The sequence below is a fragment of the Dasypus novemcinctus genome, chromosome 1, assembly GCF_030445035.2.
Source record: "Dasypus novemcinctus isolate mDasNov1 chromosome 1, mDasNov1.1.hap2, whole genome shotgun sequence".
Lineage (NCBI taxonomy): Eukaryota > Metazoa > Chordata > Mammalia > Cingulata > Dasypodidae > Dasypus > Dasypus novemcinctus.
Window position 1 is genome coordinate 52,668,723 of NC_080673.1, and position 70,700 is coordinate 52,739,422.

A 70,700-nucleotide genomic window follows, 5' to 3' on the forward strand; every position below is an offset into this window, starting at 1 on the left:
TCTTATGTACCCATTCTGCCTGGTATTAGTAACTTCTACCTGCTTTAGCTCAATTTTCTCAGAAGACAGTTTATTAAATAGTGAAATACATGAGAAGCATGAGTGAGTGAAAAGAGAAATTAAGAAGTAAAGTGGGGAGAGAAGAATAAGAAGGTAGGTTCATGAGCTGGCCATAGCTTTGTGACAAGGAGGTTTCTTGGTTTCACAGAACATCTTCAGAGAGAGCATGAAAAGCTATTCTGAAAGGGGAGGTAGAAGGATGAATGTACCCACTAGCTCCTCTCTCCCATTAGACTCATGAGAAGTTTTAATATCCCTGCACTCTGTTTACTCAAAAGTGGACCCAGAGCAAGTCCAGCTACGTCTCATGCCTCAGTACACTGTGGAGCCCGTCTTGTGGGTCCTGGCCCAGTTTCAGCTGACAAAGACCGAATTTGTCAGCTTGAGACAAGGAAAAGAGTATAAGAAAATATAGAGGCAGACCATCTGGGGCAAAAGCTTGCTGGCTTCAAAGATGCAGGAAAAACAGTAAGGACAACAAAACTCCTGAAAATAGAAGGAAAATCCAAACAGCTAATAAGCAAAAGCCCAGGACAAGACACAGGCCCAGGAAACCAGGGAAAACCCTGCATGCTGCATTTGAATTGGACAGACATTCCTGATAGGAGAGGGTTGGTGCTCAAGAAAATCTCTGTCTAATCACCGGCTCCATACAAAATCAAGAAACAGACATTTCATAGAACAAATCCTAAAGTAAAATTTTTAAAATTTAAAATGTACAGTGTACAACAAAAGAGTATAAGACAAAGATACAGGACTTTATGACCCTTCCAAAGGAAGAAGTTAAAAACCCAGAAAACACCAACTAAGACCAGGATGTGGACATATTGAACAAAAGCCTTTTTTAAAAATGACCTTAAAACTGCTCAAGGAGATGAAGGGAAATACAAAGAATTAATAGATATCAGGAAGACAGTGAATGAGCAATAAGAGAATCTTAATAAAGAGGAAAAAATTTTTAAAGAAAACAAACAGAGCTACTGGCTACTGAAGTTGAATTCCACAATAACTGAAATGAAAAATGCCCAGGAGGGTTTCAAGAGCAGACTGGAACTGGCAAAAGAAAGATCAGTGAACTAGAAGACAAGACAATTGAAATGAGGCAGGCTGACTAATACAAAATTTGGTACCAAAGAGTGGGATCATGCTTTTGCAATTACCAAAATGCTGGAATGGTTTTATAAATGGATAAGCAGTATTTTTTGGAGGAATTGTGAGATATTTGATAGAAAAGGCTTCAAGTGCTTTGAAGAGATTTTCTATGATGCCTTAGAAGTAAATGATGAAACTATTATTTGAAACTTAGAGGAAAGCTGACCTGTGCTTTAAAGTTGCAGAGAAACTTAGCAAGATTAACTCCTGATGTTTTATGGAAGACAGAATTTGAAATCAGTGAGCCTGAGCATTTAGCTGAAGAACTTTTCAAAGTAAACTTGGGGAAAGTGGCTTGGCTTCTCCTTGCAGCTTAGAGCAAAATGTTAGAAGATGGAGATAAGCTGAGGTCTGAACTGTTGGGCACAAAGAAACCAGAAACAGATTCCAGAAATTACAAGTCTCTGGAAATCAAGACCCCAGAAAATAATCCAATTTTAAGACTTGTCTTGGAACTTATATATCAAGATTGAAAATGCAGCTACTTAGAAAAGACTTGTGAAAAGTCTTACTACTTGATGACTTGGATCCCTATTTCCTGCATGCTAACCAACAAACTTTTAGAGAGAGCTGTATGAAAAAAAATCGCTGTCAGCCTGGAATGAAAGGAAAATGGAAGGGACAGATTGAAAGGAAAACAGTCTTAAGAGGAAAACTATGGAAGCTGAGATCTGGAATTAAGACATCTCCTCAGGCCAAGAGAGGAACTCCACCCATGTGTACAGAATGGGTGAGTTTGCCCTGCAGTTGAAGAGAATGGATATTCCTGTCCACTGTTCAGGGAGAGTTTTGCTTCTGCAGGGTACAGAGAGGGAGGAGCACATTCCCCAAGGATTAGGAAGCATAAGGTTGCCACCCCATAGGTCTGAGAGGGTTGGACCTGAATGCCAAAGGTTAGGAAGGATATTGTCTTCACTGCACTAGGGGGGTTAAGGTTCTAACTCAAAGTTTGGGTAAAGTGGAGCAATCATCCCAATGCTCTTGGAGGGTGAGGACTGGAGCTTGGTCACCCACCACCCAGATGCTTGATGAGGGTAGAACTAAGAAAATGGCCCTTGGGGAAGCCTGTGAAAGGGTGGGTCCCCCAAGAAGGTCCAGGGAGAAGAAACTATCATCTTAAGAATGACTCTCAGACATTGACATCTAATGAAGTATGCCCATCAGGGTTACAGAACTGTAGAGGACCCATGACTCATCTTTCCCTTCCAATTTCTCCTTATTATAATGCAAACATTTATCCTTTGTCTGTCCATTTGTACATGGGAAGCAAATAAATGGTTTTGTAAGTATCAGAAGTCTACAGCCAGACAGGACTTTGCCCCAAGATAAACTGTATTTCTTTAAACTGATTGTGATACGATTTTGTTCTTAGTATTGTATGGATTTAAAGTTGTTTTGTTTTGCTTTTTATGTCTTCTTGGAATTCAGAGGGTGGAGTATAGCAGTTTAGCATTATTTATGAACTCCAAAAATAGATATTAGATTATGTTTGTAAACTGGTCTGTGCCTCTGAATGTATTAGATTGTTTTGTTTTCAGAGATTTCACTTTTACTTGATTAAAATTTGATTAAGGCTTTGATTGGGCCATGTGTAGTAGAACAACATGGCAGAGAAGTTTTGATGTTGGAGTTTTAATGCTAGAGCTCCAGGAAGTAAATACACAGAGAAGCAGATATGTGAGGAAAGAGAGAAGGCTAATATTGGAAGAAGCTGGGATCATGGAGCCATAAGAGGAAGAGGAAACCTGAACCCTTATAGACATCAGTAGCCATCTTGCTCCAACACGTGGTAACAGACTTGAGTGAGGGAAGTAACTTATGCTTTGTGGCCTGGTAACTGTAAGCATCTACCCCACATGAATACCTTTTATAAATGCCAACAGATTTATGGTACTTTGCATCAGCACCCCCTTTGACTAATACAATTATTTGAGTAATTACAGATTTCAGCATTATTTTAGTGTATTGTTTTGTTATGTAACTCCACTTCTTCCTACAGGTGCTAAAAGAAAATGCATAAAAAGTAACAATAAATCTATGGTTTTGGACATAATAATATATAAAGATATAAGTGGTAACAAGTACAAAAAAGGTGGAAAGATGGAGGGATAAAGAAAAAGTATACATGTATGCTATTGAAGTGAAGTAATTATCAGGCAAAATGTAATTGTTACACATATAGTGTGTTAAAACTTAACCCACAGTAACCCCAAGGAAATAGATGCAAAACATATCCAGATAGAAAAGAGAAGAAACACTATATGGTAAGACACAAAAATTCAAATAAATGTACAAGTAGGCATTAACAGAATAATTGAGACACAAAATATGCATGACACACAAAGGCTAAATAGTAAAATGGCAGAAGATAGCCCTGTATTATTAGTAGTGACTTTAAATGTAAAAGAATAAACTCTACAGTCAGAAGGCAGAAATTAGCAGAATGGATTAAAAAAAGCATGACCCAATTATATGCTGTCTGCAAGAGACTCACCTTAAATTCAAAAACACAAGTAGGTTGAAAGTGAAAGAATGGAAGGAAATATAACATGGAAGGAATAACCAAAAGAGAACAGGGGTGGCTATAATAATATCAGATAAAATAGACTTTAAGTCAAAAACAGTTACAAGGAATAAAGACCATCATTAGATACTAACAAAGGAGGCAATTCAACAAGAGGATGTAACAATTATAAATATGTATGCACCTAAAAGCAAAGCTCCAAAAGATATGAAGAAAATACTGGCATATTTGATGAGACAAATTGACAGTTTTTACAATATTAGTAGGATATTTAATATATCACTTTAAATAATGGATAGAACATCTAGTCAGACAGTCAACAAGGTGATACAAAACTAGAATGATACTCTAAACCAAATAAACCTTACAGACATGTATAGAATTCTAACCCAATAAAACAGAAAACACATTGATATTGAAATTATTCAATGCATATTCTCTGATCACAAAGAATTTAGCTAGAAATCAATAACAGAGGGAAAAATGGAAAACTCACAAATATGTGGAAATTAAACAACATATGTTTAAACAACCAATGGGTTAAAGAGGAAATACAAGTGAGATTAAGAATAGCTTGAGGTGAATGAAAATGAAAATGAAACAATCCAAAACGTATGGGATCCAGCAAAGGAAGTGCTGAAAGGGAAGGAAAACTTACAGCACTAGAGGCTTACATTCACAAAGAAGAAAGACTTCAATCTGAGACCTGCCTCAAAACTGGAAGATCTAGAAAAAGAGGCACAAACTAAACCCCAAGCAAACAGAAGGAAGGAAATAACAAAGACTAGAGTGGAAATAAATGAAATAGAAAACAAAAAACAACAGAGAGTATCAACAAAACCAAAAGTTGATTCTTTGAAAAGATCGATAAAATGGACAAAACCTTTAACTAGCTAGACAAAGAAAAGAAGAGAGAGGATACAAATAATGAAAATCAGAAATGAAAAGGAGAACATTACTACTGACCCTGCTGAAATAAAAAAGGACTAAAAGAAGATACTGTGTGGCAAAAAATTAGATAAACTAGATGAAATAGACAAAGTCTTAGAAACACACAAACTACCTATATTGACTCAAGAAGAAATAGAAGATCTCAACAAACCAATTACTAGTAAAAAGATTGAATCAGTCATCAAAAACCTCCCAAAAAAGAAAAGCCCAGGACCAGATGGCATCACAAGGGAATTCTACCAAACATTGCAAGAAGACTTAACTACAATTCTGCTCAAACTCCGCCAAAAATTTGAAGAGGAGGAAACACACTCTAATTCATTTTATGAAGCCAACATCATTCTCATACCAAAGCCAGATAAAGATACCCCAAGAAAAGAAAATTATAGAACGACATCTTATGAATATAGATACAAAAGTCCTTAACAATATACTAGCAAACAAAATTCAACAGCATATTAAATAATTATACACCATGATAAAGTGTTATTTATCCCTGGTATACAAGGTTGTTTCGATCTAAGAAAATCAATTAATGCCATAAACCACATTAACACAATGAAGGAAAACTGCCACATGATCATATCAATTGATGTGGAATAGGCATCTGACATAATCCAGCAAAAACTCTTAGAACATTAGAAATAGAAGGAAATTTCAACATGATAAAGGGCATTTATGAAAAACCCACTGCTAACATCATGCTCAATGGTGAAGGACTGAAAACTCTCTAAGATCTGGAACAAAAATTCTCACCAAAATACTTATAAATAGAATCCAACAGCATATCAAAAGATTTATACACTAAAATCAAGTGGATTTTATCCCAGGTATGCAAGGTGGTTCACCATGAGAAAACCAGTGAATATAGTATATCACTTTGAAAAAAAAAGGATAACCTAATCAAGGTGCCTTCAAAATACCTGAGGCAAACATTGGAAAAATTAAGTGGAGAAACAGATGCCTTTGCAATTATAGTGGGGGACTTTAATACACCATTATCACCATTAGACAGAGCATCTCAACAGAACACAAACAAAGAAACAGAGACCTTGAAAAATACATTAGAGGATCTGGACCAAATAGATATATATATAACATTACACCCAAATACTGCAGGATATACATTCTTCTCTAGTGAACATGGATTATTCTCCAGGATAGACCACGTGCTAGGCCACAGAACAACTCTCAATAAATTCAGAAGAATTAAAATTATACAAAGTAATTTCTCTGACCACAATGGAATGAAGCTAGAAATCTGTAAGGGCGAGAGAACCAAATTAAGCACAAAGATATGGAGGTTAAACAACGCACTCTTGGATAATCAGTGGGTTAAGGAGGAAATGCAAAAGAAACCAGTAACTAACTTGAAATGAATTAAAATGACAACACAATGCACCAAAACGTATGGAATGCAGCAAAAGCAGTGCTGAGAAGGAAATTCATAGTCATAAATGCCTAGAGTAAAAAAAGAAGAAAGAGCTAAAATCAAAGACCTAACTGTATACCTCAAGGAATTAGAAAAAGAACAATTAACCCCAAAGCAAGTAGAAAGGAGAAAATAACGAAGATTAAAGCAGAGCTATATGAAATCGAAAATAAGAAAACACTAGAAAAAATAAAATCGAAAGCTGGTTCTTTGAGAAGATTAATAAAATTAACAAACCTTTAACTAGAATAACAAAGAAAAAGAGAGAAAAGATGAAAATACCTAAAATAGGAAACAAGGATGGGGATATCACCACTGACGCCATAGAAATAAAGAGTATAATAAGAGGATACTTTGAAAAATTGTATGCCAACAAGATTGATAATTTGGAAGAAATGGACAAATTCCTAGAAACACACAAGCAGCCTACATTGATGAAAGAAGAAATTGATGAACTCATCAAACTAAACACAAGTTACAAGATTGAATTCCCAACTGGGAAGCAGATGTGGCTAAACCACTTGGGCACCCACCTACCAAAAATCCCTGGTTTTGGTCCCAGCGCCTTTTAAAGAAGACAAGCAGATGCTGCCTCCTGCCATAAGAGAGCCTGACACCACCACAACAGAGCTAAATGCTGCCTCCTGCCACAAATGAGCTAAACACCTTCTGCCACTGCAAAAGACCTAAACACCATCACAACAGAGCTAGGCACTGCCACAACAAAACTAGATGCCTCCACAACAGAGCTAGACTCCACCCCCACCACAACAGAGCAAGAGCAGAGCAGAACTAGATTCCACTCCCGCCTCAATAAGCAGAAGTCACAAGCCAGGAGACCCTGCAGCCAAAGGGGAGTGGATGTGGCTCATGTCCATTGGACACTCCCCTTACCTGTGTGAGGCTCCAGGTTCTCTTCCTGGTGCCCCCTGAAGAAGGTGAGCAAACAACAAGCAGGCAGACCAGTGGAACATCTGGAGGAGGGGGGATAAATTTTAAAAAGTAAATTTAAAAAAAACAAAACCTACCAACTAAGAAGAGCCCAGGACCAGACAGTGTCACAGGTGACTTCTACCAAACATTCTGGAAAGAACTAACACCAGTCCTGCTTAAACTCTTCTGAAAAAAAGTGGAGGGAACATTGCCTAACACATTCTATGATGCCAACATCACTCTAATACCAAAGCCAAACAAAGATGCCACAAGAAAGGAAAACTATAGACCAATCTCTCTAATGAACCTAGATGCTAAAATCCTCAACAAAATACTTGCTAATCATATTCAACAACACATCAAATGAATTATACACCATGACCAAGTGGGTTGCATCTCTGGTATGCAAGGATAGTTCAACATAAGAAAATCAATTAATGTAACACACCTCATAAAGAGATCAGAAGAAAAAATCACACAATCATCCCTATAGATGCAGAAAAAGCATTCAACAAAATACAGCACCCTTTCCTGATTAAAAACACTTCAAAAGATAGGCATAGAAGGAAATACCCTCAACATGATGAAGGATATATATGAAAACCCACAATTAACATCATATTCAATGGTGAAATCATAAATGCTTTCCCTTTAAGATCTGGAACAAGCTAAGGATGTCTATTGTCACTGCTCTTATGTAACATTGTGTTAAAAGTACTTGTTCAAAGCATTTAGGCAAGAAAAAGCTATAAAAGGCATCCAAATTGGAAAGAAAGAAGTAAAAATTTCACTATTGCAGGTGACATGATCCTATACATAGAAACCTCTGAGAAATATACAACAAAGCTTCTAGAGCTTATGGCAGGTTATAAGATCAAAAATCAGCAGCATTTCTGTACAACAATAATGAGCAATCTGAGGAGGAAATGAAGAAAAAATTCCATTTGCAATAGCAACTAAAAGAATCAAATACTTAGGAATAAATTTAACTAAAGATGTAAATGACGTGGACACAGAAAACTACATAACACTGATAAGGAAATCAAAGGAGACCTAATTAATGGAAGAATATTCCTGTTCATGGACAGGAAGGCTAAACACCATTAAGATGTCTATCCTACCCAAACTGATTTACAGATTTAACTCAATCCCAATAAAAATTAACACAGCATTTTTTTTACTGAATTGGAAAAGCTAACTATGAAATCTAATTGGAAGGGCAAGGGGTCCCAAATAGCCAAAGATATATTGAAAATGATAAATGAAATTGGAGGAATCATTCTACCTACTTTAAAACATACTACAAAGCTACAGAGATTGAACCTGCATGGTATTGGCACAAGGATAAACACACTGGCCAACTGAATCAAATTGAGAGTTCTGATATAGATCTTTGCATATACAGCCAACTGATACATGACAAGGCCAATAAGCCCACTCAACTTTGAGAGAATGGCCTCTTCAACAAATGGTGCTTGGTGAACTGGATCCATATTCAAAAGAATGAGAAAGGAACAACATCTCACACCTTATACAAAAATTAACCCAAGATGAAGCAAAGATCTGACTATAAGAGCTAAGTCCATAAAGATCTTGGAAGACAATATAAGGACACATCTACAGGATCTTGTATTAGGAAATGGTTTCATGACTTTACACCCAAAGCACAAGCAATGAAAGAAAAAAATGGATAAATGGGACCTCCTCAAATGTAAAAAAACTTTTGTATCTCAAAGGAGTTCATCAAGAAAGTGAAAAGACAGCCTAATCAATTGGAGAAAATATTTGGTAACCATCCAGCTGATAGGGACCCACTATCTAGCATATATAAAGAAATCCCATACCTCAAAAATAAAAAGACAAACAACCCATTTAAAAAAGGGGGAAGTCATTTGAATAGATACTTCTCCAAAGAAGAAATACAAATGGCTAAAAAGCATATAAAAAGATGCTCTTGCTCTAGGGAAATGCAAATCAAAACTACAATGAGATATCATCTTACACCCAATAGACTGGTGGTTATTTAAAAAAACAGAGGACTACAAGTTTTGGAAAGGATGTGGAGGAATGGGAACACTTATCCACTGATGATGGGAATGTAAAATAGTGCAGCCATTGTGAAGGATACTTTGGCAGTTCCTCAGGAAGCTAATTATAGAAATACCATATTCTCCAGCAATCCCACTGCTGAGTATATACCCAGGAGAATTGAAAGAAGGAATGCGAACAGATATATGTACACCAATGTTCATACAGCATTATTCACTATTGCCAAAAATTGGAAACAACGCAAATGTCCATCAACAGATTAATGAATAAACAAATTATGGCATATACATACAATGGGATATTACTGGTCTGTCCTCTGAAGTCCTGCTATGTGCTCAAATAGAGGGGTGGGAGTCTCTCAAAAGCACAGGCAGTGCCTAATAGGGGAGGACAGGCCAGTATGTCAATCCCTCACTGTTGTTGCAAGTAACTATGAACCTTGTTCTTCAAGGAGTGAAGCTTGGTTGTTGCCACGGGTCCTGAGGGTAGGCAGAAGGAAGAATATGGGGCATTTTGGGGTAATGGAATTGTTCTCCATGATCTTCCAGTGATGGATACAGGCCATGTTAAATTTCATCAAAATTTATAGAAGAGTATGGTCCAAAATGTAAACCATAATGTAAATCATTGACCATGGTTAGTAGCAATATGTCAATGTTTGCACATCAATTGTAACAAATGTACCATCCACCTGTAAATGTTATTAATAGGGGAAAAGGGAAAGGGGGAATGATGTTGTGTATATGGGAATTCCCTATAGTCTTGTATGTGACTTTCTGTAAACTAAAATTTCTTTGAAGACAAAATGAAAAGAATAAGACACTAGGGGTATTAACAGAAGAAAATATCACTGTATATACAAGACAACAGATCTAACAGTGATGGAAGACAATGTCAAAATTTTTTATTTAATTTTTTATTACTTTTTATAATTTCAAAATATTTTTAAAATTTTCTGTATTTTATTTGTTATTTTTAAAACTATAATTATTATTTCATTTTCTTATTAATTGTATTTGTTATTTTGTTGGCTTCATTTCTGAAGAAGTTTGGATCACAGAAAGGTTACAACTGTAGCAGGGGAGGATCATTCGTGTGGGGTGTCAGTGATGGGGGATGCATGGGAGGAGGTTCATCCAGGGGTACCTATAAGGCATATGAATGTGTTCAAGTGTTCATGGGGCATTGTCATGGTAGGTGGAGATTCACGCAATAACTTCCCTCCTGGGAAATTCTACCACATTCTCTAATGGAACAGCAAGAATTCCCCGAGAATAGGGTAGCGCCTAGTGAGGGGCGGACCGTTGATGGGCTCTTGATATTGATGACTGTATTTATGAACCTTTACTTTTGAAATTGAAACTTAGCCTAGTATTATATAGGGTGTCTAAGGATTACCGCCTGAAAACCTTCTTGTTGTTCAAATGTGGCCTCTCTCTAAGCCAAACTCAGCACATAAATGCATTACCTTCTCCCCAATGTGGAACATGACTCACAAGGATGAACCTCCCTGGCACCAAGGGATTATTACTAAGCTCCAACTAACAATTCAACTGGAAAATACCTTGACCAAAAGGGGGAAAGGGTAAAGACAAATGAGCTTATATGGCTAAGAGACTTCAAAGTCAGTCGGGAGGTCATTTCAGAGGTTACACTTAAGCATGTCTGAACAGGATCTCATTGATGGTTGACATTCAGACATTACAGGCAGGGCAGATTTCTCTGGAGTTTGGTGTCCTTCCAGTGGGCCCTACTTTGGAATTTATGCTCCCCAGTGTGACAGAGTTGGATTCAGTTGTGGTTTCCCTACACATTGCTCTTCTGCACCTTCTATTTGAACCTATAGTTAGTAATACACATGATAGATTTATGTTCACTCGACTTAAATCTTTGGTCCATCCATATACTACTTGGGCCCTGAATCTCAACAAAGTTAAAACACCTACTCTCCAGTTCATTGTACTCACCCAGAGCAACTAACAAGGAGATAATGATGGAAAATGACCCTCCTAAGGAACAGGAAGAGTCTGCAACTACAAGCAAGATAGTCCCACCCATGTGATCCATGGGATCTAAGCACCCTCTTGGTTAGAGGTGGAGTGGGCATCACCATCCAAGAATCCTCAGGATTGGGGAATGAACAATGGACTAGAGTAGACTTACTGGTATTCTACTATAGACTTATTGTGATTCTAGCAATGGAATAACTTTTATCATTGATGTGGAGATAGTGGCTATTGGAGGTTCTGAAGAGAGAGATGGAAAAATAGGTGTAATATGGGGGCATTTTCAGGACTTGGGAATTGTCCTGAATGACATTGCAATGACAGATACAGGCCATTATATGTCTTGTCATAACTTACAAAATTGTGTGGGAGTATAAACTACAATGTAAACTATAATCCATGCTTAGTGGCAATGCTCCAAAATTGTTTTTCAATTATAACAAATGTACCACACTAATGAAGGATGTTGTTAATGTGGGAAAATGTGAGAGTGGTAGGGAGGGGGCATATGGGAATCACCTATATTTTTTATGTCACATTTATGTAAACTAAGTATCTTTTTAAAGAAAATTTTAAATATACAAAAAAAATCATGAAAATTTTAAAATGTATTTGTATAAGCAAAGGGATTATATATAAATAAAATCTTATTGAAATACAAATTTTAAAAGAAGAAATATACAAGAGACTGAAAGCTTTCCCTTTAAGATCTGAAACAAGACAAGGATCACCATTGTCACCACTGTTATTCAATATTGTACTGGAAGCTCTTGCCAGAACAATTAGGCAAGAAAAAGAAATAAAAGGCACACAAATTGGATAGGTAGGACTAAAACTTTCCTTATTTGCAGATGACATAATCTGACATACAGAAAATCCTGAAAAATCCACAACAAAGCTCCCTGAGCTAATAAATGAATTCTGCAAAGTGGCAGGGTAGAAAACCAATACCCAGAAATCAGTAGTGTTTATATATTTCTTTATATTAATATAAGTAGTATATAAAGTAGTATATAAGTTGGAGGACACACATTTCCAATCTTAAAACTTATTACAAAGCCACAGTAATCAAAACAGCATGGGATTGGCACGGGACAGACATACAGACAAATGTAATCAAATTTAGAGCTCAATAATCAACCTTCACATTTATAGTCAACCAATTTATTACAAGGGGGCAAAGAGCACTCAACTGAGTAAGAATGGTCTCTTTAAAATATCATGCTGGGAAAACTGGATCTCCAATTGAAAAACATAATAAAAAGAGGACACCTACATTACACCTTATATAGAAATCAGCTCAAAATCTCAAAATGGATTAGAGACCTAAATAGGAGAGCCAGAACTATCAAACTCCTGGAAGAAAACATAGGGAAGCATCCTCAGGACCTGTGTTAGGCAATGGTTTCTTAGACTTCACATCCAAAGCACAAGAACCAAAAGAAAACATAGATAAATGGGATCTCATCAAAATTTAAAAATTTGTGCCACAAAAGAGTTTATCATGAAAGTAAAATGACAACTTACACAATGGGAGAAAATATTTGGAAACCACATATCTAATTCAAAGGTTTACTATTCAGACCATACAAAGAAATTCTTCAACTTGACAACAAAAAATCAACCCAATTTAAAAATGGGTAAAAGAGTTGGATAGGTATCTCTCCAAAAATATACAAATGTCCAGAAAGCACATGAAAAGATCAACATTATTAGCTATCACAGAAATGCAAGTCAAAATCATAGTCAGATACCATTTCACACTCATTAGAATTGCAGCTAATAAAAAATGGAAAACAAAAAACAAGTGTTAGAGAGGATATGTAGAAATAGTCATTCTTTGCTGATGGCAATGAAAATAAAGCAACCACTGTGGATGACAGTTTGACAATTCCACAGAAAGCTAAGTGTAGAGCTACCATAGACCCCAGGAGTCCCACTACTAGGTATATCCCCAAAAGAATTGAAAGCAAGGAACTCAAACAGATGTACACCAATGTTCATAGTAGCAGTATTTACAATTGCCAAAAGATGGAAGCATCCCAAGTGTCCATCAGCAGATGAATGGGTAAATACGATGTATATATATACAATGGAATATTATTCATCCACTAAAAGGAAGAAGTCCTGATTCATATGACAACATGAGTGAACACTGAGAACATCATGCTGAGTGAAATAAGCCAGAAACAATTGGAAAAATATTGTATGATCTCCCTGATTTGAAATAATTAGAATAAGCAAACTCAGATAATCAGAATTTGGAATAAAGGTTACCAGGGTTGTAGACAGCCAATGGGAAGTTGGGGCTTAAAATGTAAAGTGTCCCTATTCAGGATAATGGAAATGTTTTCGCAATGGATGGTGGTGATGATAGTCCAACACTGTGAATGTAATTAACAGCACTGAAATATATATCTGAATATGATTAAAAAGGGAAATGTTAGAATGTAAATATGGTAACAGAATAAATTTTTTTAAATTCATGGAAGTACACTACACAAGCTGTGACCCTAAGTTTTAATTCACAGACTATAGTTAATAGTACAACTAAAAAATATGGCATAATCAATTTGAACAAATGTTCCACATCAATGCAAAGTGTTAATAATTAGGGTGGCATATGGGAATCCTGTATATTACGCATGATTTTTTTTGTAAACCCACAACTTCTCTGATTAAAAAAATAGAAAAATAAAGAAAAAAGAAAACACCCTGGTTTCTATATACATGGTGTTTTAGTTCTGATTCCTGATTTAGAGTGTCAAAAATTCTATTTATGATTTAATATATTGTTTCATCCTTTGAATTATTCCCATTTGGCAAATAAGTAACCAGGGTCAAATATAAAGCACAGGTGTGCCTGCTATATGAGCTATTTACTTTCTGAAATGGACAAATACATTCTGCATGAGCAGAAGCTTTTAGGTCACTTATAGAGGTCACCCTCACACAGATCATTACAATAATCCAGCAATGAGTTTACCAAACCATGACTGAAAATGCAGAGGAGGAAAGTACATTTGCCCCATATTATTAAGTGCCAGCTATTAGATCTTGTATAGGGAGATCAAATTAATAGCTCTATTTCATACTTGCACCATGTTGAGTCAACATAGCCAAACCAGTTCTTCAGGCACCAGATTAGGTTCTGCCCAGGAAGGGTTTGATTTCAACCAAGGCATCTCTCTGAAGCTGAGGCAGACCCTGAAGTTCCCTGATTCCTCCCACTTTTGGTGGTCTCTGTGGCTTATGTGGTGTCATGACCCAGACCCTCATCCTCCAGGAATCTGGTCACTGTGACCTTCATGGCTGGAACTGATGACCCTGTCCATTTATTGCCACAAGTGGGCAAAGGAGTACCAAGAAAACATAACTGGATCACCTGAATTCCACTCTTATTCCTCCCTGTCCCCATCATACAAACATAGCCCTACTTCCTCTTGATGAAAAGAGTCAATTATTTCTTTTACAACAGTGGTATCTCTTCTTGCTTGCTTGTACCAGGACATAAAAGAACAAAAAATGCTAAGGTTGCAGACATATCTTATAATTCAGTGGCATGGATATTGGGGCCCCTGAAGAAAGCGTGGTTCCCTTTGAGAATGTAAAATTCTAATCATGCAGAGCACAGAGTTGCAGAGAAAGAAGCAAAATGCACCCCCCGCCCATTAATCATTGGGAGTGATGGCAACTCCTGCTACCACCACTAGTTCCCAAGGATTTTCCCTATAGAGAACATGATTAAATAGAAATATCTTCGATTCTGTGCATATCAGTGACTTGAAGGATTGTATCAAACCCTTTAAGAATTGTCTCTGAGTGGTGTCATGCGTTTAGCACACCAGTGCAACAATTCATCAGACTTGAAGTTTCCAGGTGGTGTAGTACATAATAGAACCAGTGAATCCTATGGTCACAGGCCTCTCCTTGCACCTCCCTTGATTGACAGAAGATCCCCCAGCCTGACAAGACGTTACATGGAATCCCATGCCAGTGAATCTGACCTTCCGTAAGCCCTCAGACACCAATGCTGGATGGATGAGGCCCAGCAAGAAGGAAAGAAAGGCAAGGCCACACCGAACGCCCTGAGGAAGTAGGGGCTCCCCAAACCAAAAAAGGTGCAAAAAGAAATTACAAAATGATCCAATAGTTCATAACTCCCAAGCAGTCTTATTAAAGATAAGCCTGATTTGCGGTGCCCCCTCAGGCAGGGGCTCGGCCAGGATCTCTGCAGTTTCCACCTGGCTCCGGCTCCCACTCTCTCCCGCAGCCGGCGAGCTCCGTGGTACCCAGCGCAGTGCCGGAGCGTTGGGAGCCCAGCCGGGAATTATTTGGCTCACGTGGGTTTTCTGGCCATTTTGTGAGGTGCAGTATTTATCCTTGTATTCTGGGGAAGAATTCTGAAGACAAAATCTTGCAAGGCACTTAGACTCGTTATGGTGCTGGATTCCAGAGTTTCACATCTTTGAAGAAACAAGCTTACTGGGAAGAGTTCTTCCTGAAGGATCTGTGTTTGTTGTTCAAAATACAGTCAACAAGCTCCTCGATCCAAAAGGGCCCGTCTTTGTGTATGGGACTCTTAAGAGGGAACAGCCCAACCACAAGGTCGTGCTGGTCGGTACCCTCGGCTGCGCGGCATTCCAAGGCCAGGGCCGCCCGGAGGAATCGGCATCCTGTGGTGATTGCTGGTGAGCCTAACTTCCCGCGTCTGCGGAACATGCCAGGAAAGCAGCACCGCGTGGCTGGAAAAATCAATGCCTTTGCTGACCAGATGCTGCGATTCCTTGATGCATTTGAAGGCCCTGACATGAGTCAGTGCACTGCGATGAGGACTGGAGTCCTGAGTGGGAAGGGAAATGCAGCACCCCTGAGGTGACGGCAGCTGCTAACAGGATCGTGCAGTGCTTCGTGTACTGCCAGGCCACCTACTCGCCAGAGTGGGTCCACCTCCCATACCATGACAATTACGATTCCCAGGGAAGCACGGGATTCGTTATAATCCACGGCAAAACAGATGGAAAATGGAAAGAAATACTCATCAGTCAGATGACAAATACAGCCCTGATGGTTATCAGATTACCTCATCTTAACCTGTACTCAATGAATGTGAAATCATCCTAATGCCCTTTTAAACAAATGTTTGTAAAACTCAGTACTGTGGGGAAGAGGGGGAACCAATCTTTCAGTGGAGGCTAATTTTACAATTAATTTTGACATACAATAACAAAATTGTACCCTTTATCAGACACTGCTTTATTTTATTATTAGCTGTTTAAAAAGCATTGTGGCCTTAAATGTGTGTGGTAAGAGGGTTTTAATTCCCCTAAATGGCATTTACATGGAACTCGTGTTTTCGTGTTTTTCTTTTTCTTTGCCTTACTTTAATCTGAAGGTAACGTTAAAATGAATGTGAAGGCTCCATTTCACTTATACTTTTGCAGTCCTACTATATTGATTTTAGCCTGCAGCTCCTAGAAAAAAAATTTTTTTTAATAAAAACTGATTTTAGATTGTTCAAAGTAGTTATAAAAGCTCCTCAAGAAAAATATGCTGTGTTTTGGAGTATGTATGGAGGATCATTCTTCATAATTTTTTTTAAATTTTTTTATTTTTTATTGACTTTTTAATAATATTACATTAAAAATATATATGTGAGGTCCCATTCAACCCCACCCCCCCACCCCCCCTCTCCCCCCCCCCCAACAACACTCGTTCCCATCATCATGACACATCCATTGGATTTGGTAAGTACATCTTTGGGCACCTCTGCACCTCATATACATTGGTTCACATCATGGCCCATACTCTCCTCTATTCCATCATGTAGGCCCTGTGAGGATTTACAATGTCCGGTGATTACCTCTGAAGCACCATCCAGGGCAGCTCCATGTCCCGAAGACGCCTCCACCTCTCATCTCTTCCTGCCTTTCCCCATACCCTTTGTCCATTATGTCCACTTTTCCCAATCCAATGCCACCTCTTCTATGTGGACACTGGATTGGTTGTGTCCATTGCACCTTTATGTCAAGAGGAGGCTCAGATTCCACCTGGATGCTGGATGCAATCCTCCCATTTTCAGTTGTAATCACTCTAGGCTCCATGGTGTGGTGGTTGTCCTTCTTCACCTCCATCTTAGCTGAGTGTGGTAAGTCCAATAAATCAGATTGTAGGTGCTGGAGTCTGTTGAGGCTCAGGATCTGGCTATCACATTGTCAGTCCAGAGATTCAAATCCCCTAAATATATCTTAAACCCCAACATTAACTGCACCTCCAGCACATTAGCATGAAAGTCTTCATTCTTCATAATTTTTATATCAAGCTTAGACTATTAAAATGATCATTTAAAATTAAACTAGAAATGTTTTGGGAAATAAAATACATGTGCTTTTTAAAAAGTAAGCCTTCTTGCTATAATGCTTAATTTTTTAAAAGGTCCTTTGAAATAATTACAAAGAGTGTTTGCTTTCATGTGCCATGGGTTGCACTTTTATGCGCATGACTAGGACCATTTTATAATGAGTAAGAGTTGTGTAAAATAAGAAATACAATGCTCAGCTTCCTTTCATAACTAGCATCAGCCCTTTAACCTGACCTTTTTACTCCCTCTAATGCAGTTCTGAGGGAGACAGTTTTTAAACAGGTAATGTTTTGTGATTTTGTTTATGAAAGTCATTGCATCTTTGTTTTTTCATATTTTTTTCTCTCATAAAAAGTTTATTTGGTACTGTGATATGTTCAAGAAAAATATTTTTATGGTTTTTATAGTAGAAATTTGTATAGTAGAAAAAGTGGAATCTAAATTAATTGTGGCAAACAAATAGACACTTAGTTTACTCTTAACTGACTTACCTCTATTCTTTTGGACCAAACAACAAGAGAGCAAGAATTTTCACACCGGTCGGGATGCAGTTATAACTGTCAAACACTGGTAATGTTATGGTCCCAAGCTATCTTCATACAATTTGAATTATATCATATGTTAGGTTTTTCAATCAAATTTGGTCAGTTTTTACATTTAAAAAAATTATTTCTTTGATCTTTTGATGCTATATTTAGGATTATATAAAACTGATTTTATTTTTTTAGGTTATATGTGACCAAAGTTCATTTTCTCCATTAGACCTAAGTAAAGAGAAAGCTGTTACCAATTAAAAAAAAAGAATGTAAGAAAATAATAGAATGTGTATCTCTTCCAGAGAATGCATCACTAAATTTTCTGGGGTGGTGGCTTCATCTGTCTCCTAACAGAATAATGCCATACCAAGAGCTCAACATTCATCTCTAATGCTGACATCTGGCAGTGGTGGCAACTAGATCAGCCTTTATAAGTTGGAGACCATGTCGTTGGGCCCAGGAATACCCTCAATTTCTGCTCCATGGCCACTTCATACATGTACCTGTTGTGTCAGCAATGGTGTGCCAATGACAGAAGCCATCTGACCTTAACTGGCTGAGTCTACTTGGATGTTTGGTACTTCTGTGATGAAGATGCTCTCTGGTAGATGTTAACCTGTGATACAAAAATCTTCACACTCTATGCCCCCTCCCACACCTAACCACATGCCTCTATACCAAATATTCTTGTGTTTCCAATTTTCCAATTATATTCCAGGTTCTCGGCCAGCCAACCAGGTTAGATATATTCTAACCCCAGGCCACTCCTTTTCTACACAAAGTTGGTGACCAAGTGAACCCTTTGAAGCTCAGCCGAGTGGAGGATTCTCCCCCCACCACTGTCTTTCAAGGACACCCAAGTGAGGTTGTATTGTAGCTGCCATGTACTTTTTGACTCATACCTATTCATAAATCAGGCTGCCCCTTCTGTTTGATTCTACCACTCAGTCATAGATGTGAGCGGAGAAGCACCAGTGCAACAGAAGTGAATGTCATAGGGATCTAGACTACCTGCTTCCGCAGTTTGCTTATGTTCTTTGGTCCTACTCACATTTCATCCCTGATGTACCTACCACTTTATCAGGTGATCTGGTGGGTTAACAGAACCCAACTCAGAATGGGCAGTACAAGCCACTGGGTTGCTTAGTGTTCACGGTCCAGTAGCATTACAGGAATTGATTTTCAAGAAGTGTATCAGTTCCTAAGGCAGACTGTATGCCCTTCCTCTAGAACCCAAGGCCTGCTTTATACCACAGCTTGACTTTTATAGTTTCAGGGTCTTATTATTCCCATTGCCATCAGCGAGCTAAGATCTGTAATAGCTTTTTCCTACCACTAGAACTGGCCTTCAGAGAGCTACCTCTAAACTTTTTAGCGATGCTCGTGCTTCTGTCTTCAGGCATACCTTTATGGCCTTTTAGCTGAATAGTGTGTCCTCTGGGCCTTCTTGTGGAATATAATCATTTGATAGATCTTCCAGCCAAATAGTCTATCCATTCCAGGACATCCACTTTTCTCAACCTTTTAATCCTTTCCTCTACCACCTGCCACATCAATCCTGGCATTTCAACTTTGCTTGGGATGAGTCATTGCTTTTCTTTATGCTTCTGGAAACCATCTTCATAGTGAGTTCACCCCAGATCCTTGCCAGTGTTAATTAAGCCTTTGACTCACAATAGCCTGTAACCTACAATCCAAGAACCTAATGTGGGGGCTCATATCAAACTCTCCCCTAATGTTCTGACCCTCTGGATCAGATTTGTCCCAGGAAGTACTTCATCTCTTGCCAGTACATGCTGGCTAATACTTGCAGCCCCTTTGGGGTACAGTCTTTCTTAGCTCTTCAGGCCCATTACCTCCCTGGCTGGATTTTGCTTAACCCTAAATTTATTTTAAATACTTTTTAAAAATTATTTTTAAAGGACACTTAGATTACATAAATAAAGGACACTTAGATTACATAAATGTTACATAAAAAAATATAGGGGAATTCCCATATGCCCCATCCCTTACCCCTCCCACTTTCCCACATCAACATCTTTCATCACTGTGGTACATTTATTACAATTGATGAACACCTATTGGAGCATTGCGACTAAGTGTGGATTAAAATTTACATTATAAACCCTCTCCTGCACAATTTTTAAGTAATGACAAGACATACAATGGCCTGCAGCTATCATTGCAATGTCCCTGAGGACAATTCCAATGTTCCGGAAATGCCCCCATATTACACCTAGTTTTCCCCCCCTTCCCCTCAGAACCTCTGGTGGCTACTATCTCCACATCAATGATCAAAGTTCTTCCATTGCTAGAATAACAATAAGTCTGTAGTAGAACAGTAAGTCTACTCTAGTCCATCGTTCATTCCCCAGTCCTGAGGAATCTGGGATGGTGATGCCCACTCCACCTCAAACTGAGTCTGGGCTTAGATCCCATGAGGCAGATGTGACTATTTTACTTGCAGTTATAGACTCTCACTGTTCCTTGGGATGGGCATTGTCCATCATTTCCTTGTTACTTGTCCTGGATGAGTCCAATGAACTGGAGGGCAGGTGTTGCAACTCAAGATTCAAGGCCCAACTGGCACACGGAAAGCCCAAAGATTTAAGTCTCTTGGACATAAACCTATCAACTCTAGTACTAACTACAGGTTCAAATAGAAGGAGTAGAAGAGCTTTGTGTAGAGAAACCACAACTGAGTCCAACTCTGTCACACGGGGGAGCATAAATTCCAAAGTATGGTCCACTGGCAGGGCACCAAACTCCTGAGGAGTCTGCTCTGTCAGTAGTGTCTGGATGTCTCCAGAGCCCTCAGGAGCCCTGCTATTTGAGGCAGTATTTACTTTGGCAGTCAATGAGATCCTTTTGAGACGTGCATTATGTGTAACCTCTGGAATGTCTTCCTGACTCAAGTTGAAGCCACAAAAACTCATTTGTCTTTATTCTTTCCCCCTTTTGGTCTAGGTCTTTTCCCAGTTGCATTGCTAGTTGGTACTTGGTAGTCCCTCAGTGCCAGGGAGGTTCATCACCAGGAGTCATGCCCCACACTGGGGAGAAAGTAATGCATTTATATGCTGAGTTTGGCTTAGAGAGAGGTCACATTTGAACAACAAGAAGGTTCTCAGAAGTAACCCTAATCTTAGCCCTAGTGTCTTTGCAGTCTACCCATTCAGTTATTAATCCCAGACTAGGTCCTATTTTCTCAGTCCTCCTGCTCTAAAAGATAAAAGTTTTTCTGAATGCAACTGAGATCACTCTGGCCTTCACACCTGGCTGTATACTACCTTTTACTGTCTTTAGCTATCATCTTTCTGCACCACAAGAATGGCTTTGCAATAGGTTTCAATCCTGTTTATCCTCATAGTTACAATTTCTTCCATATACCTCAAATGCCATTCAGCCTGCTAAGGCATCCTCTTTCACCACGACAACACCCCAATTCACTGTCAATGTAAGTTGTAACAGACTGTGTTTCCACCTAACATCACCTAATATCAATGACTGGGCCTGGGCAGCACATCTTTGTAACAATGACACTACTGATCTCTGCCACCTATTTCATATATTAGGCAAAAAAATGAAGAAAACTTTATACAGGAATACCTGAATATTTTCTAAAATAAGCTTAAAAAAAGTGAGAACAAGAAATTAAATATCGAAAGTATTTAAGTGAATACTTGATTTATTCAAAGAAAAGTGAAATTTCCTAGGTAAAGTTTCTGTGTAATACTATTTTTGATTTTGTGCTGAAAAATGGTAGAGTAGCCACTTTTAGGAATAATAGGTACTGTTCAGGAAATATATTGTAAAGAAAGTGATGAATGAGTCAATTGCTAAAACATACATATTTTGACTATTCAAGATAACATGAATATTTAATGAAATTTTGGCTATAACATGACTTTTATACCCAATACATTTTACAAAATCATTCAGAATGAATTTATAAGCAAAGTACTTTTTTTAAGCAAAAACAGCAATTTCAAACAACTTCCATTCTATTCTTTTATCCTATTTGTGTATCTAATTGGCCAAACTTACTAGATTACTGAAATCATTAACAATCCAATTCATGATGCTTCAAATGCTTGGATCAATAAATATTTTACACTTGAAACCCATTTTTCTTGTGCTATAAGCTTCATTACCAGTTCCTATAATAATGCTATGCCCCACTCCTTGTCCCACTAAGTATGATGAGTCTTTTGTACAAACAAGACTAAGTGACAGAACTTTTGAACATCCACACACAAGTCATCAAGCACTCACATTCCTCCTCCTCTCAGACATTGGTCTGTCAAATGTCAAGTGGCTCTCCTAGTTCTCTTGTTCCTCGTAGTGAGCATAGCCACTGGCATAGGTCCTTCCTAAATTCAGATTAGTAAATAAATCTGATGACTCAGCATCTGAATCCTTTCCACCTTCATCATCTTCCTCCTCATCATCTTCTGCTTCATACTCATCCTCCTCCTCATCCTGGTAGCTGCTATCACCATACTTGTCAGAGGAAAGGTTCTTCCAGTAGGCATCATACCCGGCAGCTCCATTTCCCTCTTCACCTCCAGTCTGCCTGCCAAATTTGAGGGAGCGTGCTACAAAAGACAAATACATATTTTGAACTTTCTTAGTTGGAATTCTCTATATCCTCACTGTCCTCTAAATTATAAACAATTATATGAACTTCATTGGCTGCTTATTTCCAAACAAAAAAAGAAGCCCATATTACCCTAATTTCCTAACTTTAATATTTAGAAGAAAATATAAGAAACCTTAGAAACAATAATCAATTCTAACTTTCAAGTCAGTCTATATACAAACCCCAACAAATAAAAAAGCTTACAGTGCCATTTCATTAAATTTAGAAAAAGTAGAAAAACAAAATTGAATATTTAGCATTCTAAAAAGGTATTTAAGGCATGTTTAAAAAAATTAAATGTATCCTTAGTTTGGACAATTAAAAGTTTATTTTCAAATCACCTAAATCATTGGCTATAGCTGATTTTATATGGTCCTACATTTTTCTTAAGACAGATATTTAAATAACCCAGAATTCAGATGCCCCAGAAAACAAAGCCTTACTTTTTTCTGCCTTACTAGCAACAGAAAGTTAAGTGCAGAAGTTCAGTAAAAGCATCTTCTCATGTCATCATACAACTATATCTTTGATTATACAAAGTATTGTCAGAGCTATATACAATTATAGTTCAGGTATGATATATTAAGTCAAATTTCTCTTTAACAAAATTGTGAGCTGCATTACTATAAGCATATTCTAGTAGTTTTCTTTCTTCATCATGAAGTTACATTAAAAAAGAAAAATTTGCGATAGTAGGGATATATTACACAATAAGCATAGCCGCTCAACTACCACATATCTAAGAATAGTTTCAGAATAAATTCCAACTTCCAAATACTAAAGGTAAGCATCATTGAATATTAAGGATGTATAGCTACTCAATTATTTAATAAGGAAGCTTCTGCAAAAACAGGAAATGACTTTTTTTTTTGCTCTTAAATTTTTTATTCGGTATGTGATTTAACAGTCAAATGCCAAATATCAAAGGAATGAAGGTGTATTTCTTAAGGCAAACAGACAGTCTACTTGTATATTCTTAAAAGCTGTATAATTCCATATGCTCAAGTGAACACATTCAAGTTTCTGAATAGGAAGAGGAGGGAAAAGAATTATAGAAAAAGAAAAAGGAAAAAGAAACGTTACTGGAAGCATAAAAGTAAAATCACTCCATAGGTAAAAGAGCCTTACTTGACATGCTAAGATCTTTTGTCTCCTGAGTTTCATGTCCACATTTAGGGCATGGAGGCTGTTTTCCTTTTTCTTGCTTAAACACCTTGCTCCTTGTATGATCGTCACAGAAACAAGCCTATAGAGAAATAAAAATTAATTAATTAAACATACATAAAAAGACATCAGTCAATATTTCAAGGAAATTTAAAGATATTTTTGTTAGGGCAGAGAGATTTAGAGTTTTCTTAGAACTAATCACACCCCTATTTCAGTTTCTTTAGGAAAATGGTCTTGTCAGGACTCCTCTGAACCACAACCTGATACAAGGCAGAGACTTACTATATAGGCTAACATGCAGAAAGGGTTTACCATGCAGACAATTCATTCATTCAAAAATAATTTTAGTATTCACAAGGTCCACAAATGCTGTAGTGGTGAAGAGCCTATGCTCACAAGAGTATATAGTCTAATTGGGGACAGAAACAATAAGAGGAAATTACAAGGGACTATGAAAGTGCAAAAGAGAGGCAATAAACCAGACATGGGTTTCAGAAAAGGCTTCTTAGGAGACATGAAGGCGTAGGTGAGATCTTAAGAAGGGGAATGCACTAAGGAAAGATGAAAGAAAAGTGTTCTAGGCAGAGGGAACAGCATATACAAGCCTGAATGCTTAAGATCATGAACACCTTCAACAAACTGAAAGTCATTTCGTAAAATCAGAGCAGAGCTGAGAAAGAGATAAGAGAGAGGATTGGGAATATAGGTAAGATGCAAATAAATGCTTCTGAGAGGACATGAATCATGAAATCAGCTGGATCTGTTCAACAATCTTTGACAAATAGAAATACTAGAAACAATGTCTAAGAAAACAAAGCATTATAGAAATTTTTCACTTTATCCAAACTCTTTAAGCAGGTGTATTTTGACATTAATTGAAATATACTCCAATCATTTTGGTTAGAATGTTCTCTGTAATGAATGGTGTAAAAAAAACACTGAACTCAGAAAACAATGTGCTAGTGTCATCTCTACTACAAACCAACTATATGACCTTTGGAAAGTCATGGATACTTTGTCAACTTCAACATCATAATATATAAAATTTAAAAAATTATATAATTTTTAAGCTTCCTTGCAGCTTCATTAAAACGATAAATAATCCAAGGACTGGCAAAAGAGTAAAGGAAATAAAAAGACAAAATCTAAAAGAAAAAATACACAAGTATACCTTACAACGGAGACAGGAATGCTGACCAAGCCGATTGCATGAAACACCTGTGGGAGAAAGTTCATGTTTATACTCAAACTTGGAATGAAAACACTATTTTCCACAGATTTGTAACCAACAAGCTGTCTCGTAACTATTTGCATTTTTTCTGTCTCATAATACATCTAGAGGGAATAAGATGGAATCTCCAACAAGGAAGGATAACAACTGTACACACCTATTATTGTTTTAATTTATTCTATTTCTATTAATAAGTTATTAATTTAATATTATTTCTATTTCTCCAGATATAGGAAATGAGAAGTTTCAATATTTTTATGACATCCATCATAGTTTTCTACAACATCAGCTAAGCTTCCCTTAATCATATAATAGTTGATATTTTAAAAAGAATAATTGTCCCCCATTACTATATATTCTCTCCTGGTAACAGAGGCTATTGCCATTTTCTGTATAACTTCTGATAAGAGAATAGAATACTTTGGGTAGAAAGGAGTGATAATGAAGAGAAAGAAATGTTCAAGTGGGCAATGTAAGACATGGGAAAAATCGCCATATATTTTCATTAGTAAGCCACCATTAACATTGTTACCCATACTGATGAAAAAAATAAATTTAAATGCAAATACATTAGAAAAGTATGTGCAAGAATACAGAAGAAAAAATTAAGTAACAGAGGTAAAAGAAACAGGAAACAAACTAAACCTTGTCCTGATGAAGTCTGAATATAAATCATTGTCTTTCAATTCAATTAGAAGTCTTGAAAAAATAAAAGAAAAAATTTGACCAGATGAGTTTGGGATTCTTTTCTTTAAGACTGCCTGATTCATGGGGAGCCTTCTCAATCTGAATGGCAAGTATTTTTTAAAACTCAAAGATGATATCCTTAATTATGTGTATAATTATGCTTCTTCCAACTGTTCTGCTCTATTCCACATTAATATCCATAATTCAGTTGAATTTGTATTACCTGTCCTCTATTCTAATAGTAAAAGTTAAAATCAATTGAGTACTATATATGATCAGCATATTTAAATATACTGAATTACTTTAATAATAATTACATTATTTTGTCCTGTAGGAAAAAAAAATCTGAAATCTCAGTTCTACTCTAAGACATAACCAGAGAGTTTTTAGGTCCATTGTTCGTTTACCCTCAAAAAAAAAAAAGGATATACTTAACCAAACTGCTCTAAATATTCATTTAAATACACATCCAGAACACATATCACATATTAAAGTACAAAGTTATCAACCCAATTTGGTATACCAAAGGGTATACAATCCAGTGTATACCAAGCATTTCAGATATAGAATCTTTTCCTACTCCCACTACCTGAATCTTTTGTCAACAAAAAGATACAATATCAAGAAATTCCTTGTTGCCTCTCTCACTTCTCCTTTACTTCTCCAGACTGCAACATCTACAGTTCAATGTGGCACTGCCAGTCTTTTCTCTACCACACCACCATACATATTCACTCTACTTAACTGCTCCCCTTTTTTTCTCCCCAAGAGTTAAAATCTTCAATTAGACTTCTATAAAGAATGAATTAATCTCAGAGTCTGAAAAAAGTTTGACTTTACTAGTTTTAGATTGTCAATAGTTTTTATCTATTTCTGGATAACAGGATATTTTAAAAGAAAGCATGTTGTGATACATTAAAGCCTACTAACAAGCCATTTTAAACTAGAAGTACCCAGACAATTTTAATCATTTAAAACAGTAAAGGCAAGGCACAAACATGTGAGGTTTCCCCCACTTAAAACAGCCTTCCTAGTGATTAAGCAGATAAACATGTATTTTAAAGAATATCTAAATCTCCCAATTCATAGTTGTAAGGTCAAATTCATAAATTATGAAATATGACCAATTAAGGGAGTGGTAACACACTCTATACCTGTAGGGCTTATGTGTATGATCAAGACAGTATGTCAGAGAAAACATTTCAATCTTTTTCCCATAATGGTATCTACTATTTAATAAGGGCATTCTAAGTGCATGGTACCACACTAAATGCTTCATAAGCATTCTCATTCAGATTAACCCTTTGAGGAAGAAATTAGCAACTTCTTTTTACAGGTAAGCATTCTGAGGGTAAAAAAATCCAGTCATTTGCCCAAGATCATACAGCTAATAAGTAGAATTCATGTAGTTTGACTCAAAAACACGAGCTTTTGAAAATTAATACAGTAGAAATAAAACACTATCTATTTGTAAAGATAACACCATTAACCTAGTATGTAACATTGATTCCCAACTGGAAGATATATGAGAATTCTATGTGGAGATAAAATACAGATGCTTAGCACCCACCACAAACTTAAAGATAGAATCTTCAAGGATAAGGCCTGGGTACCTGTATTTTTTCAAAGTTTCCACAGATATTTTTGGCACATCCTCTTATTTAAGAATCTCTGGAACCAACTTGCAGGAACCAAACAGGAATCAGGAGAATTTGTAAATAGAGGAAATGGAGGGGAGAGGGACATTTGGTTGTTATAATAATCGGGAGGTACAAATGACATTTACTACTCAGAACAAGGAATGATGTGAGACATGCAATGCCTCATCAATTCCACAAAATGAAGAATTAATGCAAACAAAATGCCACTGTCACCCCTGTTGAGAAACAATGGACTATGTTCTGAATTTTTCTAGATTGAGAAAATATTGAGTTAAATTACAATTCCATAAGAGGGTGCATGAAAAACTAGATACCGTTTTCATTAAGTTTAACATTTATTATTAAGAATCTTGGGTATAAAGATATCGAATATGAAAAAACTTACATTTAAATGTTTCTGCCTCCAAAACCTGGCAGCTGGCTTGATGCTCAAATTGATCATCTTCACAGAGAAAGTTATGGCAAAAAGAACAACTGAATATCCTGCCTCCTATTGGATTAAAAAACAATAAACACAAAGGTAAATATAATAATTTTTAAAAATCCTTACCCGTAAAAATGCTGGAAAAGATGGCAAGTTATTTCAGCAATACACCAAAATGATAGAGCTTTTTTTGTTCTTGTAAAAACTAAAATAAAAACTGAAGTATCTGAAATTGAACCATTAAAAACTGGACTTGCACATCCCCTGGTTATTCCCATAATACTCCCATAATACTCACAGGTGCTCAAAGAGACCACTTGCTACCCAACACCTCTCCCTCCCTGCTTAGGTAAACAATACTAGCATTCACTATTACTGCTGGTATAAATTCCTTTTCCATGTGAACTGATAACCAAAATGGTAACAGTAGTTAAGGTTGACAGTAAATGTAATCTGAAAAAATCTCCAAAAAATAGCATTCATAATGTTTGAAAGTCAGCCTTCATTTCCAAAAAGGCAGAGTGGTTCAGTTCATTGCTTGTACATCACTCACCATGGTCCCATACACCTCGTTCACATTCAACACATTCAGCATCAGTAAGAGGGCATGTACAGGCATGTGTACTAAGACACTTCCTTCCATGGCAAACCCAAGCTTCACAGAAGTCACATATTGCACCCTGCAACCAAAGGACAAAAATAATTATTCTTCGTCATGTGACCAGCTGCAACCATGGTTTAACCAATGAAAACCATCAATATTTTATACATTAAGTAATTAATCAACCCTCAGTGACAGTGGGTAACTTAGAAAATATTTTACTACTCATTTCATACCAAAATTAAATAGAACTCCCTGTAAAAATTATTACTTCACCAACAGTTATTCACAATATACAAACTCTAACTATAAATCAAAAGAAAAAAAGCAAAGGGGAAATGATAAACTTTCCCTAATATTAATTATTAAAGTAAATTAAGGAGCTAGAAGAGTTGCCTTCAAAATGAATTCAAATTCAAATGATGTTTGGAGCCCACAGTTTAAGCATTCTTGCCTACAGCACTTCCTAAAACTAAAATTTCTTTAAATACTAAATTTCTGACTTAAGAAAACTCCCTTTTCTCTGTATAATTTATAAAATAATCACTTGGCTTTTCTAGAATAACAGAAAAAAATATTAAACTTCCACTAGCTTTTTCTTTTAAGGCAACTTATGTTTTAAATCATTATTACATTTCTTTGTGAAAAAAATTTTTTTTAAAATATATGAACTAAACTACAAGGTAGGACTCTCTGATTCTGTATCAAGACAAAAGAATAAGAGTACACCTTTAAATAACAGAATGACACCTACAAGATATGAAGAGCTACAAAGAATTTTAAGGGAGTAGAAATACATGCTCTTTCCTTTACAAGTGAGGAGCATGAGGCCCGACACTAAACGTAGAGAGTTAAATCATAGCTGAGATGAAATTTATATCCAGATCTTCCAAAACTTATTTAGTATTTTTACTATTTGAAGGTTCCATAATGCAAAGAGTAAACAGTAAACATGAGGAATGTTTTTTGATTTATAAAAATGGATGTCAAATTCTCAAATATATTTCTTGACTCAGTCAAGGTCCTAGAAAGAAAGAGATGACACACTTAAACTCTATTTAGGGAGAGTTTAAAAGAGATAATATACCAAGAACAGAACAAGGTTTAGGAAAAACATCAAGCAATGATGCAGTTAGCACCCCTAGACCTACAGAAACAAGGAGAGGAGAGGGAGTGTTAACACAGTGCTGAGACAGAGCTATATGAGGCAGACTACCTGACAGGAGTTGTGATCTTTAGAGGAAGGACATAACCAAACCAGGACAACCTGACAAGGAGCGAACTGGGCACATAAATACCCAGCTCTTTTTCTTCTACCATCTTCAGATCTCCTGCCAGTGTCTTCCACTGACTGAACCCAAAAAGAAGTCATAAATTTAAGAAAGTCACTGATCCAGTCCACAGAGGACAGACTGAACCCAAAAAGAAGTCATAAATTTAAGAAAGTCACTGATCCAGTCCACAGAGGACAGACTCCTAGGGCAAAGCGATGATAGGGAAGAGTGTGTGTCTGTGTGTCTGTGTGTGTGTGCAAACCTTTAGAGGCAAGTAGAAGATAACCAGCAGAAGATCATTTTTCTAGACATAGCTAATGATATATGATTCTACTTAAATGTTATCTATATGTAAAAAAGGATCATTCATATTCCTACAACTCAGTGAAAAATTTTTAAAAAAGGAATTTGATAAATTTAAGACATAAGCAAGCCATCAAAGAAGATTGCAAAGGTTTGTGAACAAAGATAATAACACTGACAACTCTATATTTAAAATAAAGGAACAGGGGCTCATAAAATGATTATGAATAATTCTGACTCCTGGCTTGTATAAAATATGCATAAATGAAATAAATCATGTTAAAGTTTATTTCATTATAGAGAATTACATGTTCTTGGAAAGTTATTATCAACAAAATATTCTGTTTCATATAAAAGTAGTATTACTTTCCTAACGGACAAAATTTGGACTTGAAGTATAAAATCACACAACAGAATACGGTAAAACTGTATTCCTATTGAATGTACTACTATACTATTAATCCTAGGTTCTTTTGGAACAGGTTGTTTATTTAAGGCTTCGACCTTAGTTAAGCCAGGCCTTCAGTATAGTTAAGTGCCTAGCACTGACGTTTTGTGAAATCTGACTAAGACATATTAGAAAGGAACCACCAAAGGAATGAATACAATAACAAATGAACTTTTGTTTACGTCAACATTAAAATAAGCTTCCATTCCACAAAGATTTCCCAATAAGAAAGAAGGAAGCAGCCAGAAACAACTGCATCATAAAAAAAATCATGCCAAGAACATCCTCAGACAATCCAGATGACCGCAGGTTGACTGAGAAAGGACAAATCACTGCAAATTAGGGGAAAAAAAACACCTATCAGCAGCGGACTTGGCCCAGTGGTTAAGGTGTCTGTCTACCACATGGGAGGTCTGCGGTTCAAACCCCAGGCCTCCTTGACCCATGTGGAGCTGGCCCTGTGCAGTGCTGATGCGTGCAAGGAGTGCCCTGCCACGCAGGGGTGTCCCCGCGTAGGAGAGCCCCACGCGCAAGGAGTGCACCCCATAAGAAGAGCCGCCCAGCACGAAAGAAAGTGCAGCCTGCCCAGGAATGGTGCTGCACACACGGAGAGCTGACACAGCAAGATGACACAACAAAAACAGATTCCCGTGCCGCTGACAACAACAGAAGCAAAGACGACACAGCAAATAGACACAGAGAACAGACAACTGGGGTGGGGGGTGGGGAGAGGAATAAATAAATAAATAAATCTTTAAAAAAAAAAAAACTCTTATAAGAATGGCTTTACTTATCCTTGGAAACCTACGAGTCTAAGAGATAAAGACAAGAAGCTTACCACCATTGCAAGGCCAGTACTGTATACACCAGCATGCTTTATGACACAGTCTGAAGACTTCATCATGCACTTTGTTTTCCCTATTAAAGAAAAGCATTTGCATCATTAGCCTTGCTAAATATTCACTAATTCTTACCTAGTCCACGTTCCTATGGAAATACAATGAAAATAAATGGAATGAAATTAGCATTATTTACTACTTATATAACTAAAAAAATAAAAATAAAAACAGATATAACTGAGATCTGATTACCTGAGTCAGATATTTTAAGAATAGAAATCTTTTAATAAATCAGTAAAAATGTATTGTGCAATAAAGACACTTGTAGGCTAATTCATGTTTCTACTAAAATCAGAAATTGCAGGTCATGTTTTATAATCTAATCATTACTATAGGAGTTAAAACTGTTGTGAATTTTAAAATGAATTAAACCAGATTTTTTAAAAGTCAGGCTTAAAAATGAATTTTACTTTTACAATTCACAGTAAAGATAATGTATTTTTGTTTATTTCTTTCCAGAGTATCTCCAACCAAACCAAATGATAATGCAATTTATCTGGTTCATTTTTAAAGCTCATTCGTATGTAAAATTTTACAAACATACCCCCAGGTACACACTCTCTAATTGGAATTTTAAAATAGTGCCCAAGAGCACAAAAAAACAGGTATATAGTGATAGAGCTAAAAATTACAATATAGTCATAAAAGCTCTAATCTAGCAACAAATTTCCCACCCAAAGCACCCTCAGGAAATTCACTTATTAGATATTATGTGAGAATTAACAGTGACATATTAATCATCCATCTGAGACTATTCACGCAGTGAAACACAAAAGAAGTACAAGATACTCAATTTCCCATTATCTTGATTACCCAAAGCTATTCAATAGGAAATGAGAAGAAAAAGAAATAGGAAATGAGAAACAGCAGCTATCCAACTGTTCCATGTCCAATACTGGGTAAAAGAATTAGTGTGAAATGTATCTACTTATAGCACTATAAAATTCAAGCCTGTGACTCAAACCCAGACACACTGAAAATATGGGCAGGTCCTAGTAAGAACTTATCTTTTAATCTTCCCCACAGTCTACTTTTTCACCCTAAACTCATTTGCCTTTTGTACAAAAGGATATAAAAATTGGCAGATGAGTGTCCCATCCAGTCCAGTATTATCTCTTTCATTAACTGTAGAGCTAACAGATTTCATCTTTGGAAGCTAGAACTGCACTAGGAATATTCAGGAATGTAGCCCTAAAACTTCCCTAACTTTCTGTACTGTTATCATCCATAAATACAAAGGAAATATTTGTTCAAGGAAAAATCTTCAGTGACTAAAGTTAATTAGGTTTCTTTACTGCAGGACTTCAGAACCCTTAATACATAAATATGTAATATAAACTTTCCAGATGGGGATGAGGGGATGAAGCATGCAGCATTCTCAAATTTATTAATCTTTTCAAGAAATACCTATCTCAAGTATTCTGTGGAATACTATTTGGAAAACACCAATCTTGCTGCTGAAATTTTAGTTTTAGTTTGAATAAACATGTTGAAGTAAAAGTTTCCACCTATACTTGGGAACTAGGTATATGACTGAAGGAATCTTATTCTAATCACTTGGGATACACTTAAGTAAAGGAAAGGACTGTATGCTAAGTGCCAAACAGAAAAACAACTAAGCACAACAAACGGCATCAAGCGGATAGGGAATCAAATTATTCACAATGGTCTAATAGACTTCTGGCAGTATCAGGAGGAATCAAAATTCAGAAAGGAAACAAATGGATATTAACAAGATTAAGCTCCTATAATTAAAATTCAGAAACAACTGCTAAATGTTATTAGTCTGAAATCTGATCTTTAATGTTTAAAACAACATTATTGGTTGATATTGGTTGGTAACCTATAAATAAACTGTGCCTTAATTATTTTCCAGCATTATATTAAAGAGGCAAAGCAAGACTTAACAGTTTTTCAGTAGGCCAAATAACATTTTGTGGGAAACCGACTTTGGCCCAGTGGTTAGGGCGTCGGTCTACTACATGGGAAGTCCGTGGTTCAAGCCCCGGGCCTCCTTGACCCGTGTGGAGCTGGCCCATGCGCAGTGCTGATGCGCACAAGGAATGCACCCATAAGGAGAGCCGCCCAGCTCGAAGGAGGGAGCAGCCTGCCGAGGAATGGCACCGCCCACACTTCCCGTGCCGCTGACGACAACAGAAGCGGACAAAGAAACAAGACGCAGCAAAAAGACACAGAAAACAGACAACCAGGGAAGGGGAGGGGAATTAAATAAATGAAAATAAATCTTTAAAAAAATAAAATAACATTTTGTTATTTTCTTTAACAATGATGCATAACATTATTGTAAGCAAAAATAAAAAACCTACAGGTTCAAACTGATTAAATGCCAAGGAAATATGTGATAAAAGAAAAGGCACTTGTCTTTAATTATCAAATACTTACCACACTGTGCACAAATTGGCAACTTCTGTACAGAATTACAAAAATAGCAAAATGCTCTATTCTTCTGCCGCCTTGTCATGTAAAATAAAATTTTAAAATAAAGTCAATATCAGACAAAAGTTCAGAGATCCTAATTTTATTATCACATGTAGGTAGAAAAAGGAAAAAATTAAATTTTACCTCTGACACTTGTCACATTCCTGTAAAACGTAAAGAGATAACATTAATTTTTCCGGCTGAAGATGCAAATTTACTTGCATTATCAAGAAAATTCTGTTTTACATATTAAAATTTAAGAGACAATTCCCCCAAACCTCCAACCTCACCTATGTAGACAAGCATCTATACACAATTAACAAAGGTCTGCTCTGGGTAGCACTACACTAAATGAAGTGGAATTATCACAAAAGAGGCTAAATACGATGTCCTTTTTTCAAGGAATCAGGCAAATAACATAGCATGAACACAATAAACAGTAGAAAATTTTAAATGACTAAGTTCACAGGAAATTCAGATTCTTAAACATGACGTTTAAAGCTCTCCATAATTTGGTCCCTATCTACTTCTAATCATGCTGGCCTGTTCTCTTTAGATTCAAGTCAGTATTGTTCAGCCATTCTCCCATACATCTTTTACTCTCTGGTCTCCAAGCCTTTATTTCTAATACCTTTTCCTGAAAAGACCCTCCTTACAATCTTTATCTGCTGGAAGTTATGGCGATGAGCCAATCACCGACAGTGAGATAATAACATGCTGCATTTTATAAATGACAAGAAATCGAACAAAAATCACTACTGTTAATGAAAACCATGGATGTGCCTCTGTAGGAGATTTCATTCAATAATAAAATATAGGAAATATATTTCTGATAAAGACTATGTAGGTTTTCAACTATCAACTGATATCAGAAAGAAAGCTGTTACCATTGAAGCATTACAAGGGTGTTTAGCTAAATCTATGGTGCTTCTTGAAGCTCTCAGTTGTTTTTCACGTTCCCGACGGTTCTCAGCCTTCTTCCTTGCACCTGTCTTTTTTTTAGGCATTTTCTCCTTTTTCTACACAGAAGAACAGAGAAGTTATAATTACCTGGCTGCATTTATTATTTTAAATTTAAGAAACAACATAATTAAGTGCTCTTATTGTGGCTAAATTTTAAACTCAATCATGTCAATTTGATGGTTAAGTACATTTTAAGTCTTTATGAAACATTAAGCTCACATTATTCAAATAAAATACATAACTTTTAAAATAAGACACCTGCATTACCAAAAATGCTGAAAACTGTAAACTTCAAGAAAACTTATCCTAAAAACCAAATAGTTTTCTTTTGCCACTGAGAAAAAAAAATGTCCCTCTGATAAAGCATTCTTTAAAAACTATTCCGCATTGTTTTTTTAAAAAAAAATCTTTATTAGACATACATGACTAAACAAAAACAATTTAAAATTCATTATTCACAGTTTATATCTCTTTTTTGAGGTATTTTCAGATGGCCTGTATGTTGCCAGGACCTGATATATAAAGAAAAGTCTAAATTTCCTATGTAAAATCTAAATGAAACATTTAATAGTCAAGTCAACTGACATTAGCTACAAAGCCAAACCATTCTCTATGAAGGTGCAGGTACGACGTTTGCTTTGACTCTTTGAAAGCTATTCTACATGCAGTGAACATATAACTTCAACAGGGTTCAAATTTGTGTGTAAGACTATATGCTTAACACTTATTTGTCAAAGTAAGGAATTTAAAAACTACTTTCATATTTAGTTTGCAGAATACCACAACTAGAAAAACAAGGTATTTATTAAAAAGCATATTTTTATTTAGTTCTTCATCCAATCTAAAGACTTCAAGTTCTCTTAAGAGTTCAGGCCTATCTCTCATTAGTTTCTGCATCCCAGCCCTGCCTGGAAATATATTAAATACTCTATAAATGCAGAAATATGTGAATAAGTGAGTCTATGTGCTGGTTTTGAAACATGAATCTCAAAATCTTTAGTATTCTTCAAAAAGATATATAATTTGTATCTATGGTAATAGAATAAAAAGTTTTTTAAAAAGATCCATGGAACTACACTACATAGTGAGCCCAAGGTTAAATCATGTACTTTAATAATACAACTATTAAAAAAAAACATGTTCCAAAAAAAAGATACATATATTTATGGTCTTTTCTAAAGAGTGATTCTGAAAAACCAACTGTAGAAAATCCTAAAAACACAGGTTTAAACTTCCAGATCCTACCTAGGATCTACAAATTCTAAACCTCCATGGATGGACTCAAGTATCACTGGTGACTGTGACATACAACCTCCTTGAAAATAACATTTGTATTCAAAGAAACCCAAGTGCGTCCATGATACATGGAGAGTTCCAAGAAGCAAACTTTGAAGAAATTTGGGTTTCTCATTCAGAACAACATATTTTAATACATCAAAACTATGTTATCAGCTTGTACTTGAAACTATACTAGGGTCATTAATCTTATAAAGTTTTCCTACTTTCTGAGTTCCAGTTCTTATGTTAGCAGAATGCACACTTGAAAGCCAGGCTGGTGGCGACTCAAAAATATGTACACACCAAGCCAAGAGATAACATCCAACCACACTAAGGTACCCTTCGGGAATTTAAAAGAACAAAATCTACAGGGTGGGGGCAAAAAAAAGTGTACTGCCCTTGGAAAAGGGTCAGAAAATAAGTAATTAATCACATGCTGATCATTGGGATGAACTTTCTGCATCCCCTAGGGTATCTTTGGGAACTACTGAGAGAGTTGAACTTCATTTTTTTTTCTTCACTTGTTCTGGGAACTTAAAGGGAAGTGTGTAACTTTTTCTCATCCTCATATAGGTTTAAGCCTTTCTCCATTAACACTCCGATTTCTTCTGGACACGGCCAGTGTCAGCCACAGGCTCACTGTGGCCGTACAGGCAAAGCCTGGAGTCGGGGAACCGAGCGAGTGAAGGGAACGTCCGGAAAAGACACGGCGGAGGCGCCACGCGGCTCGGGGAACTGCCAGCCGTCACCCGCCCGCGGGACACCCTACCTCGCGTGAGCTCCGAGCCGACCTAGCTCACCCCCGTGGGGAGGCCGGGCCCACTCCCGGAGCCGAGGGGCAGGAAACGGCGTGGGCCGGCACGCCGCAGGCGTAAATCCAACTCGCAGACGTGGACTCGGAGAACAAGCTACTACGAACCAAAGCAGACAGCTAGTTTCCAACACTACGAACTGAACCGGATGTCCTCTTACGTCAGAGCGTCTTTACGTACGGGCGTCGACAGGAACTGGCCGGCCTATCTCTGTTCGCCACGTCCGGGTCCCGCCCACTGCAGTGGTGAGGCAAGACTCGCAATCCTGGGCAGAGGACCCGCAAGAAGGGAAGCGGGTGTCCAAGGTAGAGGGCAAGTGGGGAAGCAGGAGGAAAGTGGATGAGAAGGACCTCGTATTTTCTTTTCTCCAGAAAAAAGGAAAACCTTAAAAGGAAGAGAAAAATATAAAGAAGAGGGAAATGACCTCACAAACAGTATTGGACTCAAACAGCTGTTAAATTCTTGCCATATTATTTTGGAACCATTTCAGCTGCCTACATCTTCCCGTGCCACACATCCCACCTTTACTTGCACAAACTGTGCCTTCATTTTCTGATAAATTTTCGTACTACCCTCCTCCATGTACTCCTTCCACTGGTATTCTTCTAGAATTCCATTGCTTTCTAAATAAATTCTTCCACATACTCTGTCAATACCCTGTGCCCTGCCTTTCCTTTCTTGAAATCTGACTGTACTATCCCCTGCAAAGGCTGCTTGATTTAAATTCCTTTTCATTAAAGGTTGCTCGTTTTCTCATTTCTTCTCTCTCAGGACATAGGGTCAGTGCCCTTGCTCCCCAGTGCCACATCTAGACCACTACTTTTTTCTATCTGGACATGTCACTTTTTATCCTTCATTGTGACTATATTTTACTCGCGCCATATTGTTACAAAACTTTGGAACCTGACTTCCAAGTTTTGCCATCACCCTGAGTGGCGTTAACATCCAAATGAAAGACCCATGCTCTGGGTCCTTGATTTTTTCATCTTCAATAGCCATCACCTCCACTTCAGCACAGACATCCATTCTCATTACCACACCCTGTGCCTTGTCAACAACTGGAACTGCTCCACCACTGAAATCTAAAATTCAAACATCTAACAATCCAACCTTCTATCTTGCCAACTTTGTCACTCAGTTTTTCCTCCTGCTGGAGATTACAGATCTCTTGATTCCTCTCTCTTCTCCCTATCAGTCATCCTGCTCTCTCTCCTTTCTTCCCCCAGTTTATAAAACGCAGTTCATCACATCAACCACAATTTGCCATGTTTCTTTCTGATCAAATCAACTGGAAAATACCCAGTTCTACTCACTCAACAATTTGCCTTTTCTTTCCTACACTGGACTTCTGAGTATTATTAAGGGGGGGGGGGGGGTGGGAAATCACACAGTCATGATTCTACTCTAAATGGGTTGTCATCAACCTCAACAAGGCTATCAAAATTGTCCTTCAATCATTTTATACTTTCCTAATTAGCTCTATTCAAAAGCATTCTCCACAATGGTTTTTATCAAATCATCTTCTCTTTCTTCAACCTTCCAACCCTCCCTCCATCAATTTCAGCAAATATTTTCACCTCCTATTTCACAGAGAAAATAGAATATGAATAATAGCTAACACAGCACTTTTTGTTCCTGGCTTTTTAAGCATTTTACAGGTGTAGCATTGACTCCTAATTTTACACAATAAGGAAACTCAGGGACAGGGAAACTATGCAACTTGCTCCAAGGTCACACAGCTAGTTAGGTTTGTTGTATCCTTTAACGCAGCAGTTCTTACACCTTTTGCTCTCAAAACCCTAAGAATTTTTTTTTTAATGTGGATTTTATCTACTGGTATTAACCATATAAGAAATTAAAATTGAAATGTAAAAATATTTACTTCTTCATTAAAAATATCCATTACATGTTAATATAAATAATATTTTTATGTAATGTTACTATACTTTTCCCAATAAAATGACACAAATGTGGTATTGTTTTACCATTTTGCAAACTCTTTAATGCAAGGCTTAATAGAAAGCACTGCATCTGCCTCTCCAGATAAAAATGTATTCATGTTCCGCTTTTTCCAGTGTATCCTTATGCAAGTAAATTGTAAAGGGTCCCCTAGGGAAGGACTGGAGTATCATTACCGTGTATGCTTTTTATGGTATTTTAGAACCTTTATCCTGAGGACCTGGTCTGTTCTCTGTCACTAGGTTCCAGATCAAAAACTAGATCAAATCAAGAAACTGGGCAAGGGATTGTGGCTCTTTACTGGAGTATTGCTCTCAGGCACCTAATCGTACATATCCTTGGTTTCTTTTCATTGGAAAGATTGAACAGTATCCTTGTTATATGCTATCCATTTTGTTCCAAGGGACAGTATATTCTACTGTCTCTTTCTTCGATCTTCCAAGGGTTATGTCCACTTCCTTGCTGCTATTCTGCTCTTGCTGCACATTACAATAATTGTGCCATGTTATGTTCTAATTAACCCTAGTTACTGACTTAGTGGTAAGAGGGAAGCTGGAGGCAGATGCTGAAGAGAGCACAGATTGTACTACAAGGTGGAGGTCACTTTGCACTGTTTCCAAGTTAGTGGGGGAACACTAGCCACTTATTGGAAATACCAAACTATGTATAGACTGAAATGGTTCAGGAGAATCTGAGGATTAAGAATTTTCAGGTGTCACAACCAGAATTACCAGACTGTTTCCTCAGGGTTTCTTCCCCATCCAGCACCCTGACTTAAGTAGAGCACACAAATGGACTGAATGGCTAATTTTTGGAGCACTACCATGCTTGGGATTATGTGTGGAGACTGTTCCTCAGCCATTTTTTGCCTTCTGACAATAGGAGATAAAAACCTCTTTATTTGCTACCTAAATATAAGAGGCCATCTGGACTTTATTCTTAGGATTTTATAGTCAATAACCACTCTCAGCTTTTTGCTATCTTTTTCCAAAGCATCAATTTTTCTTAGCAACAACAATTCCACTGCCTTTAAGGTTACAGTTCATTTTGTATTTCTCAAATGCCTGATAATATTTGCACCCACTAATATTTTACTTTCCTTTAGAATACCATCCCAGTTTATTACTGATGAACGTCTTAACTATTGCACTGTTTTTTGTTTTGCTTTGTTTTTCTGTTACTTTGTACCAGGGTCTATCTGTACTCTAGCAACAATGAGGATATCCTCATTGACAGTCGGGTGGCTGATGATTCAGCTCAAAAATCTCATCTTTTACTCCCTTGGACTACCCCTGGAACTAACTGTCATGGATTGGAGTCCCAGGGAATGTGACAATTTGAAATTGGGTGGGCCCCAGAAAATCCTGTTCCTAAATCCATTACTGTGTGTGGAAACCTACTGTAGATAGGACCCTTTGATTAAGCAAAGTTAAGGGACATTCCTTTTGATTAGATCACTTCAGTAGGGAATGATCCAGTGCGGATCTTAATCCTCTCTCTGAAGTCCTTTATGAAGAGAGTAATAAAAAGTTACCAACACAGGAGGAAAAGCCACAGAAACAGAAAGAAGCCTCCAGAAGTTGAAACCAATGAACCTGGGAGAGAGAAAATCCCCAGACTAAGCAGCATGAAGCTGAAGCAATGAAATCCGGAGAAGGGGGCAGAGAAGAGTGGACAACACCATGTGCCTGATGATTGCCCACAGTTGAGCTCAGAGAGAAAGTGAGCCTGGACGAGAAGGCAGAGACTGGCAGAGGTGTCATTGTACCTTACCACATGGCAAGAATCAAGGATCGCCAGCAACCTACCTCCTTCAGGGAGAGAGCTTTGCCTGACACCTTGAACTGGACATTTTTATCAGCCTTGGAACTGTAATCTTTTAACCTAATACATTTCCAATGTAAAATCCAACCCATTTCTGATATATTACATTGGCAGTCTTTAGCAAACTAAGACATTTAGAGATGAAAACAAGAAGGTTATTAGGAAATGTCTCTAGGAAGAACACCTGTGGAAAGGAGACTAACAGGATTGGGAAGAAGGAAGATTTGAGCTGCAGTATAGTCTCAGTGAAGTCCTTGGCTTTGAATCTGAAATGTCCCTTCATAGTTGTCTTGAGTTGGGGCAAGCAGACTGTGTCTTATACATCTATTGCATTCTGTCATATGACATTGATTTCTAAGGAAAAGGAGTATAGCCTTTGGCTAGACTATACCTAAACAGGACTGACAGCTGAAAGCTGCTGGTTTTTCATATATCCAGCAGCTCAGAGAATAAGTCCTTGATTTCTGAAGAGGATCTTGTTAGTGCCTCCCAATATTCACTACAAAGAACCCTGGAAAATTAAGGAAATATTCAGACAAAGACAAAGAAACTTTATCATTCACAGACACCCACTGAAAGAATTGCAAAGGATGTACCTTAGGGAAGTGATTGAAATCCAGAAGGAAGGAACAATAGTGTATAATCAACTAATTTAACCTATGGGATAAATCTATCTTTATCAGTATAAAACAACAAAAAATATAATAAACAATTTGGGATATGAAAATTATGAGAACTTGAAATATTCTTTAAGTTCAGTGTGATTAAAATTAAAATCCTCGCAGTTATTCTTAAAGGGAATTTGATTCATGGATCTTAAAATTGACATGGAAGAGAAAGCCATGAATAGCCAAGACCATTTTAAACAAAAGTAGAAAAAGAATACCCTTTAAGGTTTCTAGGCTGCTCAAAGCAATACCATGAAATGATTTGACTTAAGAAAAAGGAATTTATTTGCTTATAGTTTTGAGGCTGAGAAAATGTCCAAATTAAGGCATCAGCAAGGCAATGCTTTCTTCTTCAAGACTGGCTGCTGGTGATCCTTGGCTCCTCTGCCACATGGCAAAGTAAATGGTAGCATCTGCTGGTTTCTCCCTCTGTTCTGTATTTCATTGATTCAGCTCCTAGCTTACGTAGTACACTCTCTCTCTGTATTAATTTCGTTTATAAAGTGTTCCAGTAATAAGATTAAGTCTGAGTGTGTTGGGTCAAACATTAGCTGAAGTAGTCTCACCAAAAGACCCTACTTACAATGAGTTTCCACCATGTTTTAGTTTGCTAAAATCTGTTGGGAGCAAGACACCAGAAATGGAATGGCTTTTATAATGGAAATTTATTAGATTGAAAGCTTATAGTTCTGAGGCTGTGAAAATGTCCACATTAAAGCATCATCAGAGATGCTGTGTCACCAAAGGTTGGTTGCTGGGATTCCTGGATGCCTATAATGTGGTAAGGCACAATGGTGGCTCTGCCAATCTGTCTTCTCCTCCAGGCTCACTTTCTCCCTGAGCACAGTTGTAGGTGGTCAGGCACATAGCAGTGTCCTCTTATCTCTCTCCTCTCTTTAGGCCTCATTGCTTCAGCTTCTTGCTCAACATGGACCTTCTTTCTCAGCCTTTCAGGGGTGAGGGTCTCTTTCCATTCTTCTGTGCTCTACTGATTCCAGACTTTGGTCATTGGGACCTTTCTCTTTCTGTCTCTGCTACTTTTTTCCCTGTATGTGTGGCTTTTTAGCCCTCTGTTTATAAAGGAGCCCAGTAAGAGGATTGCAACCAACCCTGGGTCCCATGACCTAATCAAAGGCCCTTAACAGAAACAATCTAATCAAAAGTAAGCTAATCAAAAGGTTCCTTTACTGAATCTAATCAAAAAATCCCAGCTACAATGGGTTTACATGCATAGGAATGGATTAGCTCTAATAACATTATCTTCTTTAAACTGCCACAGACCTACAGGAATGGACTACATTTTAGAACATGTTTTCTGGGGTGTGTACAGCTTCAAAGCACCACAAATACCTTTGTTTGTTATTAGTCTCCAGTAATAAAAACAATGTTGGATATAGTCATGTGTAGACAAATGTAACTGGATAGAAAACTTAAGTACCAACTCATATATATTTGGAAAATTGGTATATGGTATATATTGCATTACCATCAGTAAGAAGAGATATATTATTGAATATATGTGGATTATTTGTTATCCATATAGAGAAAAAGTAAAATTAGATCCTTATTTAACAGCAAACATAAAAATAACTTCCAAATAGATTAAAGACCTAAATATACAAATATAAAAATTTTATATGAAAATATAGTAGAATATTTTTATGATATTGAGGTAGTAATGGTTTCTCATATAAGATCCAAAAAGCAAAAATTTAAAGAAAATAACTAATGCATTTAACTAATTAGTATTTAAATTTCAGCATGACTAAAGAAAATATAAATAAAATGAAAATGCAAATAAAAAATTATGTTTTGATACCCATGTAAAAACAGATTTATATACAGAGTAAATTAAGAACAATTCAGGAGAAAATGACAAGCACCCAAAATAATTACAGGCAAAGGATAAAACAAATTTTATGAAAGAGAAAATTAAATAGCATTAAGAATATCAAATCAATACAACAATGGGATAACATTTAATACCAATCAGGTTGGACAAAATTCTGCTAATTCTAAGTTTTGGGGAAAGGAGGAAAAATAAATTTAAAATAATTCTGGTGGGAGTATAAATTGTTATACCTGATTTGGAGAGTCATTTGACAATGATCAGTAAAAGTTAGTATGTTCATAACCAACAATTCAGCCATCCTTCTTCTAGATGTCATCATAGCATGTTTTTTTTTATTGTTTTATTATTTTTTAATTTATTTAAATATTTCACTCATACATAAACATACATATACAATAAGTGTATAGTAATAGTTGTCATCTTACAAAACAAACTTACATACCTCACCCTACCACTAATACCTCGCATTGTTTTTAAACATTTTTAACTAATGATTAAAGAACATCCTCAAAATAGTACTACTACCGAACGTTTTTTCCCCAACCCATCCTATTTTATTATTTTTAATATAATTTATACATGAATATACATAAACAATAGGTATATAGTAAAAGTTGTGAACTTACAAAGCAAACATGCATAACATCATACAGGGGTCCCATACATCAACTCACCACCAATACCTTGCACTGTTCTGAGACATTTGTTACAAATTATGAAAGAATATTGTAAAAATATTCCTACTAATTATAGCTCTTATATTTGGTGTATTTTCCCCCAATCCACCCTATTATTATTTTTTAAATATATTTTGTAATAGAAGTTGTAAACTTACAAAACCATCATGCACATGTGCAGAATTTCCTAACAACACCCCTTTATCAACACACCACACGCTGGTGGAACATTTGTTACAGATAATGAGATAATATCATCTGATTATTACCAGGTCCATAGTGTACATTTGGCACACTTTTTCCATACTCCCCCATTATCAACATAGTACATCTTTGGAATAGATGCATGAATATTACATTATTACTGTTAACCACAGTCCATTGGTCATTTCAGTTGTATTTCCCATTCTTCTCCACATCCCCACCACCCTACGATAGTGATGTACATTTGCTGTAGGTCACAAAAGACACTCTTCCATCTGTCCCATCAACCATAATTCTCATCTACCTCCAGGTTTACTGTGGTATTCAGTACATAGATTATTCTCTAGCTTTCTTTCAATTGGCATTTACATCTCTAGACTACCATTTTCAGCCACATCCTCATTTATAAACCAGCTGTTACTCATTGTGTTTACCATCAAAATTTCCACACTTTTACAGGAAAGTGTAACATTGATTTTGGTTTTTGGTTTTTGTTTTTTTGTTTTTTTTTTAATGCATCTTCAGTGACCTGGGTTTTTTATTTTATTTTTTGTCTTCTCTTTCTGCTTTCTCCTCTGAGATTCACCAGGATTCAATCCTGGGGACCTCTGATATACAGAGAGTTTCCCTGTCACTTGCACCACCTTCAGTTCCTGGTTTTCTGTTGTGTCTCGCCTTGATTCTCCCCTTCATCTCTTTTTCTTGCATCATTATTTTGCTGCATGGCTTGCCCGGCTCACTGCATGGTCATGCCTTTACCAGGAGGCCCCAGGAATTGAACCCCGGTCTTCCCATATGGTAAATAGAAGCCCAATCACTTGAGCCACATTCGCTTCCCAATCTTGATTTTTTTATCACTGAATGTGGTTTGTTGGTAAAAAATATTTATACAGATGAAAAAATTCAGTTGCATACTGTAACAGTTATTATAAACATTCAAAAATAATTTAAGTACATTATATAATATTGTGCTTTATACAGTATTGTGATCTTGGGGAGGTGTTTGACATGTTCCAATGGGAAGCTATGTTTTGGGTAATATTTAAAATAGGAATAAAGGCCATACAGGAACTTGGGACATGTTTTTTCAGACTCTATACTACATTTTAAAAAAAAGGTACAGTGAGAGAACAAGTTTGAGAAGAATCTGGAATTTAAAGACTTTTGGATCAAATAAAATCACACTTTTGGCAAACAATTTTTGACAATAATTTTGAGTGAAAATAAAACACTTTTCAGCATATATATCACATTAATTGCTAATTAAATTATACAAATTAGTATTTAACACAGTTCAAATTTATTATCGTCAAAGAATTGCTTGTGAAAGTATCTATTAATTTTATTTATGATAAGTACTCAGTCAAAAATTTTTCTTACTTTCACAAAAGTATTAAATGGATATATCTATTTAGCATTTTGAATCAATTCACCTGGTATTCCATCTTTTAAAAATCCATGAAAATTCAAATTTTGGAATCAAGATCATTCAGGTCTTTTTTTTTAGCCTTGATTTACAAACTTTGTTTTATTTTATTTCCAAAAGCCCTGAGTCCTAATTCTTACTTAAACAGTTTACATGACTTTCTCACCACGGTCATAGAGTTAGTATCAAAAGCTTCTAAATACCCCCAAATGTTACCTCAGAATAAGGTTATGTCCACCATATTTAAGGTAATTCAATTCCATTAGGTAAATAGGAAAAAAATTTCTACTTAATCATCTAGTTCACTTGCTCAAAAAAACAATTCTTTTCCTTTTCAGATGTAGTCAAGATTATAAAGTAGCAGAATTCATTTTTTTAGCAGCAAATCAACGTAATCCACTGCATGGTCACACTTAATACATACTTGAAAACTTCCCAAGGATAATTTTATTATCTATTATTTATCCTTCCCTCTGCAGTGCTGAGTGAAACTACTAAGGAAAAAATGAGCTTATGAGGTAAGTGAATATATTAATAAGTTATTCTAAATTATTTTGGGGGTTTTAGGCCAGGTTTTTAAATATAATGCATATATTATGTGCATTATATTTCGATTTTGACTATCATAAGCTCTAAGTAAATACTACCCAAAACAAGTCAGTAACAGCACTCTCTAAAACTATCAGTGATGGTGTAGATGCTCATTATTTGCAAAGTCTGTAACAGTAGCCACTAATCAGGTGCTACTGAACACCTAAAATGTAGCAAAGTGACTGTGAACTTATGATTTCATTTTAAATATTAAATTTTTAATAGTCATATGTGGTTACCAAATTGTGCAGAACATTTCTATCATTGTATAAAACTCCTTTCTAGTAAACACCACTCTACTACCCCCACCATCACATGAAAATACTAAAAATTTAAGGTTCTTGGACCTTACGTCAATGAACTCATACATTATAACCTGTGTCTGGCTTCTTTTGATGAACACAATGTTTTTGAAATTCATTCCAGTTGTATTATCAGTAGTCTGTTCCTTTTAATTGCTCAGTAGTATTCCATTATGTGAATGTATCACTGTTTATATATCCATCCCCCTGATGGACTTTTGGATTGTTTCCAGTTATTTGGTTTTAGTGCTGCATATATTGTATTTGATGTTCCAAGGTAATTAAAGGGATAATTTATCTTGGTCTTGATCAAAGAGTCAACTTATGATTCTATTATCAGCTTTCCATGCTATCTTTAAAGATAGCTGTAATTCAGGACTGCTGGCCATCAGTTGGCTTATATTAGTTAAAGAAAATAATTAAAAAGACAAAATACCAGAAAAAAAAAGTAATATTTTTAAACCAAAAAATACTTTGGGTAAGTGAGGACAGGATTGGGGATGCTCCAGAGAATAATGGCTTTGAATTATCTTGGCCTTTATCATTCTCTATTATTATTGGATTTCAGATCAAATAAAGGAAGGTAGTAATATAGTAGACTATTTTGATAGTGCTCTTCATAAAATAAGTATTCAATAAATATTGGCCGAAATGAAACTATTCCTTTTACATACAAAAACTAAGACTCTACCTCAATTTTTTAAAAAACATAATTTAATCAAATAAAAAAATTTAAAACAAATTATGATCTTCTGTTTTATAAAAAGATCCAACATTAATTTAGTAGTAAGTACTTACAGGATACATTAATTTTCAAAAGTAAACCTGTCATATATATTTTTGTTTGTTATGTTTATTTTTTAATTAATTTATTGAAGTATAGCACTCATACATAAACAACAAGTGTATGATAATAGTGTGAACTTACAAAACAAACATACATAACATCATACAGGACTCCCATAACTCACCCTACCACCAATAACTTGCATTGTTATTAAACTTTTTAAACTAATGATTAAAGAGCATTGTCAAAATATTATTACTAACTATAGTATTTTTCCCCCAACCAACCCTATTATTATCTTTATATCATTTATATACGAACAAACATAAACAATTAAGTGTACAGTAAAAGTTGTGAACTTAAAAAGCAAACATGCAAATCATCATACAGGGGTCCCATATAGCAACCCTCCACCAACACCTTGCATTGTCGTGAGACATTTGTTACAAATTATGGAAGAATATTGTCAAAATCTTACTACTAATCATAATCCTTCTCTTACATTTAGCGTGTTTTTCCCCCAACCCACCCTATTATTATTTTTTAAATATATTTTTATATGATAGAAGTTGTAAACTTATAAAACAATCATGCACATCTGCAGAATTCCCAAACAACAGCCCTCCAAAAGCACACCACACTGTGGTGGAGCATTTGCTACAGATAATATCATCTGATTGTTACCATGTCCATATTGTACTTTGGCTCACATTTTCCATACTGCCTCATTATCAATGCATAGATGCAAGAATAATATATTATTCAAACCACAGTGCATAGGTCACTGCAGCTGTATTTTTCCTATGCTTCTCTGCATTCCCAACACTCTGCAGTATGATGTACATTTGCTCTAGTTCACAAAGGACACTCTTGCATCTACACTATCAACCACAATTCTCATCCACCTTTGGGTTTATTGTGCTATTCTGTTCCTAGATTATTCACTAGCATTCTGTCAACTGGCATTTACATACCTAGACCACCCTTTTCAACCACTTCCCCATTTATACACTAGCTGTTATTCGCTATGTGTTACCATCCATTCTATACATTTCTGCACTTTTAGAGTAAAGCTAATTAAAACTTCTACATACATTATACATTAGGGGTCCATCTCAGTCCTCCTCTTATGTCCTTTGAGAATCTACCACCTACCACCAGGTCTTGAAGATATTTTCCTACAATTTCTTCTAGAAGTTTTATGGTTCTTGCTTTTATTTTTAGGTTTTTAATTCCTTTTGAGTTAATTTTTGGATAAGGTGTGGGATAGGGGTCCTCTTTCCTTCTTTTGGCTATGGATATCCAATTCTTTCAGCACCTTTTATTGAATGCACTGTTCTGCCAGAGCTGTGTGGATTTGATAGGCTAACCAAACATCACTTGATCATACATGTGAGGGTCTGTTTCTGAATCATAAATTTGGTTCCATTGGTCTATGTGCCTATCTTTATGCCAGTACCATACTCTTTTTTATCACTATAGGTAAGTTATATGATTTAAAGTATGGAGATGAGGGTTCACTTTTCATTTTTGTGATATTTCTGGCTATTCAGGACCCCTTACCCTTATAAATAAATTTGATAATCATGTTTTCAATTTTTTTTTAAATGCTGGTGGAATTTTTATCAGGATTGCATTGAAGCTATATATCAATTCCAGTAAATTGACATCTCAATGATATTTAGTCTTCCACTCAATGAGCATGGAATGTTCTTCCAGTTATTTAGGCCTTTTTTGATTTCTTTTAACATTGAGTTGCAGTTTTCTGAATACAAGTTAAGTTTATTCCTGACTATTTGAGTTTTATCTGTCTTATTTTATTTTCACCACCCTTTTGACACTTTTAGTTACTTTTATTGATATAATCTTCATTTCTAAACTCTCTTCTGGGCCTTTCTCTCCTGCCTTTTCTTTTCAGGCTCTAGCACACCCTTTAGTATTTCCTGAAAATCTGGTCTCTTGTTTAGAAATTCTCTCAGTTTTTGTTATCTGTGAATATTCTAATCTTTTCCTCAATTTTGAAAGACAGTCTTGTTGGATGTAAGATTTCTGGCTGGAAGCTTTTTCTCTTGAAGAATGTTAAATCTATCAGACCACTGCCTTCTTGCCTCCATGGTTTCTGGTGAGAAATCAGCACTTAATCTTATTGGGTATCCCTTATATGTTATGCATTGCTTTTTGTTCATGTTCTCAGAATTCTGTCTTTCTCTTTTGAGATTTGAGATTCTGATTAATATATGTCTCAGAGTTGGTCTATTCAGATTTTTCTACCCCTAATTGATTTTTAACAAGGCATTCATGTCCACTCAATTGGGAAAAAAAGTCTCTTCAATAAATGGTGCTGGTCGACCCAAATACAAAAGAATGCAGGTGGACCCCATCATATATCATATAAAATTAACTCAAAATGTATCAATGATCTAAATATAAGAACCAGGATTAAACAGAGGGAAGCATCTTCTGCATCTTGTGGTAGGCAAGGTTTTCTTAGACTTTACACCCAAAGCACTAGAAAAGTAAAAGAAAAATTGATACAAATAAAAACTTCTGTGCATCAAAGGACTTGATCATAAGAGTGAAAAGACAACCTGTTCAATGGAAGAAAAATACTTGGAATCCACATATCTGATAAATGTTTAATGTGTGGAATATATAAATTTTATGTAAATGGATTTACAGTATGCTCTCTTTCAATGCAGGCTTCTTTTGCCTAAAATTATTTTCATGAGATATAACTCTATGTTACATTAGGTTGTAGTCTGTCCATTCTTATTGGTGTATATTTGGAATATGAATATGTCATGATTCACTTACCCATTCTTCCAATAAGGGACACTTATTTTGTTGCTAGTTTCATGGCTACTATAAGTATTCTTCTTCATGTATTTTAGGAAATACTGGTATGCATTTTGGGTCTATCTCTCTTTCTATCTACCTACCTATTATCTAAGCCATATATATATATATATATATAAAATACATGATACCATATGCTTTTCATAGATGTAGCACCAATTTACACTCTCCAAAAATGGATCAGAGTTCTAGTTGTTCTGTATCTTTACCAATGCTTGATTTGTCATTATTTTTAATTTTAGCCATTCTGGTGGATTTTTAAAAATTAATATTTTTCTGACAAGTAAAAGTATAACCAATGCCCCACATCAACCATCTTGTACACTTTTCTCTCCAGAGATAATCAAAATCTGAAGTTAATATCATGTCTATGCAAGTTTTGAGACTTTTTACCAGAGACTTTTTACCAAATAATAATTTATACAGTTGCTTTTTTCTGTTTTAAAAGTTTATTTATATAGTACTTCAACTTGATTTTTCTTTCACCAAAGATTTTGAGATTTATCTATATTGCTACTTACAGATTAAGTTCATGAATTTAAACTGCCATATAGACTGCATATAATTTATTACTTTCCCTAATGAAAGGAAGGATATTTTAAAATTTTTTGCTATTAAAAACAATGTGATGAACCAGCAAGATGGCAGTGGAGTGAGGAGCACCTAGAGTCAGCTCCTGCTAAAGGGTACTTAGTAAACACCCAGAGCTCTCTGGAGCTAGCTGAAGCACCTGTTTGGGGTTCCAGAAGACAAGAAGAACATCCTGCAACATCTTTGAAGGAATGGAAGGAGACTGCCCATCTGCAGAGAAGACTCATAAGTAGAGGCTCCACGCCCCAGAGGCCAGTGCCCATCCTCCGCTGAAGGCACAAGCCACCTCGGGAGCTGTTCCGCAGCTGGAATCGAAAGCTCCACTTCCCCAAAACAGGATCGGAAGAGACAGTTGGGCCCCAACTTCAGCTACTGATGAGTAAATTCAGTGGGCTAAAGTATAATCCTGAGAACAGCTGAAGTTTGAGCCTGTCTAATGCAGAAAGAGGCCGGGAGCTGCCATCTTAACTCAGTGCCTGGTATGAGGGGAAGCGGGGTGGACTGCAAATTCCAGTGCTGGTGGGGACCGGCTTCTTTCCATCCAGATCAGATTGCAGCTCCAGCCTAGGCCCCAGTGCCACCTTCAGCAGGGAGGAAGATGCAGGGACCTGCACCATCCTCTCTGGGAAATTACTGGCCACATCACAGAGGCTGGAGATTATCCTACTCTGGCGGAGTAAGCCACTCCAGGGGCTATTCTGTGGCTGGAATTGGAAGCTCCATTTCCCAAAAACAGGGGGGAAGGAGACAGTTGGGTGCCGATTTCAGCTACTGATTGTTAGACATGGCTGGCTAAGATATAACTCTGGGAACAACTGGGGTATGAATTAACCTAAATCGGCAAGAAGTCAGTGGCTGCCATTTTGACTCTACTCCAACCTGAGGGGAAGCCAGAACCAAAAGTCACAGTGACTGTAGGAGTTGGTTTCTTTCACTGAGGTGGCCTGCATCCCTAGCCTAGGCTTCAGCCCCAACTCTGGCAGGGAAGAGGCTGGCAAGCTCTGCACTAAGCTCTCCAGTTAACACAGGTAAATTTGGCTGGCACAGACTGAAAATCGGAGGTCTACAAGGGCAACTGTGGTCATCTTAGACACACTGTGTGTAGATTACTGCCCAAACCTGCAGCTCCATCCCTGCCTCAGGCAGGTGAGAAAGGGACATGAAGCTTCATCAGTGTCTCTGGACAACTACAGTCTAGGCCTGCACAATTTTGGGTTATTCCACACAGCTGTGACTGTCCCTACTCCTAGCAAAGGAGAAAGTTGGGAGAAGATGTATTGGTCCCCGGTGCAATGACGGAAGCTTGAGCCTCCACAGCTTGCAACACTAACTACATGCTGGGCTCCTACTGCACAACCAGCAAGGGATAAAGGGCAGGAAGTCCTAAACTAAAGAGAAAAACTGCACCCAGAATAAATACTCTAGTAATCCAGGTGCCAAGACAGCAACAAAAAATTACAATCCTCACCAAGAAAAAGGAAGCTATGGACCAGTTAAAGGAAAAAGATAAGCCTCCAGATGACGTAAAGGAGTTGAGACAACTAGTCATACTTGTTCAAACAAATCTCCTTAATAAATTCAACAAGATGGCTAAAGAGATTAAGGATATTAAAAAGGATCTGGATGAGCACAAAGAAGAATTTGAAAGCATACATAGAAAAGTAGCAAATCTTATGGGAATGAAAGGTGCAATAAATGAAATTAATAAAACATTGTAATCATATAATAGCAGATTTGAGGAGGCAGAAGAAAGGATTGGTGAGCTTGAAGAAATGGCCTCTGAAAGTAAACATACAAAAGAACAGATGAAGAAAAGAATGGAAAAACTTGAACAGGGTCCCAGGGAACTAAATGACAGCAAAAGGCGTGCAAACATATGAGTCATGGGTGTTCCAGAAGGACAAGAGAAGGGAAAAGGGGCAGAAGGAATATTTGAAGAACTAATGGTAGAAAATTTTGCAACCCTATTGAAGGACAGATATCCATGTCCAAGAAACACAACGTACTCCCATCAGAAAAAATCTAAATAGGCCAACAATGAGACATATATTATTCAGAATCTCAAATGCAAAGGGAAAGAGAGAATTCTGAGAACATCAACTGAAAAGCAATGCATAACATATAAGGGATACTCAATAAGATTAAGTGCTGATTTCTCACCAGAAACCATGGAGGCAAGAAGGCAGTGGTCTGATAGATTTAACATTCTTCAAGAGAAAAAGCTTCCAGCCAGAAATCTTATATCCAACAAGACTGTCTTTCAAAATTGAGGAAAAGATTAGAATATTCACAGATAACAAAAACTGAGAGAATTTCTAAACAAGAGACCAGATTTTCAGGAAATACTAAAGGGTGTGCTAGAGCCTGAAAAGAAAAGGCAGGAGAGAGAGGCCCAGAAGAGAGTTTAGAAATGAATATTATATCAATAAAAGTAACTAAAAGTGTCAAAAGGGTGGTGAAAATAAAATATGACAAATAAAACTCAAATAGTCAGGAATAAACTTAACTACTGATGTAAAGCACTTGTATTCAGAAATCTGCAACTCAATGTTAAAAGAAATCAAAAAAGGCCTAAATAACTGGAAGAACATTCCATGCTCATTGAATGGAAGACTAAATATCACTGAGATGTCAATTCTACTCAAATTGATATACAGCTTCAATGCAATCCCGATAAAAATTCCACCAGCATTAAAAAAAATTGAAAACAACAATTATCTCATTTATTTGGAAGGGTAAGGTATCCTAAATAGCCAGAAACATCATAAAAAAGGAAAAGCAAACCCTCATCTCCAGACTTTAAATCATATTACCTAGTTATAGTGGTTAAAACAGCATGGTGGGAAACGGACTTGGCCCAGTGGTTAGGGCGTCCGTCTACCACATGGGAGGTCCGCGGTTCAAACCCCGGGCCTCCTTGACCCGTGTGGAGCTGGCCCACGTGCAATGCTGATGCGCGCAAGGAGTGCCGTGCCACGCAAGGGTGTCCCCCGCGTAGGGGAGCCCCACGCGCAAGGAGTGCACCCTTAAGGAGAGCCGCCCAGCGTGAAAAGAAAGTGCAGCCTGCCCAGGAATGGCACCACCCACACTTCCCGTGCCGCTGACGACAACAGAAGCGGACAAAGAAACAAGACGCAGCAAAAAGACACAGAAAACAGACAACCGGGGGAGGGAGGGAAATTAAATAAATAAATAAATCTTAAAAAAAAAAAAACACAGCATGGTACTGGCATAAAGACAGACATACAGACCAATGGAACCAAATTTATGGTTCAGAAACAGACCCTCACATGTATGATCAAGTGATGTTTGATTAACCTATCAAACCAACACAGCTCTGGCAGGACAGTGCATTCAACAAATGGTGCTGAAAGAATTGGATATCCATAGCCAAAAGAAGGAAAGAGGAACCCTATCTCACACCTTATCCAAAAATTAACTCAAAGTGGATCAAAAACCTAAAAATAAAAGCAAGAACCATAACACTTCTAGAAGTAATTGTAAGAAAATAGCTTCAAGACGTGGTGGTAGGTGGTGGATTCTTAAAGGAGATAAGAGGTGGACTGAGATGGACTACTGATGTTTAATATATGTAGAAGTTTAACTAGCTTTACTGTTAAAGGGTGGAAATTTATAGAGTGGATGGTACCATATAGTGAGTAACAACTCATTTATAAACTAGAATGTGACTGAAAATGGTGGTCTAGATATGTAAATTCCAATGGACAAAATGCTGGAGAATAATCTAGGAATTAAATAGCATGGTAAACCAAGAGGTAGATGAGAATTGTGATTGATGGTACAGATGCAAGAGTGTCCTTGTGAGCTAGAGCAAATGTAGGGTGCTGGGAATGTGAAGAAGCATGGGAAAAATACAGCTGGAGTGACCTATGGACTGTGGTTAGTAGTAATAATATAATATTCTTGCATCTATTCGAAAGATGTACTGTGTTGATAACAAGGCAGTATGGAAAATGTGATCCAAATGTACACTATGGACATCATAACAATCAGATGATATTATCTTATCTGTAGCAAATGTTCCACCACTGTGTGGTGTGTTTTTGGAGGGCTGTTGTTTGGGAATTCTTCATATGTGCATGATTGTTTTATAAGTTTACAACTTCTATCATAAAAAACATATTTAAAAAATAATAATAGAGTGGGTTGGGGGCAAAACACACCAAATGTAAGATAAGGATTATGATTAGTAGTAAGATTTTGAGAATATACTTTCATAATTTGTGACAAGCGTCTCACGACAATGCAAGGTGTTGGTGGAGGGCTGATATTTGGGACCCTGTGTGATGCTGCATGTTTCCTTTGTGGGCTTACAACTATGTGGGCTTACATACACACTTAATTGTTTATGTATGTTCATACATAAATGTTATAAAGATAATAATAGGGTTGTTTGGGGGAAAAATACTTTGGTTAGTAATAATATTTTGACAATGCTCTTCAATCATTAGTTAAAAATGTTTAAGAATGCAAGTTATCGGTGGTAGGGTGAGTTATTAGAGTCCTGTATGATGTTATATATGTTTGTTTTCTAAGTTCACAACTATTATTACACACTTACTGTTTATGTATATTTATGTATGAGTAATATACTTCAATAAATTAATGTTTTAAAAAATCAGTTAGGAGAGAAGTTCCAGGAAGATGGCATCAGAGTAGACAGGCAGGGATCAACTATCTCACATACACAAGAAAGAAAGAGTCAAAAGCTGTCCAATGGACCTGCTGTGAGGATCAGCAAATCAGGACAGTGCTATACAACTCCCAAGAGGGTGAGGGACAGGGAATTGAAGAACCTGAAACAAGAAACATGAGTTACCAAATCCCTGCAGGGGCCAGGAAGGGTTCCCCTCCCCCACTCCCAAGATTTTATGCCAGGATAAAACCCCTGGCTCACTGCAGCCAACTGAAAGGTGGGCAGATGTCTTCCTCCCTGTCAGCTGTTACAAGGGAAAAGTGAAGGAAAGTCAAGGGGCTTCTCTTCACTGAATTTGGACCACCAGAGTCCACTCTGAATCTTGGCACTAGTCAGTTAAAAACACAAGAAAGTAGAAATTAAATGAAACCCCTCCTTGGAAAGGTGTACCAATGAATGCCATCTGCTGTCTGGTCTGGAAATTGCATAAAGAAAAACTGCTTTTAGGTCTCTCTAAACCCTAACTCCTGGGAGAATCTGTGCCTTATTAGTGAGTCCTTGGCACAATTTTGATCATTTAAGCTGGGCAATTTTAAAGCCTTAGAATAAGTTGAACCAAATATCAAAGAAGAGCTGTGAATAAAAACTATAAAAAATTGACCCTCAGAGTAAATTAACCAACCTATTCGGATGCCTAAACATCAGTAAAAAAATTGCAAGCCATTCTAGGAAACAGGAAGACCTATCCCAAGACACCTATTAATCAGACTGAAAAAATATCAGAAATAAAGAGAGGATTCTGAAAGCAGCATGAAAAAGTAAAGCATCACATACAAGGGAACCTCAGTAAGTTTAAGTGCTGACCTCTCATCAGAAACCATGGAGGTGAGAAGAAAGTCGTATATATAGTTAATGTACTAAAAGAGAAAAGCTGCTAGCCAAGAATTCTGTATCTGGCAGAACTGTCCTTCAAAAATAGGGTGAACTGAAAATCTTCACAGACAAACAAAAACTGAGAGAGGGTATTACCAAAAGACCAGAACTACAAGAGATACTAAAGAGAGTGCTGAAACCTGAAAGGAAAAAACAAGGGCAAGAGAATTGGAGAAGTGTGTAGAAATGAAGATGATTAAGAAGGGTAAATTAAAGGGTAAAAAGGCAGACAATAGTTAGATGTGAAAACAGAAAGCCAAAGGACAAAATGAACAAAGTAATGCCCTTACAGTAATAACAGTGAATATTATGACTTGAATTTCCCAATCAAAAGACATAGACTAATAGAATGGGAAAATATATGAGCCATCTATGTGCTTTCTACAAAAGATTCACTTCAGACATAGGGACTCAGGTGAAAAGTGAAAGACTAAAACTGATATTCCATGCAAATTATAACCAAAAAAGAGCTGGAGTAGCAGTTCTAATATTGGACAAACTAGATTTTAAATGCAGAGCTGTTATAAGGGATAAATAAGCTCATTATATATTAATAAAAGGGACAATTCATCAATAAGAAATAACTAAGTACTTATGCATCTAACCTAAGTGCCTCAAGAAACATGCACACACTGGGAAAACTGAAGGGAGAAATAGATGTCTCTACAATAATAGTTGGAGACTTCAATATACCAGTCTCAATATTGTATTTACCCTCTGGATAGAGGATAAATAAAGAAACAGAGAGATTGAATAATAGGATAAATGAACTAGGCCTAAGACACTTCTATACAGCACTGCACCCTTGAACATCAGGATATACATTCTTTTCAAGCATGCATGGACCCTTGTCCAGGATACACCATATGTGAGATCACAAGACAGTCTCAATAAATTTTTTAAAAGATTGAAATTATACAAAATACTTTCCCTGGTCATAGCAGAATGAAGTTGTAAATCAATGATGGATGGAAAAAGGGAAAATTCATAAATACATGGAGATTAAACAGCACACTCTTAAATAATCAGAGGATCAAATAAGTTATTGCAAGAAAATTCAGCAATATCTTGAGGTGAATGAAAATGAGAACACAACATATCAAAACCTATGGGACACCACAAAAGACGGTGCTGAGAGGGAAATTTATAGCTCTCAGTGCTTACATTAGAAAAGAAGAAAGACTTGAAGGTCTAACTGCACACCTAGAGGAACTAGAAAAATAACAGCAAACCAATCCCAAACCAAGCTAAAGAAAAGAAACAGTAAAGATCAGAGTAGAAATAAATGAAATTGAGAACAAAAGAAATATTAGAGAGAATAAACAAAGCTAAAACTTGGTTCTTTGAGAATCAACAAAATTGACAAATTTTGACTGACAAAGAAAAAAAGAGAGAAGACACAAACAAATATAATCAGAAATGAGAGGGGTGACAATACCCTGACCCCCCCAGAAATAAGAGAGATCATAAGAGGATACTATGAACAACTGCTTGCCAAAATACTAGACAATGTAGATGAGATGGACAAATTCCTAGAAACACATGAACCACCTACACTGACCTTAGAAGACGTCAACAAACCAATCACAGGTGAAGAGATTGAAACAATGATCAAAAACCTCCCAGTGATGAAAACCCCAGGACCAGATGGCTTCACAGGTGAATGCTACCATTCATTCAAAGATGACCTAATACCAACCCTCCTCAAGCTTTTCCATAAAACTGAACAGGAAAAAATTCTACCGAAATCATTCTATGATGCCAACATCACCCTAATACCAAAACCAGATAAAGATACTGCAAAAAAGAAAACTACAGACCAATATCCCTAATGAATATAGATGCAAAAATCCTAAACAAAATACTTGCAAACGGAATCCAAAATCACATTAAAAGAATTATAACACCACAATCAAGTGGGTTTTATCCCAGGTATGCAAAGGTGGTTCAACACAAGAAAATCAATTAATGTAATAAGCCATATTGATAAACTGAAGAAAGAAAATCACATTATCCTCTCAATTGATGCAGAAAAGACATTTGACTATTTGATTATTTCTACTCTGTTCCTTACCATTTCTTGATTAAAATACTCCAAAAGATAGGAAAAAAGGAAGCTTTCTCAATATAGTAAAGTGCATGCATGAAAAACCTACACTAGAATTGTACTCAACAGTGAAAGACTGAAAGTTCTCCTGCTGAGATCAGGAACAGGACAAGGATGTTCACTGTCACCACTATTATTCAATATTGTGCTAGGAATTCTAGCTAGAACAATAGGGTAGATAAAGAAATAAAAGCCCTTCAATATTAATAGGAAGGGAAGAAGGAAAACTTGCAGTATTTACCGATATGATTCTATGTGTAGAAAATCCTGAAAAATCCACAACAAAGCTATTAGAACTAATAGATGAGTTAAACAAACTGGTGGGATACAAGATTAATATGCAAAAATCAATAGCATTTCTATACACTACTGATATGCAATCTAAGGAGGAAATCAGAAAAAAAATCAATTTATAATAGTGACTAAAATAATCAAATATTTAGGAATAAACTTAACCAAGGACATAAAGGATCTGTATTCAGAAAACTACAAAACATTGCTAAAGGAAAACAAAAAAGACTTAAATAAGTGGAAGGACATTGCACGTTCATGGATTGGAAGACTAAAATATTGTTAAGATGTCAGTCCTACCCGAACTGATTTATAAATTCAACACAATCCCAATAAAAATCCTAACAACCATTTTTTCAGAAATAGAAAGCCAATTATCAAATTTATTTGGAAAGGTAAAGGGCCCTGAACGGCTAAAAATGTCTTTAAAAGGAAGAACACAATTTGGAGGAATCTCATTTCCTGACTTTTATGCATATTACTTAACTGCAGTGGTAAAAAACAACATGGGCAGCATTGTTCACCATCGCCAAAAGTTGGAATCAATCCAAAAGTCCATCAACAGATGAGTGGATCAATAAAATGTGGTATATACACACAATGGAATACTACTCAGCTGTAAGAACCAATACACTACAATCGCACGTGATAACATGGATGAACCTTGAGAATCTTATGTTGAGTGAAGCAACCCAGGCATTGAAGGACAAATACTATATGACCTCAATGATATGAAATAAGTTAACTGCCTCAGAGAGCTAGAGCCTGGAAAAGTGGCTTACTGGAAATCGGGGGGTGGAGGAAGGATGTGAGTTAATGTCGGTAGGGGTGGAATCTGTGATGAGCTGGGGGTAAGTATGAGCACAAAGAAGGGACAAAATGGGGGCAAGGGGTTACCTTCAGGTGGGGTTTTCTGGGTTTGAGGGGGGCTGGGGATGGGAAGAGGGGTAATATGGTCCAAGAAATAGGTGGGAGGGAGGGGCAACATACAAACATGGGAGAGTGCCAGAAGTTCGTTGAGAACTAAATGTTGAGTAAAACGTATCAAAGTATAAGTAGGAGGGTTACCTGGTTAGGACGCTCAGGGGGTATGGTCTGATGCGGGACGGACTCCGGAGGGAATAGCTGAAGGCTCATTTTGCCAAGGTGGGTTCTACCATTGGGTGGGGTGGACCCATATCCTGGGGAAGACTAATGCCCTCGAATAGAGAGAACTGTATCTCTCGTGAGAAAGGACGGCTCCCAGGGCATTAGATTGGCAGGCGTTGTGGGCCCTAAGGGGAGGGGAAAATGGACGTGCAATGGATGGAACAAAGGTAAATAAGGGGGCAAAAGAGGAGTTATATGAGAGTACACGAGGATGAATATAAAACAGCTAATATTACACCAAAAACATATAGGGGACGACAGACTAATAATGAAAACCATAAGACAAAACATAGGATAACTAAAAAATTTAGAAAACTGTACAACCTAAAGTATGGACCACATAGTAAGCACAAATGTTACCTTGTTTGAAAACTATAGTTTCGGAATCTGTACATCAGTTTCAGGAAATATGATATGAATAAGTTAAAAGATTATTGCTGTGGAAGGGAAAAGGTTTTATGGTGGATCTGGGGAAATACTGTATATTGTATATATGAATTTTGGTGATCTAAGACTCTTCTGAAGCTGACATTATGTTGGGATTCACTTTACGGGAAGTTTTGGATCACAGAGTGGTTCAACAATGGCAGCGGAGGAATACTGATATGGGATGTTATTGACAGGATATATATGGTTGACAGGGAGTTATACAGGGCATATGCCCAGGGTATATGGTAATGTCTATATATACTCATAGTGGAAACAATTAAAAACAACAGCTGGGGTGGTACTGGGCTCCTGGCTGGGGGGTCACTGTTGTGGGCCCTGGGAGAGCAGCGGCAATCCTCCAGGTGCAACGGCAAGAACCAGGAAGGAAGGAGGGCCCAACAGTGGGCTCTTGATACTAATGGCTACACTTTTGAGCCTATGCACCTGCAATAAGAACAAGGCCTAGAGTAGCATTGTGCCTGGGGGTTTCCTCCTGACAGCCTTCATGTTACTCAAATGTGGCCACTCTCACAGCCAAACTCAGCGTGTAGATGTGATGCATTCCCCCCAGCGTGGGACACGACACCCGGGGATGAGCCTCCCTGGCACCGAGGGATCACTACCACATACCAGCTGAAGAAGCAACTAGAAAATGACCTTGAATTAAAGATTCAATGCGGAACAGCAGAATATACCTGTCTACATATAATAACATGACTTCAGGAAGCGGTTTGACCTAATGTAAGGGGGAAATGGAAAGGAGAAATGAGATTATAAGGCTGTGAGTCTCTAAAAAAGAGTCTGGAGGTTGTCAGAAGGAATACCCCTATGTACAACTGAACAGAGTCTAAGAGACAGATAAGGTAGATACAACCCCAGGTATTGGTTCTTTTGAGGGATAAAGAGACCCACGGGTTCTATGGTCATGGCAGAAGGGGTTCACTGCCATGACAGATGGCCCTTCTTTGGAGCTGGTGTTTCTGCGTGATGGAAATGGACTCAGAGGGGATCTCTTTTCACAAGACTTGCATGCTACTTTATTGGAATTGTAGTTGGTGCTGGGTTTAAGATATATGTAGGGGATTTGAATCTCTGGACTGATAATATGACACCCAGGCCCAGAGCCTCAACAGACTTCAGCTCCTACACTTTGACTTATTGGACTTACTCCACTCAGCTAACATGGAGTTGAAGAAGGTCAACCACCACAACATGGAGCCTAGAGTGTCTACAACTAGAAGCGGGAAGAGTGCATCCAGTACCCATGTGGAATCTAAGCCCTCACTTGACATAGGTGTGCAATGGACACAACCAATCCAATGTCCACAGAGAAAATATGGAATGGGTGTGGGAACGGTAGCCATGGGGGCTGCTGGGTGTGGGGAACGGGAGGAAGAGATGAGATGTGGAGGCGTTTTCGGGACGTGGAGTTGTCCTGGATAGTGCTTCACGGACAATTACGGGACACTGTAGATCCCCCCAGGGCCCACTGGATGGAACGTGAGAGAGTCTGGGCTATGATGTGGACCATTGACTATGGGGTGCAGTGATGCTCAGAGATGAACTTACCAGGTGCAATGGATGTATCACAATGATGGGAGAGAGTGTTGCTGTGGGGGGAGTGGGGGGCGGGGGCGGTGGGGTTGAATGGGACCTCATATATTTTTTTTAATGTAATTAAAAAAAAAATAAATAAATAAAAAATAATAATAATAAAAAAAATAATTTCCAACTCCAAAAAAAAAAACAAGTGATTTTTGACAAGGCTCTCAAGCCCTCCCAGCTGGGCAAAAGGAATCTATTCTGTGCCGAGAGAACTGGACAGCCATATATCGAAAAGAAAGAAAAAAGACATCTATCTCACACCTTACACAAAAAATGAACTCCAAATGCACAAAGGACCTAAATATAAAAGCAGCAGCCATAAAACTCCTAGAAGAAAATATAAGGAGACATCTTCAAGATTTTGTGGTAGGGGGTAGTTTCTAAACCATACACCAAAGCATGAGCAATAAATGAAAAAATAGATAAATTGGACCTCCTCAAAATTAAACACTTTTGAACCTCAAAGGACTTTGTCGAAAGGGTGAAAAGGCAGCCAAATGAATGGGAGAAAATATTTGGCAGTCACATATCTGATAAGGGTTTAATATTCATAATATATAAAAAGATCATACAACTGAAGAAGAAAAAGACAAATAATTCACTTAAAAACTGGGCAAAAGACTCAAAAAGACAATTGTGCAAAGAAGAAATACAAATGGTGAAGAAACACATGAAAAAATGTTCAACATCAGTAATGACTAGGGAAATGCAAATCAAAACCACAATGAGATGTTTCATACCTATTAAACTGACCACTATTAAAAAGTCAGATAAATGTAAATGTTGGAGATGATATGGAGAGATAGTAATGCTTATTCACTGTTAATGGTAATGTAGAATGGTACCGCAACTGTGGAGGGCTGTTGGGCAGTTATTAAGGAAGTTGAAAAAAGACTTCCATGTGACCTGGCAATTCCACTACTATGTATATACCCAGAAGAACTGAGAGTAGTGACAAGAATAGACATCTGCACATCAGTGTATGAGTGGCATTATTCATGATTGCCCAAAGTTGGAAACAACCCAGATGTCCATCAACTGACAAATGGATAAAAAAACTGTGGTGTATACACATGATGGACTATTATGCAGGGGTAAGAAGAAATAAAGTTCTGAAGCATATGACAACTTGGATGAACCTGGAGGACATTATGTTGACTGAAGCAAACCAGACACAAAAGGACAAATACTGTGTGATTGCACTATTATGAACTAAATATATTGTATAAACACATGGAATTAATAATTAGAATGCAGGTCACCAGAAAAGAGAAGGAGTGTAGAGAATGAAAAGCTGAGGGTTAATCTGTGCAGACTTGGTAAAAAGGTTGTTTGTAAATATTTGGAAATTAATAGAAATAGCAAAAGCATATTATGGTGTTTGTAACTAGCAGTGCTATTGCATGGGTATGACAGTGTTTGAAAGGGAAAGTCCAAGGTCGTGTATATTACTAGAAGGAAAGCTAAAAATTGCAACATGGAACTGTATAGCATAGTAAAACCTCATGTGAAATACGAATATGGTTGATATTGCATATTTGACAGTTTTTAAAAATATATAAATACAAATATACTAGAGAGAAGGAAAAAGAAGAGCAGCTATGTACGGCAGAGGAAGCACAGAGATTGAGAGGTGATGAGTTTTGTTTGTTTTTTATTATTATATTTATTGAAATAATGAAAATGCTCTAAAAATGATTGGAGTGATGAATGTACAACTATGTGATTATACTGAATACCAATAATTGTGCACTTTGGATGGATTAATGCTTTATTAGCATGTATCAAAAATTGATATTTTAAAAAATTAGATTAAAAAATTCTATTGGCCATAGATATGAGAGTCTGTTTCTGAACTTTCAATTCAATTTCATTGGTCTATACACCTATCCTTTGCCAGTGCCATGTTTTTTACTTTTTATTGTTTGTTTTAACCACTGTCACTTTGTCACTTTTTTTTCAAATTACACAATTAATTTTTTTTCAAATTCTTTACTAGCATTTTATTTCATTGTGTCAAGTCTTTAATACCTTCATGAATGACTTTCTAACACTTTTCATGTCACAGCACTTTGAGAATATGATTTTTTTTGGCTTTTCATTTTTTTATTTTTTAAAAGATTCTTAGATCATATAAATGTTACAGAGAATATATAGGGGATTCCCATATGCCCTGCTCCCTACATCTCCCATATTTTCTCACATTAGCAACATTTTTCTTTAGTATGGTGCATTCATTGCAATTGACAGACACATTTTGGAGCATTGCCACTAAAGCATGGATTACAGTTTATGTTGTAGTTTACACTCTCTTCCACTCGAATCTGTAGGTTATGGCAAGTTATATAATGGCCTGTATCTGTGTTGCAGTGTCATTCAGGACGATTCCCAAGTCCCCAAATTGCCCCCATATTACACCTGTTTTTCCCTCTCTCTATCCTCAGACCTCCAGTGGCCACTGCCTCCACATCAATATTTCTTCCGTTGCTAGAATCATAATAAGTCTATAGTAGAATACTAGTAAGTCTACTTTAGTCCATAGTTCATTCCCCAATCCCAAGGATTCTGGGATGGTAATGCCCACTCCACCTTTAATTAAGGGGCAACTTCCATCCCAAATAGATTGCAGTTGTAGACACTCTCAGTTCCTTGGTATGTTGGTTATCCATCATCTCTTCCTTGTTTGTTGTCCTGGGTGAGTCCAATGAACTGGAGAGTAGGTGTTGCAACTCTGGCGAGATTCAGGGCCCAGCTGGTACATGGATTGCCCAAAGATTTAAGTCTCTTGGACGTACACCTACGAACTCTAGTACTAATTATAAGTTCAAATAGAAGGACAGAAGAACCATGTGTAGGGAACCACAACTGAGGCCAACTTTGTCACCCTGGGGAGCATAAATTCCAAAATAGGGCCCACTGGCAAGGGACCAAACTCCTGAGCTATCTGCCCTGACCATGGTGTCTGGATGTTTCCAGAGCCCTCAGAAGCCCTGATATTTGTGTAATACATTTAAAAGTCAGGAAGTGGGAGTTTTCAACATTGTTCTTCTTTCTTAAGATGTTTTTTGCTATAAGGGGCCCCTTACCCTTTCAAATAAATTTGTTGATTGTCTTTTCCATTTCTGCAAAGTAGGCTGTAGGAATTTTAATTGAGATTAGATTGAATCTGTAAATCACTTTGGGTAGAAATGACATCGTAACAATATTTTCTTCCAATCCATGGCCATGGAATGTCCTCCCATTTATTTAGATCTGATTTGATTTCTTTTGGCAACATTTTGTACTTTTCCATGTATAAGTCCTTTACATCCTTTGTTAAATTTATTCTTAGATATTCGATTCTTTTAATTTTTATTGTAAATATAATTTTTTTCTTGAATTCCTCCTCAAAGTGCTCATTGTATAGAAACACTAGTGATTTTTGCATGTTGATCTTGTACTATGTCAATTTGCTGAATTCTTAAATAAGCTCTTGCAACTTTGTTGTAGATTTTTTGGAACTTTCTATAACAGGATCATGTCATCTACAAATAGTGAAAGTTTTAATTCTTCCTTTCCAATTCGAATGCCTTTTATTACTTTTTTTGCCTCATTGCCCTGGCTAGAATAAAGTTCAATGTTGAATAACAGTGGGCATCAGTGTCTTGTTTTTTTTTTAATAAGAAAATAATGCTGGATTTGAATTTTGTCAAATGTCTTTTCTTTGTCAATTGAGATGATCATGGGTTTTGTTTTATTAAGGTGGTATATTACATTAATTCATTTTCTTATGTTGAACTAGCCTTGCATATCTGGGATAAATCCCACTTGGTTATGGCATATAATACTTTCAATTTTTTGATTTGCTAGTATTTTGTTGAGGTTTGCATGTATATTCATATGAGAAATTTGTCTGTATTTTTTTTGTGCTATTTTCATCTGGTTTTGGAATTAGAATGATAATTGGGTCTTACATGAGTTAGACTGTCCTCTTCTTCAACTTTTTTAAAAGAGTTTGAGCAGTTTGAGTATTAATTCTTCTTGGACTATTTGGCAGAATTCTGCTGTGAAGCCGTCTGATCCTGGGCCTTTCTTTGTAGGGAGGCTTTAATGATAGATTCAGTGTGCTTACTTGTAACTGGTCTGTTGAGATCTTCTATTTCTTCTAGCATCAGTGCAGGCTGTTTTAATTTGTTCTCTTGACTGAGCTATCTCTTCCTGCCTCCTAGTATGGCTTGTAAGTTTCTACTGATATCTGGACATCTGGTTACTTTGATGTGTTAATTTGGGAAACATTGACCAGGGTCTATTTTGCTTGGTTTTGTATTAAGGCTCTTCTTTGACATTTGGTCTAATTTATTCTGGACCTTTACCTGTGTAAAGGTATACCTGTGTATACCTTTTTAGATTTTCTTCGTTCTTCACACCTGATTCTTTCCCTAGATATATGGCACATTTTTTAAGATTGCCTTTTTGTATGTAATTGTTTCATCTCCAGGAGACAGCTTCCTTTGTTCCTTCTCTGGGAATCTTGATCTCCCAGCTCCTATGATTTGTTTAAATTCTTTCCCACACTCAGTGTCCCCTTTTAATTATATTTTTCAGTTCTAAGACCCATCTTGTCTCACAGCAGTTCAGGTTCCTCCTCTCCTCCCAACCCCACCCGTGTTGTTTTTTTTTTTTTTCCCCACGAGGCTTTTCTGCTTCAGGTTTCTTCTCTATTAGGATATCCTGTTTCAGGGATCCAGATGGTGTTAATCCAGAAAGATTTGTTTTGCATGTATGTGGTCCAGAAAACAGACTCATTGCCTGTATGTATATCTTGCCAACAATTCTGCTGTGGTCTCTTTTATTTCCTGGAGGCTCTTTGGTATACATTAACTCACCAGCGACTTATTTTCTACCTTGGGCTCTACGGACTTGTGTCCCTGTGCTTGAATGTGAATTGGACTCTAACTTGCTGCTGTGAGTGGCTTTAGAGTGTGCACCCATGGCAGGAGGGTCCTGGTCATGCCGCTCTATGCAGCTCTCAAACTGCACAGGAGCAAGTGAAGGGAAAGGGTCTGGACTGGCGGATGGCAAATCTCCTCCTGATTTTGGTGGTGTTCTTCCTTTTTCTTTGATCGATCCTTTGTGGAATCCTTCTCCAGTCTCTATCATCCTCCAGAGATTCAAACAAGTGGGATTTGCCTTTTTATTAATTGACTGAGGGGAGGCTTTTCCAGGAGATGTTTGTGGCCACGTTGATGATGTTACTCTCAGTTTCCTTAGATTTTTGAACAAAAGTTACCTTCTAGCTGAGAAAATTACTTTCCAAATCTAGCCTGCTACGTTGTCTGTCTTTTGTGTATTCCACCATTTGTCTTATGAAACAGAAAACAAATAATTGTTTTCACAAAGTAACTGTGTGACTATTCCAACACAATTCTTAATTTTACATCCTCACATTATTTTAGTTATGTTGATAAATGACTTTTTAATAAATAGGTTGTGCACTATTGAAAAGTCTTATGTTCCTGGCCTGTTGTGTTTTTTTTTTTTTGTCTTTATTTTTTTAATGTTACTTTCAAAAAATATGAGGTCCCCATATACCCCCTACTCCCCTCACCCCACTCCTCCCCCTATAACAATAACCTCCTCAATCATCATGAGACATTCACTGCATTTGATGAATACATCTCTGAGCACCGCTGCACCTCATGGTCAATGGTCCACATCATAGCCCACACTCTCCCACAGTCCACCCAGTCCCCCATGGGAGGACATACAATGTCCAGTAACTGTCCCTGCAGCACCACCCAGGACAACTCCAAGTCCCAAAAACACCCCCACATTACATCTCTTCCTCCCACTCCCCAGCAGCCACCATGACCACTTTCTCCACACCAATGCCACATTTTCTTCGATTACTAATCACAATAGTTCATGAATAGAATATCAGTAAGTCCACTCTAATCCATACTCTATTCTTCCATCCTGTGGACCCTAGAATGTCCGTGTTCACTCCACATCTATATCAAGAGGGGGCTTAGATTCCACATGGATGCTGGATGCAATTCTCCTGCTTTCAGTTGTAGGCTCTCTTGGCTCCCTGGTGTGGTGGTTGACCTTCTTCACCTCCATGTTAGATGAGTAGGGTAAGTCCAATAAACCAGAGTGTAGAGTTGTGAGTCTATTGAGGCTCAGGGCCTGGCTATCACATGGTCAGTCCAGAACTTCAGGTCCCCTGGGTATACACTAAACCCCAGCACCAGCTATAGTTCCGGTAAAAGTAACAGGAGAGACTTGTGGACAAAGATCACATCTAAGTCCTGCTCCATCACACAGAAACACAAACTCCAAAGTAGGGCCAACTGAGACGGCACTGAACTCCATCTGCCTTGACCATAGAACCTGTGGTTCTCTGTAGCCCTCAGAAGAACCAATACCTGGGGTTGTATCTACTTTATCTGTCTCTGGGACTCTGCTCAGGTGTGCATAAGGGCAACTCCTCTGATAACCTCCCGGCTCTTTTTGGAGACTCATAGTCATATAAACTCATTTGTCCTTTCCATTTCCCCCTTTTATTCAGGTCAAAAAGCATTTTTAACTCTTGGTATTATATGTAAATTGAGATATTCTGCTGTTCTGAGTTGACCCTTTTATTCAAGGTCATTTTGTAGTTACATCATCAGCTGGTACTTGGTAGTAATCCCTCAGCACCAGGGAGGCTCATCCCCCCTGGCCTGTTTTTAACCTTGTAGCAACTTATTTCTCCTTTTTCTCTATTTATGTCACCCTATTATCCCTAGCTCAATTTATGAATATTATAAGGAAGGTTCTAAGTATGTCCTTCATATAACAGTTATTTTAGAAAGTGGGGCAATGCTTTACAGTTGAGTAAGATTTTTCAGTTTCATTATGATATTTAATACCCACGATACTCTCTTGTAAAGTGCATATTATCTCCATTTTACAAATAAGAAAGCTGAAAATTGTTTGTATTAGTCATGGTAAATGTTACGTATTCAAAATTGAATTCATTCTTTCTCCCCAGCTGATGCCTCCCTCTTGGTGTCTTAACTCAGTGAATATGGGGCACTGATCCATCTGTGTAAACCAGAAATATGGGAATCAACCAGATGTTTCCATCTCTAACCCACTGATCTAATCATTAAGCCTATGTAATGTAAACTCTAAATTATCTGTTAAATCTATTCTCAGTAAAGTACAGAATATGAATTCTGGCAAGATGTCTGGAGAAAGTCTGTAAGAACACAGCATATAAAATTCTGGATAAAATAAAATGAAAAAAAAAAAAAAAAAGCTGATACCTTTTTTTCCAGTGCATTACTAAAGTCACAGGAAAGTAACAGAAGTTCAAGGAGGCTATAAAGATTGAGGAAGTAGGAATCCAGACAGAAACCAACTTTGAAGTTGATGTTTGGCTGGAAGTATCTGTAGCTCACCAATGACCTAGAACTTGGATTTGAATGTGTTAACATTTGCTCTGGGGCCCTGTGGTGAAGCAGTATAGGGAGCTGGATTGGAGATTCTTGCATAATGATGATGATGGACACCTGCCCATTCCAAGAAAAAAAAAGAGAATATCTATTACTGCAAGCAAGATATATCATCCATCTGCCTCAAGGGATCTAAGCCATCTCTCAATCAGAACTAGAGTGGGCATCACCATGCCAAAATCCTCAAGATTGAGGAATGAACAAACATAAGCAGGGAATAAAATTATGGACTAACATAGACTTATTATTCTAGCAATGGAAGAATTTGTAACATTGATATAAAGGCAGTGGTCACCAGAGTTTCTGAGGGGAGGGACAGGAAAGAACAAGGGTAACATGGGGCATTTTGGGGACATTGGAATTGTTCTGAATGACATTGCAATGACAGATACTGGCCATTACACATTTTGTCAAAGCCTATAAAAATGTGCAGTTGAAAATATAAACGATAATGTAAACTATTGATCATGGTTGGCAGCAATGCTTCAATATGTGTTCATCAATTTTAACAAATGTACCACACTAATCAAAGATGTTGTAGATGGGGAAAAGTGTTTTGGGGGAAGGGGCATAAATGGGAATCCTCCCATATTTTTGATGTACCATTTATATAATATAAAGCTTCTTTAAAAATAAAATAAATTTTTTAAAAAGCTGGAATCCACAAAGGGTAACAACTCCAGTGCAAAATTAAGATTAAAAAAAAAACAATTGTGACATATTGAGGAAGGTGGAATTATCCTATGTCACCTTTGTCTCAGAGAATTGGGGGAGGGGAATAAAAAGAAAAGGCCCCAGTGGGAATTCCTAATCTCAAGCCCACCTCCAAGTATTTTTCAGTTTGTTGATTCTGTCTGTACCACTGCATTCTACAGCAGAATAGGTAAAATAAATATGAAGAAAAGTTCAGATGCTCAAGAACTTTCAAAAAGTTTGATGGGTCTGGTGTGCAGTTACTATGCCCCTTCTTCTGAGGCTAGGATAACATAGGTCAAACACCAAGCACAGTGCCCAGCCCATAGGAGATACTGCATGGTAGTTTCCTTCTTCCTTCGCTACATGGTTCTAGGAGACCCACAGCGACCTGCCTCTGCTTCTTGAGGTCAAAGTCCTCCAATGACCTGCAGTGAGTCCTCCAGATGATTCAGTGAGGAATTGTCTTTGCAGTACTTGGGACCCTGGGACCACTAAAGCGAGACATTTAAATCAGATTGGGAGCTTAGAGGTTATACTGTGAAGGCTTCACCTAGAAAAGGAGAAAGAATCCACTATTTTCTAGTTTCCTCTCCTATTAGTTTCTTCCCTTTCCACTTTAGGAATAATCATTATTATAACTCCTTCTGAATATGGAGTTTTATAGGGAATGAATTTTTAAAAATTGATTAAAATATTGGCAATAAGTATTTTACAACAAAGTCAGGCTACCATATCCTCCAAATCTGAAATGTCAGTTGCTGCTAATTTTGAGGAAAGAATATGAT

At 37.0% G+C, this 70,700-nt stretch overlaps 1 protein-coding gene across 1 annotated transcript; it reads right to left on the reverse strand.

Moving 5' to 3' along the window:
• Positions 1-21,671: 21,671 nt before the first annotated feature.
• ZNF330 (zinc finger protein 330) lies at positions 21,672-36,985 on the reverse strand. The gene is made up of 10 exons (XM_004471934.4): positions 36,788-36,985; positions 34,665-34,796; positions 33,922-33,941; positions 33,742-33,812; positions 31,278-31,357; positions 28,367-28,493; positions 27,775-27,879; positions 24,982-25,028; positions 23,772-23,889; positions 21,672-22,599 (listed from the first exon to the last, which is right to left on the reverse strand). Exons 2-10 carry the CDS (start codon positions 34,782-34,784, stop codon positions 22,325-22,327), a joined length of 963 nt encoding a protein of 320 aa, XP_004471991.1. The 5' UTR covers positions 34,785-34,796; positions 36,788-36,985; the 3' UTR covers positions 21,672-22,324.
• Between the last annotated feature and the right edge of the window lie 33,715 nt (positions 36,986-70,700).

Bases quoted from the DNA above. Each gene is read 5' to 3' on its own strand.
- ZNF330 (XM_004471934.4), bottom strand. From the start codon at position 34,784: ATGCCTAAAAAAAAGACAGGTGCAAGGAAGAAGGCTGAGAACCGTCGG. The intron at 28,494-31,277 runs GTAAGCTTCTTG...CTTTGGTTGCAG, and splicing joins GTACTGGCCTTGCAATGGTG to GGTGCAATATGTGACTTCTG. The intron at 23,890-24,981 runs GTATACTTGTGT...ATTTCTCTATAG, and splicing joins ATTCCTGTCTCCGTTGTAAG to GCTTGTTTCTGTGACGATCA.